We start from the raw sequence: 71,354 nt of genomic DNA, 5'->3' as shown, positions 1-71,354 counted from the left end.
AGTCTCGCGAGATCTATCAAGATATGCCTGGATCTTTTTAAGAGTCTCGCGGGACTTGGCGAAGTGGGCCTAGGTTTTCCTTTGGCGACGTTGATGGAACACCCCCCAGGTCTCGCTGGTTGGGAAGGCATTTTCGTTTAGCTGCCTGTCAAATCATACTTAGGGGATAGCCCTGTAAGCTCATACGGGTCTGTATGTCGTCCTGAAGACCGGCTGTTAGATCATATAGCTGAAGTTTGTCTCCATCTTACAACACTACTTTACATTGTTAGCAGGCTCATAAAACAAACCGTGTTAGTTGACTAGCGATGTGTCATTGATTTTCGACAACGCGGAAATGTATTCACATTTTTCGAAAGAAAAGTCAAAGCATTAGAACGTAGAACGGAACATCGCACGCGCGCGGAAAGCCACCGGCCCCGATTTGGCCAGAACTTTTTTTTCCGTCAGGAGATTTTCTTTTTGTTGCTTGAATCCCTGGGCTCCCCCGCACACCGTGATTTAATTCGCACACTGTCTTAGTGTAAATGTTGTCCGTTTCGTTTGTTATCCTTGTTATTGTGCGATAAAGATAAGGCTTTCCGCTTCGGGCCACCATTTTCAGCTGGGCACCGGACACACACACTCGTGCACGCGCGGCACTGCCCGAGAGAGAAGGACCCGCCCCCTTTGGTTAGCCTATAGGCTGGCTGGAGGGGGCGGGTCCTTCTCTCTCGGGCAGTGTGTGTGCGTGGGTGTGTGTGTGTTTGGTGCTCAGCTGAGAATGGTGGTGATTATTTTCACCGGACATTTTGTCCGACGAGTTTTCAGTTTGTCGGACTTCAACAAATGTTACCGGACAAAGACCGGTAATTACCGGTTAACGGAAACCCTGAACTGGATAGTACTTCGTTTCCAATCATAATTTGCTAGATTACTTACTTAGCTAGCTTACCTTTACTTATCAAATGTACATTTTGTGATATAAACGCAGTGCACACACACCGACAATGCATGTCTAGCATAGGCACAGCACATCGGCATAATAGCGATTTTTTTGTTATGCTTGTTGTAAATAAAAGTTCTATTGAAATGACATTAAACTAAGATAATAAGATGGTTATCATAATTTTTCAAATCTTTATTAATAAGTTATTACAGAAACAGTAAGTGACATTTTCCGAGAGCGAAATCTGTTGTGCTATTTAAAAATGGCGGTTAAGGGTGAACTCTGAACATGATGACGATGTTGTGACGATTTCCATTGACCAATCAACGGTCTGCAGCGTCACACGTCACACACAGCCTGGCAAAAAGTACCTTTCGCTACCCCTCTGAAACGAGAACTAAAACGGTTGGCTGCTGCAAAATGGCGCCGGTTGGGTGGCTGCCAGTTAAACAGCTCAGTCTTACTTCTACTTTTCTAGCCCTTTTTTAGCCCTTTTCAACCTTTTATTTCAAACTTTTATCTTTTAACCGGAGTGCTCAATATGTGCCTGATAAACGGAGGAGTGCGGGTGTATTCCAGAGAGGAGCTCATTGCCCTTAGGAGTCGAGCTGCCGTTCCTCCAACAGGAATGCCCAGCGAAATAAAGACGCGCAGACGAGGAACGAGGGCTGGAGCGTTCGTGAGGGCGAGGAGAGACAGACAAGCCAATAGGACCTACCTGCCGTCTGTTCTTATGGGGAACGTCAGGTCGCTGGTCAACAAGGCTGATGAGCTCTCTGCTCTGATGAAGGGACAGGGGGAATATGGGAAATGTAGCCTGCTATTCCTGACTGAATCCTGGCTGAATCCTGGCATCCCAGACGGGGCGGTAGAGCAAGATGGTTTCACAATGGTCCGCGCGGACAGAACGAGAAATAGCGGTAAGATCAAAGGAGGCGGGATCGCTGTGTTTGTTAATTCCAAGTGGTGCAAGCCAGGTCATATCACAATCAAAGAGCAAGTCTGCACTCCAGACATAGAACTGTTGGCGCTAGGTTTGAGGCCATATCTCTGTCCGAGAGAGTTTTCCCACGTTGTGGCCGTGATTGTTTACATTCCCCCAAGCGCGACCCCGGCGCGCGCAAATGACGTCATCCATTCCTGTATCGCGGGGATACAGACTGCTCACCCAAACGCATTTATCATTGTTAATGGGGACTTCAACCATGTAAATATGGAAAAGACATTGACGGATTTTACCCAGTATGTCACATGTAAAACAAGGGAGAACAAAATACTAGACAAACTATATGCCAATGTGAAGGGAGCCTACACATCCACTGCCCTACCGCCACTAGGGGCATCCGATCACAACATGGTCTGGATGGAACCAACATACACCCCGATCATAAAAAGGCTGCCTATCACCACCAGGACTGTCCAGCAATGGTCAGAAGACGTGGAGGAGGAGCTGAGGGCGTGTTTTGAAACAACCGACTGGGGGATGTTCCAGAGAGTCCACGGGGAGGACATAGATGGTCTGCTAGACTGTGTCACAGACTATATCAAGTTCTGCGAGGAGAGCATCGTCCCCATTAAAAAGGTACGGTGCTTTCCTAACAACAAGCCGTGGATAAATGGGAACATCAAGAACCTTCTGAAAAGGAAGAGGAGGCTGTTTAAGGCAGGGGACACTGAGGGAGCCAGGGCCACTCAGAAGGAGGTGAAGAAGGAGCTGAGAGCAGCCAAAGAGGAATACAGGAGGAAATTGGAGGGCGGGCTAGTGGCCCACAGCTCCAAGGAGGTGTGGAAGGGTTTCAAGAAGATCACGGGCCACAAGCAGCCACATACTGTGGTGGAGGGGACCCGAGAGCAGGCGGATGACCTGAACTGCTTCTTTAACAGGTTTGACCAACCATCCCCCTGTCACCCCCCACAGCCCCCGACCCTCTCCTCCCCTCTCCAATGTACCGCACCCCTGGCAACAGTAGCCCCCACTCCCCCTGACCCCCTCACACCCCAGCAGCAATTGCCTCCCCTTACCAACACCAGGAGCCAGGGAGCATGCTTCACACCTGGAGACACCGGTACTCACAGCTTTATAACATCTGAGCAGGTGAGAAGGCAGCTCTCCAGGGTGAATGTGAACAAGTCCAGAGGTCCAGACAACATCAACCCCAGGGTTCTGAAGGTGTGTGCTGGAGAGCTGGCGGACACATTCCAACATCTCTTCAGTCTATCTCTAAGACTGAGGAGGGTGCCACAGCTCTGGAAGACCTCTTGCATCGTCCCAGTGCCAAAGAAGGGACGGCCCAGCACCCCAAACGACTACAGACCTGTCGCCCTGACACCACAGGTCATGAAGATCCTGGAGAGGCTAGTGCTGCAACACCTTAAGCCCCAGGTGAAGGACTTCCTGGACCCCCGGCAGTTTGCATACCAGGAGAGCATGGGGGTGGAGGATGCCATCATTTACATGCTGCACAGGGCCTACACACACCTGGAGAGGCCACAGAGCATGGTGAGGACCATGTTCTTCGACTTCTCCAGTGCATTTAACACTATCAAGCCATCACTGCTGGCTGACAAACTAGCAGTGATGTGTGTGGAGGACTCCCTGACGGCTTGGATCCACAACTACCTCACAGACAGGCGTCAGTATGTGAGACTGCAGGGCTGTCAGTCTGAGGTGGTGGTGTGCAACACCGGTGCCCCCCAGGGAACTGTTCTGTCACCCTTTCTCTTCACCCTCTATACCTCCGACTTCCAGTTTAGCTCCGACCAGTGCCACCTGCAGAAGTTTTCGGATGACTCCTCTATCGTCGGTTACATCACAGACGACAGGGATGAGGAGTACAGGGCCCTGGTGGAGAGCTTTGTGCAGTGGTGCGACACCAACTACCTTTTGCTTAACACCAGCAAAACAAAGGAGTTGGTGGTGGACTTTAGGAGGAAGAGAAGGACCCCAGCCCCCATCACCATCAAGGGGGTGGAAGTCGAGAGGGTGGACTCCTACAGGTACCTGGGAGTACAAATTAATAACAAACTGGACTGGACTGACAACACCGAGGCTCTTCTCAGGAAAGGGCAGAGCAGACTGTTTTTCCTGAGAAGGCTGAGGTCTTTCGGTGTCTGCAACAAGCTGCTGCAAATGTTTTATCAGTCGGTGGTTGCCAGCGTTCTGTTCTTCGCCGTGGCCTGCTGGGGTGGAAACATCTGTGCCAGGGATGCTGCGAAGCTAAACAAACTGGTGAAGAAGGCCAGCTCTGTGGTGGGGACCGGGCTGGACAGCCTAGAGGTGGTGGCCGAACAGAGGATGGGGAAAAAACTGGCGGCCATGCTGGCCAATCCCTCCCACTCGATGTACTGCGAGCTGGCGGGGATGAGGAGCAAGTTCAGCCACAGATTTGTTCTCCCCCGTCAAAGTACAAAAAGATTTGGACAGTCCTTTGTTCCAGCTGCACTCCGACTCTACAACCAGGCCCTGCAGGGTGGGGGAGACCTGGAGCTGGAACTTTTGGAACTTTTTACTTATTGAGCCTGCACTGTTTTATGTATTTTATTGAATGTTTTCTGCTTCCTGTATTGAATGTTTTCTGCCCTAACTGAGCTGTTTGACAACAAAATTTCCCCATTGGGGACAATAAAGGTTTTCAATCAAGAAAGCAAAACAAACCGGGCTCACGCGGCACGGCACGGTAGTGGAAAAGCGCCATAACATAGTCACGCACGCACAAACGTAAATTGAAAATAAAATTTCTTAATAAAAGCAATGCAATTGTACTGGATGCATTGCCTACACTTATTTACATGTTATTTCTATTATTATGAAAACACTTTTTTTCTTTTTTTTTTTACCTCACACAGGGCCAGCCAGGGACAGCCATATGCCCAGGTCTGCCCCAGATGAATATACGCAAACACAACCAGCCTTCTCTCCAGTGCCTAGACTGAATATATATATATACTAAATATTTTGCCTAGACTACAACCAGGGCCTAATCTCATTACTTGAGATGGCCACTGGCCAGTGCTGTTGGTGGTGAATGGTAGTGGACTGTCAATGCCTCAGTTGGTTAGAGTGCAGGTTTGATTGATTTTGAAGATTGATTTTGTTTGATTTCTGTGGGTAATGGCTAGTCTTTGTTTTGCAAATCTGCCATCATCTTCTTTATTACCTATCTATTGTTGTCTCTCCCCTGGGGACAGTGGAACAGGGTCACTCTGTAACGCGACACAGGCACCAGTTTCTCAGGTGTGGTTAGGGATGGGAATTGATAAGATGTTGTTGATACTGATTCTATTATAAATAGATACATTTTCTTAAAGGGAAATCAAATCCAATCAAGTTTTATTTGTATAGCGCATTTCTCACAAGATGTGACTCAATGCGCTTCACATGATGACAGAGCCGCAGAGGCAGGCAAAGGTAAAAAACCTGTAGACTGTGCAGCCAGGAAAATTCCCTTGCAGCCCTCTACTCATAGAGCGACTACTACCAGTTTGCCTACCAGCACACAGCAATGGCCCCCAACCCCCCCCCCCCGCCGTGTGGCCCCAGCCTCCCCAAATATAAGTTTGAAAACAAATATAAAATGGATAAACTCACCAATTCTTCTGCAGAAAAATGTGCATGTCTGCTCTCTCTGGGAGGAATAGTAACAGTCTATCTGTCATCATCTAAAATGGATGAAATGGGAGAATATTTGTACAGTATTCGTTTTCATTTAGGATTTCTTAGTCAATATTATTAGCATAAGATATTTACCCTTAGTAACGGACGTGTTGCTCACTTGGGAAGCAGTTGCTCACTTGGGAGGCATTCCTGTCATTTTAGCCCATTTTGCGTCGAAAGATGTTTTATTTGCTGGTGTTCCCATACTTACTTGAAAATAATTTTACAGATCTTACAAGTAGCAATGTTGCCATTTTTCTTTGTGAAATGAAGCCACGCTTTCATCATGACGCAAACTGTCAGTGCACACACAGAATATGCCGGCATCAATAAGAGGAATGATAACTTCAGAGGCATACGATTCCGATGCATCGAACAATTTGGAACAGGTTCTCAACTGAAACCGGTTCTCGATTTCCATCCCTGGGTGTGTTGGTTGACAGATTCTGAACACACACACACACATGCCTAATTCAGCCATTGCATATTATTAACTACATGTCTCCCTCTCTCTCTCTCACACACACACACGCACACACGCGTACACGCACACGCACGTACACACACACACACACACACACACACACACACACACACACACACACACACTCTTTCACAGACTCCTACTAGGTCAACATCACCACACCCTTGCCTGGCTGTGCTCCTCGCCTCCCCTCCCAGCTCTGGGGCTGTGGTACTACAGTATACTGGTGCCAGCAGGTTATTTAGTACCGGTACAGTACTACAGTATACTGGTGCCAGCAGGTTATTTAGTACTGGTACAGTACTACAGTATACTGGTGCCAGCAGGTTATTTCACAGAGAGCTGTCCAGGACTCTAGTACTGAGGGGACTCCAGGAGAGCTGATATGGTTAGCTAGGGCCCAGTGGAGCAGTCACAGGACACAGGCAGAGAAAACAGAGTAAACAAGAGGACACAGAGGAGCTCTGTCTGGGGTCGCCATGTTTCAACCCACAAACCCTTACCATGTGTGTAGGGAGAGGGATAGAGCGAAGGATAAAGGGTGAGAGTAAAGAAAGGAGGGAGAGAAGGATATGGAGAGAGACATGGGGAGGGGGGTGTATGTGAGAGAGCTTGTGTGTTTGAGAGAATGTGAGAGGGGGTCATGAGGAAGGACAAAACTTGGCACAGCTTTTGTGTCCTAACACTCTCAAATAGATTATTTCCCTGGTCTCCGATGTCTCCTTGTTTAGCCTTTCTTCTTTGAACTATTGAAAAGACTGAATAGTTTGAAACACAATGGTTAAATCTCCAAAGAGACTGGTGAGCAATATTGAGACTGTGCCAGGACAAGAGGGCAGAGACGGTGGGGCAGAGGCAAAGATGAAAGGGTGTTGCCCACATTTGTTGCCTTCCTCTTCCTGGCAATATCTCTGAAGTGGCCATCCCTTTAACTGGTTGCCTTAACCACTCCCACTCATCTGCTAGAAGGAGGGAGAGAGAAGATGAAAGCCTGGGAAGGGATAGAGTAGAGAGAGGAAAGAGAAGGCCCAAATTGGGTCTTGGACCTTATGGGAAGTGTTTTAGCGCCATTTTGTCATAATCTCTCTTGTTTCACTCTATTTAGTTATACAACATTATACAGGGCCATGAAGGTGCAACGCTATCATGCACTCCATGAACTGAAATGCTTCTTTCTATCTACTTAACTCTTCTTAGAGCCGTGTACAACAGGCAGACAAGTCCAAGTGCCAAATATAGAACAATACCGTGTGTTCTCTCAACCTTAATCTCTCTCTCTCTCTCTCTCTCTCTCTCTCTCTCTCTCTCTCTCTCTCTCTCTCTCTCTCTCATTCCTCCCTCCCTCTGTCTCTCCAGGAAATAGAGGAGTGTGCCTGTCTGTTGGAGAAGGAGTCTGTAGCTCTGAGTCCTCAGCTGGGTCCCCTCAGAGTCGTGTCCCTCCACCCGGGCCTTGGGGGGGCCACCCAGCGCGTCTACGAGCCCGAGCCAGACGCCTCGTCCTCGGGGGACACGGAGGGGTCTGAGGGCCTGGAGGGGTCGGGGTTGGGGTTGGGCCTGGGGGTGAAACGCAGGATCATTCTCACAGACACCCTGGGGGAGGCCTCTTTCTCTCTGTCTGGGATACGCTACGTCATTGACACAGGCTTGCAACTCAAAACGGTGAGTTCCTATTAATCCTAAATGTATAGTTGGCTGATAATACGCTGATACAGTAACTGTGCCCCATTGTGCAAACCTGCACACTGCTTGATAAGAAGCGATAATGCCCACACGAGCATACTAATATGATGTGCTGGTGGGGAAATTCCATCACAGTCAACAGCCGTCCTCAACCTCCTCTTCCCGCCCTCGTCTCATAGGTTTACAACCCTCAAATCAGAGCAGACTCGCAGGTCCTTCGGCCAATCAGCCGGCACCAGGCGGACATGCGCACTCAGAGGGTCAACAGCGAACTCCCAGGTACGTTGAGCGGGACCCTTATCAGCCTACAGTACTAGCCTACCTCTCTATTACATATTCCTGACTGTCACCCCTCCCCTCTCCCTACCTCCAGGTCTGTGTTTGCGTCTGTACCCCCAGTCTCTGTACGAGGAGGGCATGTCTGAGGCGCAGTGTCCTGGGGTGGTGGAGGATAACCTCAGCCATCTGGTCCTGCTACTTAAGAGGCTGGACATCGCTGACATGGGCCAATGCAAGTTCCTGGACAGACCTGGTAAGCGGTAACAGCCAACTGTTCACTGTAATGTTGGTATATGTGTTTTTTTATTTATTTCATATTTCATCGCCCTCTCTGTCTGTCTAACCCATCGAACCCTCTCTCTTTTTTCTCTCACTCTCTCTCCTATTCCTTTTCTATCTCCCTCTCCCTTTCCATCTCCTCCTCCTCCCTCCCTCCCCTCCTGTCCCTTCCCCCTGTTTCTTCCCTCTCCCAGCTCCGGAGGCTCTGATGCAGGCCCTGGAGGACCTGGACTACCTGGCAGCGTTGGATGACGATGGGAACCTGTCGGAGGTGGGCATCATCATGTCTGAGCTGCCTCTGGAGCCCCCGCTGGCCAAGGCTCTCATTGCAGCCTGCGAGTTTGACTGTGTGGACGAGCTGCTCACCATCGCTGCCATGCTCACAGGTGAATACTCACAGATACACACACACACACACGCACACACACACACACACACACACACACTACATACACACACACACACCCACCACTGATGATGGTACTCAATTACACATGGCAAAGAACTGTGTGTGTGTGTGTCGTGTGTGTGTGTGTGTGTGTGTGTGTGTGTGTGTGTCCATGTGTGTGTGTGTCCAGCTCCCCCCTGCTTTGTGACACCTGCACCCAATAGAGAGGAGGCTGCAGCCACTCACCGACGCCCCCTACTGCACACAGAGGGAGACCACCTCACCCTCATCAACATCTATCAGGCCTTCGTACAACGTGAGTCTACGCACGCACGCACACACACACACACTCAATCGTATACACATAAATAAACCTATATTTTATGAGTGTGAAAATTAATCTGTTTTCCATTGCTCTTTTAGACAATGAAGATGAGGCGTGGTGTACGACAAACTTCCTGAACCCCTCTGCGTTACGATTGGCTGTGGTGATCAGGGCGGAGCTGCTAGAGGTGATGCAGCGAATAGAGTTGCCCGTCTCGCCTCCCGCCTTTGGTTGCCAAGACAACTGCACTAACATCAAACGTGCGCTTATTTCGGGGTTCTTCCTCAAGGTAAAGGAAATGGAATACATAGACACACAAGTAAGTTCACTTGATTCATTTAGAAAGTTCAATCTATCAATCCCTTTCTCCTTTCCTCCCCTTCTCTCTCCCCTCTCTCTCTCTCTCTTTCTCTTTCTCTCTCTCTCCATGGTTTCCCAACCCCCCCACCCCTCTCTCTCAGGTGGCTCATGACGTAGACGGCTCGGGTAACTACCTCCTGCTGACCCATCGCCACGTAGCTCACCTCCACCCCTTCTCCTCCTACCTGTGTCGCCGGCCCCGCCCCAACCCGCCCAGCTGGGTGCTCTACCACGACTTCACCATCTCCCACGACAACTGCATCCGCACCGCCTCCGAGGTCCACCCACACATGTGAGTAAACGCCACAGAATGTTTACCTCGGACCTTCTTTAGGGCCACCCGTAGACTTGTTTCGAAAGAGAGGAGAAACTGTATTTTCAACATCTGGTTTACTCTTTCCTCAACATCATTGCTTAGTTTTTTTATCAGCTAGGTTGAGTTATTTGAACCCCCCCCCCCCCTTTCCCCCTCTAGGATGGTGGAGCTGACTCCCCAGTACTACCTGGGCAACCTTCCGTCCAGTGAGGGTCGTGACCTTCTGATGGAGCTGAGACAGAGTCTGGCCCCCCCAGAGGAGGAGCAGCAGGAGGCAGAGGTGGAGGGGGCCTACGGCAGCAGGGAGCTCAGAGACACGTACTCCGACAGGAGCCCAGAGTCACGCAGCCAGGACGGCACAGAGCTCTGTCTCCTCCAGTGAGGACTGGAGAACCGGGTGAAATGGGCACCCGAGAGAGGAGAACTTAGAACGGAAAAACAGAATCACGATACGAGGAGAACCAACTGATTCAACACGGCCGCACTGTGCAAGACGTTCTCACTAGAAGACACTAAAGAACCACACTACACTGACTGTACTATTGCATGGTCATCTGATGAGGGAGGGTATACCATGGTGTACACAATCCAGCAATACACTTTTCTATGAAAGCCATTGTTTACATCTGATTGAACTAGTTATCATCGAACGGGTGTCTGTGAAATCAGAGATTTTGAGATTAAATGCTTTTGTGGCACTTTCAAAGTGAACCTAAAGACTTCGTCAATGAACTACTGTAACTGTACAGTGTAATCATGGTACGCAAAGTAATATATTGGGAATATATTTTGTCAGACTGTATTTTATTGACTGGGGGTTCCTAATACCTCACCAGACGTCAGCCAGCTGTTGACATTGTAATGCTCACAGGGAAATGCTGTTGTCACTGTGCCAGGGGGCCGCCTCTGAGCATTTTTTCAATTGAAACTATTGGCTGAACATTGACCTCTCCATAGAAGCGGCCAATTACTGATGCCGTCTCAAAGTGAAACGTATGTGTGATTCTCAGGGCTCAGCGTGGTTGACAATGGCCATCCTACCATTGTAGAGAACTTCCATAGTGAGGGCTTTAGAATCAATGTTTTGCTACTTTTGTTCTGTGTTCTATTATTCAAGTGTATGTATTCCCCTCCACCACTCCAATGTGTTTCAATAATCATATTTTTGTGTAAATCAAGGGTTTCAGTCCCCCCTTATCTAATATATCTTTGGAATATGAATATTGAGCCTCAATAAATAAAATGTTTATTTGTTGAAATGAGACAAATTCACACACCCACATTAATTGCCAAACTTTATTTTAAGATCAAAACAAAGCCACAGCGAGAGGACATGTCAATATCATAGTGAACTTTGAGCCCAATATGCGAAGTGTGTGAAAGGCTGCCGTGAAACACTTCAGTAATAACGAATAAAGAACAACATGCTCTGAGAATTAAACAAACATTCAAAGAAAGTGATCCAAACGGTCACGGTGAAATTCACCTTTTTGGTTCAATCAAAAAGGTACCACAGGTTTCCATGCCAAAGCAGTAAGCAAACCAGAAAAACTAAAAACTAAAATCAGCTAAATTTCACAGTACTTTGGGTTCGCAAGTTTTGCAATGCATTCAATCATTCATTCGTTGTGTTTTAAGAAGATGTCTTGGATTATGCTGTTGATGTCAGTATGCAGCTAGTTATGTTGTGGTGCACCAGGTCCTGTAGCAGGACACTGGTGAGATCAGCCCAGGTAGAGGAGAGGAGAGGGGAGGGGAGAGGTTGAGAGGGGTGGTGGGATCTCAAGGGTAAGAAAGACGGGGAAGGGAAGGGCTGATTTCGAGGCTTTGTCCTCATTTCTTCTTGGGTTTGGCCTCCAGGGGTAGTCCAATATCCTTACCACGCAGTTTCAACCCTTAGGATGAAAAAGATAAGACAGACTTTCTGGAAACGCAACATCATTAACATGAACAAGCTGGCATCATAGCACTGGGATATGAGCCTTGGTAAAATCACAGGGTTTAAACATTAGCAGTGTCAGTGTGGGTGCTCTCACCAATTGCTCTTTCTATCTTGCCCATGACCTGGTTGTTGGGGATCGCTTTTCCACACTCATAATCAGCGATGACCTGCGGCTTCTCGTTGATTTTCTAGAAGACAAAAACAAGACAACATCTTGGTGAAAGTGCTGTTCTGCAGAGTTGAAAGAATGGGTACAGATAAATAATATCTGTTAAATTTAACAGATATATAGGCTGCATCCTAATTAAGTACAGCCAAGTCTTTCTCTACACATCATACGCATCGACATGTGCTAGCACTCACCAAGTCAGATATATTCCTATTATCACCTATGCTGTATGCAGTATAGGCATGCTGTATATAGGGCACATATTTGTCTGTTGTACTGTACTCACAGTGGCCAGGTCTTTCTGGGTCAAACCAGTGTTCTGGCGGCCCTGCTGGATGACCTTGCCCACCTCCAGGGGGACTCTCTGGTGGTGAAGCTCCTCTGTCTCTCGGTCCAGCTTGGCTGTGTTTTTGGTCACTAGGTGCTGCTTGTTCTGACCTGCAGACCCTGGGAAGACGAGGTGATGTACAGGAGAGGTGCATTAGGTGACAATGAAGGAGGGGAGGCGACACTGTGAACTATAGAGCTTATAAGAAAATACGTCGTACATTTCTTAGATGTCTCCACATCTTCACCCCGTCTCTGTGCAGCGGTGATGGCCTAGAAAGAGCAAGAAGCTACCGTTATTTATTGTGACATTTCAGAAGTCGGGGATTCTCATATTGCATGGATAGCATGAAGCAGGCTGTCTGACGTAATACATCGTAAACATTAAATAATTGTCTTTATACAGATACCTGCTTATGTCAAGTAGCTGTCAACAGCCTGAGAAGGAAATATTATAGCCTACACAGCAGCACATCAACAAACCCCCAGTATATACCCAATATATTCTTGGTGGACACCTGTCGTGAGAATGTAGGCCTACAAGTTAGCTGGTGGCAGAAAGTAGGATCGTTGTGACATATCTCAATCATTTGAACACACCCCCAACATTGCTCTGATGATACATGTTTGCTACCCAGGCTATAATGTTGAACACAACGCAGTTGACAATAACTCATATGATCATATCACATCCAGATATGTTACAGTACTTTGAATTGCAACATTTGCAGGAAAAGTGCTATACAAATAACGGTTATTATTATCATTATTATGACCAAACCATGCTCGACCAAGCAGGTTGGTTCAACGGGACCAGAACAGTGCCGTCATCATCGCAGAGATCATCTGCGTAATGATCCAGACGCAGGCGAGCTAGTTTACCTCAGTACTTCTAACAACACAACAGAATGATCATCAAATCCCAATGCATCGCCGTCACTAAGCTAAGTAAGTGACAACCCACATCATAAAAAACAATGCTCTTTTTCGGTCGTTTTACCGTACAGTCGGAGGCGAGAAAAGGCCCTCCAGGCTGTCTCAGATCCCCGGGATCTAATAGCCGTCTTGTCTGCTAGTGTAGAAAGCCAACGTGGGGCTCAACGTGTCGGAATTAACCGCATGTTTCTCTGTTTCCTCCGAGATGTCTGATCTGATCTACCTGCTTGGACTTGGCCTGCGCCGCAGTCGGACCCTTCTTCCTCAGGACAGTGACGGTGTCCCAGTCGCTCTCTGCCATTGTTTCCAACGGTTTATTGGGTTTATATACCAGATACCCGTAATAATGTGTACAAAAATATATAAGCTATATGGGTATCAAATCGATATGTTGCACTGTTAAGGCTGTTGTCTCTTTCTTGCTGTGCGAGCTGATCACAACAAACATTCACTGATCGTCATGACACCCACCACGCGTGCAAAAGATGCTTTTTTCTTTTTTTTACGACAACCTCAATAACATTCAGACAGCGACCTCTGCTGGTGGGACTGCAGAATAAAGTACAAGCACACTTAAAATGACCGTTAATTAGACTACATGTTTGTGTTCAGGTTACTAGGCAACAGTCCATTTGAAGTTCAGTTGCGGAACTATTTTTTCTTTATTTTTATGATCGGAAATTATTATTACTGTTAACTAATAAATCGCGCTGTAGAACTGTTGTATAAAAGCAATACAACTTTTTCGTACCTACGACCGAATCACAGCCGTGCTGATATTCAGTATAACACACTCCCTCTTGTGTGATATTGTTTAATTATACTTTGGGTCCTTCTGATGAGGTAAAACAGTTGATCTAAACTAACGAGGCATGTGTAAATAGTATTCCTCAAGAATCAATAGCTTAAAAGGTTTCCAATATGGAAAATGTAGGTGAAATGTAGGTAATCAACATTGTTACAGTCCCTGAAATTTGAATACTGTATGCAGTTATTCTGCAGACCATTGTAGGCTTCTTCATGTTTCATTTGGTCTTTTCTTTTGTAAGAGCTGTTGCATGTGAATTTAATGTTCATTTCTCTACCATAAGCCATCTCCAAAGTTGTTTCCAATTCCAATTCCAATTCTCGGAAACGCCTTTGCAGACGGCTTATGGTAGTGAAATTAACATTCAATTCACGGGCAACAGTTCTGTTGAACATTCCTGCCAATTGCATGCTTTCTCAAAACTCACGACACATATGTGGCATTGTGCTCTGTGATTAAACTGCACATTTTAGAGTGGTCTTTTATTGTGACCAGCCTAAGTCACATCTGTGCAATAATCATGCTGTCTAATCAGCATCTGGATATGCCACACCTGTCAGGTGGATGGATTATCTCAGCAAAGGAGAAGTGCTCATTAACAGAGATTTAAATACATTTGTGAACACAATTTGCGAGAAATAGGCATTTTGTGTACATAGAAAAAGGCTTAGGTCTTTGATTTTAAAATTGGAGCAAAAACAAAAGTGTTGCGTTTATATATTGAGGTCTTCTCTCTGCCTGCATCAACATCTGTATTTATTTATTTTCCCCACTAGAGGGAGGTGTTGCTACAACCTATAGCCTAAAGGAAGACTGTCGGAGACACACTTTGGCAAATCCAGGGGAGGGCTGTATGTACAATGTTTAGATTTTAGTCTGGATTGTTTGAGTTAATACCAAAGTCTGGTACAAATTTCACTTGAATAGGCTAATTGGAAATACATTTACTGGACAAAATGTTGATGTACTATACTTATTTCCCCCACTGTATGTACTGTATTGCCTTTTGCACATTTCAAAAAATAATATATATCTATATATATTAGGCACAATATATGACAAAAGCAACAGTAAAACATTACAGTGAAATATGCAATAATTTTATACAACTACAGCAGTCAGAGTGAATTAATAGATTCCTTTACATTTTGATTTTGATTCACTACTGTAAAACACACATCTCCATACAAAATATAGACTGGGATTCACATGTTAATCACACACACACACACACACACACACACACACACCACAGAGAGAGACAGACAGAATTGTTAGGACGCTCCATCTCATGTAAGTTGTATTGGGTTGGCAGTGTAGTTGGTTAGTTAAAGCCGTGGTCAGGTCACCAGGCGCAGGACATCTCGGAGGCGGCGTCACTGTTGCGTCGAGTGCGGATGGGGGACCAGCCATACTCTGACTGGGCATCGTCGGCCAGGTGGAGGCGGCCCCAGCGGGGGCCGTGTCTGGAGCCCCCCTGCTTCCCCCCCCAGGTACGGGGCTTCGGGTTCATCTGCAGAACACAAACACCTGATGTTAGAAAAGCAGACTCAACATCCAGTTACTCTTGATTCCTAAATGCAAGAGACAGCGAGAGAGATGACATCACAGTTGTTGTGCTGACAGAGAGATTACATCACAGTTGTTGTCCTGACAGAGAGATGACATCACAGTTGTTGTCCTGACAGAGAGATTACATCACAGTTGTTGTGCTGACAGAGAGATGACATCACAGTTGTTGTGCTGACAGAGAGATGACATCACAGTTGTTGTGCTGACAGAGAGATGACATCACAGTTGTTGTCCTGACAGAGAGATTACATCACAGTTGTTGTCCTGACAGAGAGATGACATCACAGTTGTTGTCCTGACAGAGAGATGACATCACAGTTGTTGTGCTGACAGAGAGATTACATCACAGTTATTGTCCTGACAGAGAGATGACATCACAGTTGTTGTCCTGATAGGATCTTTTTTAATTTAACTGATGTGCATGTATATAATGTATTCTGTGTACAATATCCAATACCGCTTTCTGTTCAAATCAAAGGGATGTTAACATTAGAGCCTCTCAGAGGACATAGTAACGAGGCAATTGTCTCTTACCTGAACAAATACTGAAGTGTTCATCTGGAGGGTGTCCACTCGCTCTGAGAGACTACTCAGCCAGTCCACATGCTCAGCGATGGACTGGCTTAGATCACCGTGGTTCTGGAAGGACATTAAAACACACATTAAAATCATAGGCTAACAGTTCCAAAACATATTAACCAATATAGTGGAAAGTACTCCTGACTCCAGATTTGTTCAAAGTGTGAGAGAATGACACACCACCTATGGTGGATGACGTGTTAAACAAACCCCAGTCAGGTTGTCCTTGAGCTCAGTAGCAGAGAGTCGAACATGCTCCAGTTTATCAACCTGCTCCTTCAGACGGTCGTCCAGCTCCTGCATCAGCATCAGACCTTCATCTGGCCTGACTCCTCCTTTACCTGCTGACATCCTGGAAGAGATTGACAAAATAACATTATCATGTTATCTAAAATGTATAAGGTGATCAACATTGCTACAGTGTTGCTACATCGTCTCTGAAACGGAGTGGCCATTGCAAATCCTGTTTTCTTTGTATTTATTTTAAAAACAACAAAAAATCTGCTCTTGCATAGACCTTCTCTACTGTTCCTGGACCAATGTTATTCACCCCCTGCAGCCCCCCTGAGTAGACTACTGGCTCTCAAGTTACAACAAAAGAGCCGACTGCCACGTTAAAGTTTTCACGATTCACGGGGAGTGGGGAGAATTGTGTCTCTCCAAAGTGTAGTATGCGTTCAAAGTAATTCTTAATTAATCGAAGTCATTAAATACAAGTTAGAGAATTGTTTTTAAAACAGCAAGTCCGGGTAATTGCACAAACCAGCTCAAAAAAGTGAAACCTGACACTTGCGCACGGACTGTAAAACAAACAAAACTTCCAAGACAAGACTAACTTCTACCTGACATTGATGTACATAAAAGTTTGACATAAACTCGTTACCTTTTATTTTTTATTTCGTTCGTCTAATGTCCGTTGTTTTATTGTAGCGGAACAAAAGTGTTGGGGGAAAAGTCTCCGTGGTGTAGCCAGGCCCCTTTGTCAGTCAAACATCCGTGGAATTCGACATTTCTGACGTCATCATAAATCTAGGCTACCTCTTGGGAGTGGCTCCTAAACCGGTGTCGGTGACAGTCTACACCTCTCATAATGAAAACAACTGACTTTCATAATCTTTTCTAGATTATGAGAATAATTATCCAACAATCATCTCTGCATGATCGAACATAGCAGTGATACAAATTCAGCAGACAAAGGTTTTTGAAAAAGCACAACTGCTTTATTTTTTTCTCTCAATAAGCTCTTTTTAACAAGGAAAGGTAATATCTGAAAGGATAAACATCAGGTAGGATAAAGACTGTCAGTTCCAGAGAGCACTGGTCCTTCAACAAAAATGAAATATGTATCTTAAAAGTACCAAAAAAGCATCAGGGCGATATCTTGGTGTAGGTAGGTACAGTAGAGTGAAATCGAGAGCTGGTTTAAACCAACAAAAAATTCTGTATCTCAGGTGTGCATATTTAAGCAGTTTCAGTGTACACCTTCCAGACTCTGTCCAAAAACTTGACATGGATCCTGTCACAGCAAAAAAGCAGGGAAGAGAGGCAAAAAAGCCGGCATCACAACGTCCAATAAGCCAATCCACAAGTGAAAGCAGTCCACCCTGTGAGAACACCATAGCGACCTTTTAAACATTTATCATTTTATTAGTGATACAATATAGAAATCAAGCAGGTTTTAGGCCTCATTCCCCCCCACACTGACCCAAAGTCTGAATATAACCAAACAGGTAGGTATGCATTGTACAGATATCAGTGAAACACTGCCATAAAGATGAGTCGACTGAACATTATGTAGTGTCATGGAGCGTCATAACAAGCAGTAACATTTATAACCAGTTATGATGACATGATTGGCATAGTAAATGAGTTTCAAAATGAGCGTCCGTCGGTCAGACCATAAAAAGGAAAAAAAAACAAGAAAAAATATCGATCAATCACTGATGATGCCAACAGTTTTTCACATTTTAAAACAAAAACAAATGCTGTTAATATTTTCCTTCTTCTGAGCCCAAAGCAACTGCAGCGTTCACAAGAAACCTAAGAAAGATAGTACTGTACGTCAATTCATCAAGCAATTCTAAGACCCCTTCATCAACTAATCAGAACATAAAAATAGATATTTGGACCCTGATTGTGTATAGTATAGCTAGGCTGCATTTATTGCTAATGCCACCTCTGATACCATACATGGAGCTAATGAATATTCTTCAAGAGGTGTGTCTACTCATTTCTTTACAACACCCCCCCTCCCCCCACCTTTCCATTGAGTTGTATTAAAAGGGCAAAATACAGAGAATAGGGCTACAAGGGGCCCAGGGGAGAAAAAGCAATAATACTAGGCCTAGGGACTGGGAGAGGGGATACAAAATCACTTGACATTATTTTTCATCACCTGTTAGATTCAGATTTCATCGCAGCAACTCATTACAACCGAAATAAAGCGATAGAAAAAGCAACATTTCAATCAGCTATTAGGATCTTACAGTAATGGTCAATGAAGCCTGCACCCAGCCCCTCCACCCCCCCCCCCTTCCAAAATACTAAAGAACAACCACAGATTTTGCCAGCTTGTGGTGATCAAAACCACTCGCACTGTGGCAAGCAGCACACGCCCACTGATTCCATGTTACAGTCTTGAAATGTGGCTACAGGTCCCCGGGACGGAGGCCCAGTGGGGTTTACACACGCTCAGCACATCACATGCACACACTGCATCAACGCCAGGGAAGCTTCCAACGAGGCAACAACATGATTCTTTAAAAATGTCCAACTTTCTGCTTCTGTTTTACAAAATACATACAGGAGAAAGAGAGTGAGAGGAAGAGATAAGAGCGACAAGAACAAAAGCAAAAGAAATAAAACAAAAATAAAAAATAACAACAGATACATTTTGTAGCTACTGATCTAAGCAGCATGTCACAGTTCAGGAGCCGTGTGTGAAGTAGCACAGGAGGGTGTGTGTGTGTGTGTGTGTATGTGTGTGACAGGGACACACTCCGGCCCATGCCTTCCCATGGTTACACACAAGGATGTCCTCAAATTTGGGTCTGAAGGATTTTTTTTTTATTGAGTAAAAGGAGTCCTTTAATAATAGAGCCAGTAGGCAATGGTTATCTAAAAAAAAAAAAAAAAGATGGTTAAAAGTCCAAGTTTACCAGCAAAAATGTAGAAAGGAAAGAAAACATGACAAAAAGGTGCCACTTCTCTGCAGTTCTTTTAAAAACACCTTTACAGATTTTGCTGCCTTTCTCGTGGTGACATCTCTCATGTATCTGCCTTCTCTTCTTGTCTAAAGAGCTACAGTCCAAAAAGGTAAATATAGTTTGGCAAAAGGATGTGTGTGTGAAGGATGAACTATCTGCAGGAGCGGGCTGGGGCCTTTTTCACACGGATGGAGAACACAGAGATTTTTTTTTTGTTTGTTTTGTTTTTTGTTGTCTACCATTATTCTTCTCTCGAAAAGGACATTAATGTTAATAAATAAAGAGGACCGTGAAGAGTCTGCTTAGAAGAAGAGTGTCCCAAACTATGGTGTCTATGTATATATATGTATATATTTATATATATTTATATATCTCTATACTTGGTGTTTAATAATTACGGTGTCCGGTTTCTGACAGTTCGGGAGGTAAGCATGCCTGCCTGTCTGTCTTGTCTGCCCCTCTGTGTGGTGCCCTACGTGGGAGGGGGGAGGGGGTAACAGAGGGCTCAGAGGTGGGCCGGGGGGGTGGTGGGGGGGCAGTTGTGTCTTCCAGAGGCAGGCTGGATGGGTGGAGGTAGAAGGAGGTTTAAGGTCCCTTGCTGTTGCTATGCCTTGCCCTCCTCCACTTTGACGGCGTGGGGTTTGATGGCTCCGGTGCGCGCTGGTTTGCCCCCCTGCCTGTTGGGGAGGGGCTCCTGGAGTTTGCTGGTCATGGTCACGCCCCCCGGTGGCACCTTGCCCTCGCCCACCAACTGCCGCCCGTCCCGAAGAGCTTTAGTCTAAACAGTGGCAGAGACACAGACTTAGTATGTTTGGGATGTGTTCAAATGGACCAAGATGTCATGGTTTTTCCTAATACGGAAGGAAGCAGGGTTATCACAATTTCTACATGCATAGAATCATTGGACACACTTAGAGCCAGTTCAACATGGTGCCATCATTGTTAGCTACAAGCACTTGTACAAGATAGAGAATTGACACATGTCAACTAATAATGTTCTTGTACACAATACCAAATAGCCCCATTATTTCTATACAAAGTCTTATTGTTAGTTCAGCTCATAAAAGCTGATATAAATCAACCCATAAAAAAATTACATTAATTCATTCACAACAATATAACTAATGTAACTAATATAAACTATAAACTACAGCAATCAGTCTGTGGGAAAAAAAGTTGTCAGTCACAAGTAATACATTTGATTGGAATTAGATATTAAAAACAAAAAAGGAAATGGATTAAATCAAATTACCTATATTTACAGTGGGTGGCTCACCTTCATGCCATCCTCTTTGCTGGGGGGCTCGGGGGCCGAGGGGAGGGTGGAGTGGGGCTCGCGCCCGGGGTTGGGATAGGGGGGGGAGCGGATGATGACGGTCTTGTTGACCTGCATGACGGGCCTCTGGATGGGGGTGGGAAAAGGGCCGGTGGTGGGGGGGCGCATGTGCATCACCATGCTGCCCTGGGGAGGGGGGACCTGGGGGGCCGGGGTGAGGGAGGGGGGGGAGGAAACACACAGCATTAGCATGGCAATGCGGTTTATCATACTAACAATCATTACTTAGTTAAAAACTTTAGGTATTTTTCCTCATTGAGTATCATGTTGGATTCTATATAACTCATCACTAAAATCCTACATGGCCATCAGAGACGTCATTGTGCAGGTTTTCATTGTGTGAGTAGCTAGGGAAGCTGGACATGTCATATTCATGCTCAATGTTATGCATGAAAACGTCTCCACACACAGGATCAATGGAATATTTCAATTTATGCAGCTAAGCTTTCGGTTGCTTCATCAGAGCAAGGGTGCAAAATATCACCATAGCAGCAGAATGCTGAGTGTGTGAGGTTTCTATAACCTTGCTGTGGAGGAGACACAGCAGGGCCTCAAACCACCCCAGATCTCTGAGGCCGTGAGCATTGCCGACTTCTATTTTGTTATTTGTTGCTATGCATGTTGATGTTTTTTCCCCCTTTGTTATATGTTCTGTGATGTTATGTTGATGAGGTGTGTGTGTGTGCCGTACCTGTTGAGTGTAATGTCCAGGTAGAGGGCCCACAGGGCCCCCGGGGCCAGAGGGTTTCCCACTGGGGCTGGCAGACCCTGGCCTTAAGGAAGAGAAGGTGACAGAGAGAGAGAAAGAAAACAGAAAGACACAGACGCCATCAGCTTATAAGGACATACATTGTTATGGACACTTGCATGCCCATATGACCAGTGTATGTTCATTGCACAATGCACGGCTGAACAAAATGGATCATGGCGTTAGTTCAGCCAGGGCACCGAGGCAACGTCGCAGCTGTCTGTCACGTGACAGGCCAGTGGGTCCACGATTCCTCCACAGCATTCAACAGTTGACTGGTTGCACTGGCTATGGAAGTCAGTTGTGTGGTCCTCCCACCCACCATCTGTTAGGCTGCACTGTATGTAGTCTACCTACCGTGATGAGTCATGGGTGCCATATTGTCTGCTTATGTATGTTGTGTTTGTTTTACTCCACCCAATGAATGAATGAATGAATTGTCTTTATTGTCATTGATATAGTACAGGTACCAAACACCAGGCTTAAACGTTTTATCATTTGTATGCAATAAATTGTTAAAACTGACATGACTCCTGTCTGAACTAGGAGAAGATCAAACATATAGGATATGCAGTCAGTGTCCTCAAAAGTCTAAAAGAAAATCACTGGTCTATGTTAATCCTAGAGAGAAATAGATCCTAGAGAGAATATACACTTTGGTCAGACATTTAAAAGTTAACATTTGCTATCTGTCCTCACCTGTAGGATCCCCCGGGCATGCCAGGGGAATGGTTGGGCTTGTCAGCAAACTGGAAACCCTTCATCTCCATCTGAGAGGGCTGGGGACCAGAATACACAGGTTAACATGTGAAACCCCTACAGGGGCCCGACCACAAACAAACCACAGGCCAGTGATACTCTCTCCTAGAGAACCACAGTGGGTCCAGGTTTTTGTCCCAGCCTAGTGCTTTCACATCTTATTGAACTAATCAACGGATCTTCATAACCATGATAAGCTGAATCGGGTGTGTCACTGCTGAGGTAGGACAAAAGCCTATAAGCACAGCCGCTCACCGCGACCAGGATTAAGCTTCACTGCCCTAGTTCTTACTGCCTCCTCACTTGTTAGCTTTTCAGATGTAAGATTGGTAGAAGAGGCAAAGTGGAGCTAGTACCATTTTGCCTTTCCCTATCCAGTCCTTTCACATCTACAGTAAGCAGTAGGCATCGCCTAAGGGGTTGTTTCTGGACAGGACCATAAGAGTCCTCTACACTGGATCAGAATCCCCTAGCAGATTAATGCAATCCACTACATGTGTGACATCAGAGGGATAGTTCACCCAAGTGACTAAATTAGATCATAATTCTCCAAACAGTGTTTGTTTCCTTACCTTGAAAGCAGTATATGGACCGGTAGACATTGGGAAATTCTGCAAAACATTCAAGTCATTTTGTAATTTAGGTGAACTATCCCTTTAAATATTATCTTTGAATGTTCCCATTAGTGATGGGCACTTATATAGAAAGACTATATGGATATCAGTTGATACAATGTCAATGTATTGGTTGGGAAAACCACTTTGGTTGAGGAAACAACATTGGTTGGGAAAACCACAACCCTGCACCCGCCATTTGTTTGGGCTACAGGATAGTGTAAATAACAATTAAGTGATAGATATGAATGTGAGATATAGCATTATCAACTAATATCGATACCATATCAAATTATTGATATTGGTGTCCATCTTTAGTTCCCATTGCTAAAACTATCATTTATCATCTGGGGTGGGCTGAAAGTACACACGTGAAATAACCTCATCAGACCTGAGTCAGATACATCTGGAAATTGTACAACGTTTTACAACTTTTAAAATAGTGAGCTGTTGCCTAATGGAATAGTTCCAAAAGTATGAACTACATGTATGTGCCAAGTGTTTGACTCTGGTCTGATAGATAAATAGATAAGACAGATAGATAGATAAGATAGCAGTGTGGATCTCACCTCTCTGCTGCCCGTCATGACGGGGGGCTGAGACCCAGGGGGGAGCATTCTGCGGGGACCTCCTACAGACAGGTTCTGACCCTGCTGCAGCTGGATGGACTGGGGCATGATCAGGTGCTGCTGGGCTGAGCCGTAGCGGAGCTGGGAGCCAGGCAGGGGCATCGTCACCTACAGGGGGAGGGAGGAATGGAGGGAGGGAGCAAAAGGAGAGCAAACAAGAGATGGAAAGAGAGAGAGAGATAAAGTTAATGCATGTCTATGCATCGAGTGAACTTTCTAAAGGTCCAATCTTACATTGTTGCAACAGTAGCTATTCTATTGAGTGAGAACAAAGTTCCAACTTTGGGTTCATCAGAAGCTAAACAAATTCAAAACACCATCAATCAATTAAACACTATAGCACCAATGAACCGACTACTAACAAAGGTCACAAAAGCCGCTGAAAGAAAACACTTAAATTAACACTTGAATTAACAACTTTACGTCACAGGAAGCAACACATCAAATACCATCTCCAAACTTACCCCATTGTGCCACTGACTGACATCTCCCCTGACCTGTATGAGCTGGGAGTCCATGAGCTGTGAGGAGCCCATGCCTGGTCCCTGGTTCATCTGCTGGTCGTACACCAGGGGCTGGCTGCCATTCATAGGCTGGTAGTGAGACCCTGATTGGGACTTGACCATGTCGGAGGGCTGCATGCCAGGGAAGGCAGAGTAGGGCCCCTTCAGGGGGGCGCCACCTGACAGCACCATGGGGTTCTGCTGGGACAGGTTAGGGTGCATGTACACCTGGGACCTGGGGAGAGAGGTTTAGTGTTAGAAGGCCCTATGGTCATATTACACCATGTATTCATGGGTCCTGGGGGTGGGGGGGGGACATTTAGATAGATATATTTTTTAAATATAAATTACTAACAATGGTCTGTGCATATATCCTCTAACCAAGGGGAGTGTGGTGCCGTGTACCTGAAGGGGGGGATGGAGTTGAACATCTCCTGGGACTGGGAGACTGGGAGACCCCCCCTGAGGCCAAGCTGAGCCTGGGCCTGCAGAGACGTGTGCAGGGAGATGGGGATCTGCTGGGCTGCTGCAGCCTGAACACAAACAGACACACGATACTAACATGTTATTACATAGTTGGAAACATACAGATTGGATTACCTTCAATGTCAACTGGCGTGGAAATTCATTTAGTATACATAGACACATCAAACTACCCCAATATGTTTCATTGGATTGTGTGTGTGTGTGTGTGTACCTGCTGGTAGCTCTGCTGTTGGGCCATGTTAGACGGCACCAGGCGAGGCTGGCTGGGAAAGACATGACCGTCTAGATACAGAGGGGGGATGTGGTTACCTGCATAAAAAAAAAGAAAAACAACAACATTAGCCAAAGGAGAAGAAGTGTCCCCAATGAGAATGCAACAAGACAATGTTGCATTATTAGCTTCACCTAACATTGATTCAGCCAGGTTTGCCATTGAGAACAAATAATTTGATGGACACCACCAAAGCAACACACAGATAGATCTGGTTCATTGTCTCTATTGGTCAGTTTGCATTCCAGCCGTGCCAATATCCATGATTTACGCACGGCTAAATGGAATGTTGACACATCTTTTCATATTACTCCGCGTTTGTATATATTACTGTTATCAACGTTACATTCTTACCGTTGCTTAGCCACCAATAAACAACTGTTCAGCGGAAGAATAGACTTGCAATAAAACATAGTTCCATTAAAATACATTCATAAAAGTCTAGTCTTTCTTTTGTGAAATATTGATAGATAAATGTGCCTAACCCAGGGCTTGACGCTTACCTTTTCCCCAGGTAGCACTGTGCTACCATGTTGAAACATTTAGTAGCACACCAAGAATTTCAGTAGCACAATGAACATTTTGCAATTTTCGTCAACAACGACAACAAATTATCATAATCATAACATATCAAAATGATTATAACCGGCTCTTGGCCGTAATACAAATGGAGACTCACACAATGTAAAGGGGAAGTAAGAATATTAATTTCAGTTGGCCCACGGTTCACGTTTTTATTTTTTAATGCTACTATTTATTTATTTATTATTTATTTATTTAAAGGGCTCTGCACACAGCCTGCGATTTCTGTTGGCGTCAACGTTCCATTTTGAAGTTTGAATGGAAGTCTATGAGAACATCGCATTTACCCACACACGGCCCCGATTTTAATCGCACGGCGAACATTCGATTCCATTCATTTTGAATGGGACAAAGCACACGTCGTGCGAGTTTTGTCGCACTGTCAAATTTGTGCTTTTCCCATTCAAAATGAATGGAATCGAATTTTCGCCGTGCGATTAAAATCGGGGCCGTGTGTGGGTAAATGCGATGTTCTCATAGACTTCCATTCAAACTTCAAAATGGAACGTTGACGCGCAACAGAAATCGCACGCTGTGTGCAGAGCCCTTAACTGTTACTTTATTTTGCTTATACTTATGGAACTTTCTAACATTTAGACACATTCCAGAATATGACTGGTAAATTGTATCATATAAATATATATAAACAAAACACTTTCAAATGTAAAAAAATTACATAAACACTTTCAAATGTGACGTGTTGTGGATTGGAACTACGGATCATAAGCTTTCAAATGATGTGTCATACATTGAAATCCGAAAAAATATGAAGTTAGAGTCATTTGAATGTTGTTAGACGTCAGGCACATAACATAATATGTATATTATAGGGTTAACCTCTTTGTAATGAAACCGGAAGCAAACGCAGCTAGCAGCTAGCAAAACACAGCGCTACGAACTATGAGAGCTGTATCCCATATACCCATTATGCGCATTTTAAGCGCATATAGGACTCGCGTGAAGCATTTCTGCGACACGCTTTTCTGTTCACTGTTTTCATTCCCTCATCGCTGATACACATAAGTTTGACTGCGCATGACAGTAGTTCAGCAGTCTTTTAGTCGCAATGGTGCGATTGAATGTATTTCCAAGTCACACAGAAATATATTCACTCGCAAATGCGACCAAAACAGTCGCACTCTGTCGAGCCCTGGCCTAACCACCCCGCTAGCTGTGCCAATATCCACGATATACCATGGCTTCTCGTTCCATAACTCTTAAGTGTATATCACAAAGTCATCTTACCCTGCATGGACATGGAAGGTGCCACTGAGGCCACAGGCATGGGGGGCATGGACACCCCCCCAAAGGAGCTGTAGCTGACCCCGCTGGAGGAGCCCACACTGCAGGGAGGCTGAGCCCCAGAGGCTGCTCCGCCAGGAGAACCCTGCTCGGGGAGGGACTGGGAGTTCTCCCACGCTTTCCTCGCTGACTCCATCTTGGGGGAGGGGGGCAATGGCCATGATCAGTATGTAGCCAGTTATACCTCACGGCATCTTCCAAAATATGTCTGACTACAGTCACAGAACATGTATGGAAATGTGTGAATCAGCATAGTAATGGAAGCCTAGCTACGGCTAGACTGAACTCTAACATTACCAGTGTGGTAGAAGAGGGTGGACTGTACCTTGAGAGTGAGGTCTGCGCTGGGGAAGGAGAGGGGGTTGAGGTTCATACCAGGCTGCAGGTGGTTACTACGCATCATGGGGATGCTCTGGTTCAGGCCCGGCTGTAGAGACAAAGAGGCAGACGTTATTAACACTTTCAAAGCACTCAAGACACAAAACCAGGATCACAAAATGCACTAAAATCCCCCCCTTACCACCCCATCTACTCACGTTGCTGGCGAGGGCGTCCTGGAGCTTGGTGACGGGGTTGGACACAGGCACTGGGTTGGAGCCGGGAGGCAGGTTGAAGTCAGAGTCCTTGGCACTCACACCAAACTCAATGGGCGGCACAGGGAGGACGGCGTCCACGTGGAGGTCTACACCGTTGACGGGGGTGATGGGCCCACCCTCGAGGCGCTCGATACCCTCTGAGCCTTTGCGGTGTTTCAGAGAACGCTCGTTACCGATGGGACCGGGCTTGTGCTGCTCCTTGCTATGCTCTGGCCCAGCGTCAGAGTCCTGTGGACAGAGAGAAAGGAGAGGTTGGGGAATTAGGGTTTGAACTCATGACATTGACTATTTTGAGAGAGATCATTTCTAATGAGAGAAAGGTTGTGATTCTACAGCCCTTCTGGATGTGGTCGAGTTCAAGCAATACCTATTCACACCTTAGCAGCTACTTTCATATAATAATGTCTAGAACATGTGATGAGAATGGGGTGTGCAGAGCTATGGGGAAGCTGGGTGGTACCTCAGAGTTGGGCTCGCTCCCTGTGTAGGAGACCTGCTTGGTCCACGAGTCTCCTCCTGACGACTGCACTGACAGAGCTGAGGGGAACAAGGGTTCAAACTTAGAACAATGAAGAGAGATTTTACACACATTCAAAGTAGTCACAGGAGCAGGACAAAGAGAGATAACTACTTAATCAATGATGAATACAGTGTCACCGTCTGGGTTATAAAATCACTGGAGCAGCATAACAACACATCTGATTACAGGTGAGTCAGATCCTGTTCAAAACAGCTGACAAAGAATATTGCTATTTTATTCCTCAGAAGATAAGAGGCATCACATAGTAGGGTTGGGCGGTATAAACATTCTTAAACCGTTAAACAGTCTCCAAATTAAACCTTGGTTTACGCTATCATGACTATCATTATTATTTTCACACAATGACAAAAATGTGATGCATGTTCCAGTTTTATTCTCTGAACAACATCAGAAACAGAATAGCAAACGTTAACAATATTAACAACATCTATAAAGTTACAAATATAAAGCTTGAGTGCAAATACAGCTGGCAAAAAAACAAAAAAATAATAGTGGACAGATATGACATACATTTCTCGCCCTCGTCATTTGGCCGGAACCAGAAATGCTTCCAAATTGCAGCAGTTGCTTTATTTTTTTTAGGTTTTAGGAACCAACTCGCTTGCCCTCGCCATATCTCTTTCTAATTCTCCGTTCTGAGGAGAAGCTGTCATGCGACATGTTTTTGAACAGGTTATTTATTTGACAAATGATATTAACAGAAATGTTCTGTCATCCCTTTCAAAGCATCTTCAACCAGACAGAGGTGCTGGACAAACACTCTAGTGGTGCTGGACAAACACTCTAGTGGTGCTGGACAACACTCTAGGCGTTCTTTATATCAATTTATGACTTTCACGACTGTATTGACAAACCGCGGTTTATGGTTTAACCCGTAAAACTGACCAACCCTATCACATAGACATTGTTAGTCGTATATTCCTACAACAACACAGATGACTGAAATGTGGTGGAATATGAGGGTGTCTGTCCGTGGTCCTCCTACCTGAGCTGTTGGTTTCCCAGATCTCAGTGCCCAGGTTGTTGGCAGAGAGTGCCTCCTCTGGCTGCTCCATACCAATGCAGCCCTGCTTCTTGGCAAAGCGTGGAGGCATCTTGGAGGCGATGGTTCTGTTCTTTACCGGTACCTACAATAGCAAGGGACAAAATATTCACGTTCAGCTAGATCATTTATTTACTTAAAGACCATCTTGTGTTACTTAAGACGGTACAAATTGTGATACTACTATGTTGCATTAAATCGATCTGAAAAGGTGAATATGAGGGGCCACAGTCTTGACTATTCGCTCAGACTTACCGGAGCGCCCTGTTCCTTCCTCCTCCTCTCATCCTCCTGTGGGCGGCGCTGTTTTTTGGACATGGCGTCCTGGTAGCCATCCGGGCTGGGAATGGGGCCTCCAGCATCACCCTCGACTTGAGGAGTACAACAAGGCATTACAAAACAACACAATGACGTGTGTAAAACAACATAATGTAGTGCATACGCAAGCAACGGTATGTATGGAAGGATAATCTAAAACCCATCACGCATTGAGGAAAATAATCATAATAAATTGGGCATTTGAAGAAATGCACATAGCCATTTTCTGGAATAAAACAGAACTTCAACAAGGTTTGTGTGCGCCTGACTTACTAGGGTAGTTGTTGAGGTCGTACTGAGACAGAGGTTCACCCATGTCTCCCTTCACAGATCCAGGCTTCAGCTCCTTGTCCAGCTTCTTCCCTGATGACTCGTTGGGGTCTCTCTGGTGGTGACCCTCCTCAGACTGATCCACGCCGTAGACTGGACTTGAACCCAGGCCTGCGCCGGACTCCTCTGGACTCCTGCTGGCCAGAACGGACAGAGACGGTGAGTAGTTATTAATACAATTCACTTAACCTGACAGTAATGAAAATGTTTTACTATTTTTTACCGATCAGAGTACAACATTATAATAAATGAGGATGACGATGAAAGCTTTCTTTCCTACCAAACATTTAAACTACCCTACCGAAAAAGCTATTTAAAGGATGTTTTCAATTAGAAAAACTAGACTGACAGAAGCAGGTCACTTAGCAGATCTAGGTTACCGGTGAGACCACTCACCTCTTACAGTTGGGAGCCCCTCCGTTCTGCCAGCCACCATTGCCCCTGTTGGCATTATCTGCAGACCGTGTCATCTTGTTTCCCTCCAGTAAGGCTGGCTCTCCCTTCCTGTTCTGCCTGTCCACCAGAGGGCGCTGGCTGGAGAAGCTCCGTTTGGAGAGCTCCCGCTTTTCTCTGGACCCTGGCTCACTGTGACCAGAGTCAGACGGTATGTCTCCACTGTGGCCCTGCTGAGCACCTCCCCCTCCACGTTTCTCCCTCCAATCGTTGAAGTCGCTGTTCTCTGAGCCGGTCTCCCAGTCCTCTGCCTGGCCGTGCTGGCCAGGCCCCCTCCCCCCTCCGGAGTGGTGTCCGCTGGGCCAGGCATCCTCCCCGCTGCCCTTAGGGCGCCCCGGCCAGGGGTTGGCGAAGTCCCCTCCGTTGATGTACTCGTCGCTAGTCCACTGGCCTGACCCTGGCGTAGTCTCTTGGCGTAGTCGGCGGAAACGCGGGGGCTTGTCCTGGCGTGGTGGGCGTCGCCTCCTCAGTGGCTGTCCAACGGGGTTGTCGTTGTCCAGGTAGTACTCGCCCTCTCCTCCGCGATCTTCAGCACCGTTCTCCATGAAGGAGCCGGTGAACTTGGGGGTGTATTTGAGGGGCTCACGCTCTGCGGGGGGTCTCCGGGAGTACGTCTCGGTTCCTGGGCCGTAGCCGTTTTCCTGCATGGGCCCACCACCGCTGCTGCTGCTGAACTGAGTCCCTCTGCCCCTCCATGTGGAGATATCTCTGGAGCCTCCGAAGCCACGGCTGTATCCTCCTCCTCCGCTGGGGTTGGTGTTGGTGTTGGTATTGAGCCTGGGAGGTAGTGAGCGCCCGCTGCTGCTGCTGCCGCCTATGAACCCTCTGCTGCTGGCCTGGGCCTTGTCACGGGCGTCGCTTGCTGCTTGGTCCTCCGTGTACACCTTGTTGGACCTCCACGAATCCCTGTCTGCCCTCCTGGTCTCTCCAGAGTCTGGATAGCTGCCACCGCTGCCACCACCCTCTCCGTTCTCGGAGCCCTTTTGGCGTCGCCGTTTGGGCAGCTCCTCGTACTCTGAGGCCTCGCTGAGCGTCTCGCTGACGTTGCGCCTCCGAGGCTTGCCCCTCTGGATGTCCTCTATCTTAACAAAGTCCCTGGGTGGCCCTCGGCCCCTCCCAGGCCTCTGGGCTCCTCCACTGTTACTGCCGGTGTTGTTATTGTTGTTGTAGCTTCCCCTGGGGTTCTCTCCTCCTCTGCCTCCTCGCCCTCCACCACCTCCTCCTCCTCTCTCTCCTCTGGAGCTGAACTCCCTGAAGCCTCCCCGGCTTCGACCTCTACCCGTTCCCCTGGCTCCGGCGAAGGCCTGCTCCTCGTCGATGAAGATCCAGTTGTTCCGTCTGGGGGCCTGGGGCTCCCTGCCTTCCTGGCTGTCTCTAGAGGACTGGCTCTTCCCACTGTCCCAGCCACTCTCCTTGGGTGAGTCCTCGCTCAGGTTACTGGCAGGCCTCTCTACCTTTGCAGGTGCGGGGGGGGGTTGGTGTTGCTTCTCCTCCGGCTGCTTCTCCATGGCAGGAGAGGCAGAACGTCTGTTACTGATTGGCTGGTTGTCTTTCTTCAGGTCATACACGTTGGTGAGGACCTCCTTCTCCAGGCGGTAGGGGACGGTCTTCTCCTCGGGTTCCACTTTGGGCTTCTCGTTCTCCTTGTCCTCCACTTTGAGGGCCTTGAGCACAGGTTTCTTGATGGGGCCGGTTCTGCGGGTCAGGGTTCTCCCACCGGTCTCGGAAGGCTGGCTCACACTGCTGCTGCTGGAGTTGGACCCTGGGTCTGACCACTGTCCCTGACCCAGTCCACCTCCGCTACCTTCCTTCTTCTGTCCCCCGTCTCTTCTCCAGATGTCAGAGTCGAAGCTCTTGTCCTTGGAGCCGTCAAAAACCTCATCTCTGGGCTCTGTGCTGTCCTTCAGATGCCGGTCTTTAGGGTCGTGTTTGAGGCTGTAGTCACCGTCTGCTGCGTGGTGCTGCTGGGAGCGGCTTGGTGCGGTGGCGAGCAGGCCCTGGTCCTGGTCCCGGTCTGGCACGAGGCCTCTGCTCTGGTGGTGGTAGCCCTGGTGGGTGAGCTCGTCTGAGGGGTTGTCCAGGCACTCGCTGGCCCTCTCTTCATACGAGTCCTGCTGGGAGCAGACTCTCTCACTCCTGTGTGAGAAAACATAATAGACAAGGTTTAGCAATAATTTGATCTTAATCACAATTCAAAAGTGTAATATTGTGTGCTAGTTACGACAAAAAAATGAAAATGGTTCTTAAAAACTATAATCAAGACCAGAATACACAGTGGGTAAGCATGTTTGAGGGAGATGAAGATGTGTATAAATAACACCTATTTCAAGCAATCAAATTTTAGGAGGCATACACAAAATCCCACACTGCTTAGGCTTCATTACTCATCACTAACCTGTCGTCTGGTTGGCTCCTGTCTGAGTTCTCCTGTTGTCTCTGGTAGGGAGGGGTGAAACTGCGAGGAGGGTAGCCATCTTGGCTCCACACTGGGTAGGGTTCAGTCGAGGGAGCCCTGCGCTCCTGGTGCATGCTGGGATGGCAGCCCTCGTCAGAGGCTGAACCAGGGCTGTTCAGGTGGTCCTGCTGCATCATCGGTTTCATCATTCCTAGGGGGGGAGAGAGAGAGAGTGAGTGGTGAGATGTAAAATCAGTCCGTTATCAGAATGGCCATCATGAGGTCCACACATATTATAGCTTTAAAAGTAAGTAATTCTCTGTACAAACAGCACATCCTGGCATGCCTTGAAAACACAACAATTCCATTTATTCCTTTTTCCGAACGCTCACCGGAAGAGTGGACAGGGCTGGGGTAGTAGTCCACAGGAGAGCGGCCCTGGGCCATGCGGGGGTCCATGAAGGGGGGCATCATCATCCAGCGGGGGTCGAACCCCAGCACGTGTGGGGGGTAGTACCCTCTCTGGGGGTGGGAGGAGCCTGAGGGCGGAGCAGGGTGGCCGGACGGCGGCTGCTGCTGCTGCTGCTGCTGCCAGTGCTGCATCTTATACACCTGCTCCTGTGAGGAGGGAGAGGACAAGGTCAGAGAGTACACCCACTGACAGTAATGATATTTCGCACACAAATTTGAGTGGTCCAAGTGAAGTGGGAAAGAACACTATTGGAATTAGTATGCTATATGCAGCATTCTTTGTTGCTTGTTTATTACTGTGTACCCAGTGCTAGCACAAAGATGACCAGAGAACTAATTTCATTGTTCTGTGACCGTGTCATGCAATTTGGACATTATAAAGTATATGGTAGGATTATGTGTTTCCTGAGTTTCAAGCATATCCTAATGGCAGATTTGGATATTTTCAAGTACTTATCGAAGGTGGGACGATCTGAAAGATACGAACGCTCACAACGTGCACCCACCACCACCAACAAAAGCCCTTTGGCGGCCAACATAATGCCTTTACCTTTCATGTCAGGGTAGGTGGAGACCGTCGATACGGAAAACACCTGCCGTTGTGAACTCTAACTGGCCATGTACGCTAATCCCACACGGGATTACACAGGATTAGGACATTAAAGAGGGCCTGTGGTGTCAGATGGTTGTAGCGGTTAGCTCTCACCTGCTGCTGGTGCTGCTTTTGGAAGCGTGGCGGGAGGGGCTTGGGGGGGTGGCGGGCGTAGTCAGCCAGGGGGGAGGTTGGCTCGGCGGAGCAGTCGTCTTCGCTGCGGTAGGTGGGGGTGAAGCCAGAGGAAGACTCCTCTCTGTACTCCTGACCTGGGGAGTGCTCCTGGGGATTATCACCTGAGTCTGGGGACGAGGAGAGAGAAAGGAGATGACAAAGTGTATACTTTTGTACATAGCTAACCACGGTACACAGATAACCATGTTTTTGTCCAATTTTCTAATTTAAACATGGGGTAGTTAGTTATTACTCTTCAATGTCCCATACTATACTGGTGAACCTGAATAAATGTATGAAGGTAATAAAATCAAACATTTTGTAATTTGGTGTTACCTTTCGTTGCGTACTGCCAGTTCTCTGTTTGTCCTTTACTCTGCTCCCTTCCTGGGGACAGGGACGGATCCTTGCTCTCCGAATCCGTCCCTACATCCTCCGGCCTCGCCGCCTGCCTCTCGGTCTTTCCAAACTTCTCGTCCAACTTCTTGAGTTTCTCTGCGCAGGCTGCCAGCCTCTCCTCACGGCCGCGCCTCTCCTCCTCCTCTCTGCGCCTCCGGGCCCTCTCCACAGCCTCGGAGAGCTCAGGCGAGACAAACTTGGCACGTGGGGGGCCTTGGCCCTGGGCCTGGCGCTGGTGTTCTTCCTGGTCGTCCAGGGGCTCGCCCTGGTGGGCAATGACCAGCCCAGGGCTCTTCTGCTGGGCCTGGACATGGCAGAGGAGGGGTAGGGGTGTCAGTGGATTCAGGGGTATATCTCCATGGCTATTTTTGGCACTTTTCCACTAGAGACCAGGTCCCACTGGGGACCCCCAACCTCTGGGTGATTCTGAACACTTAAAGAGAGCAGGGAAGAGCAAACTATGCCCTAAAGCAGGGGTCGGCAATAGGCGGCCAGTGGGCCATTGCTGGCCCGTCACCAATAATATTTGGCCCAGCAAATTATTTAGAGAATCCACTTTTTTTTTTTTTTTTTACAATATCGGACCGACAGTCCCACACCGCGCCTATAATGTCCGAATAGAGAATCTACCTCCACCTGAATAATGCTTATTGTACTTTTATTCATGTTGAGAGTGAATGACACAGGGACAGACAATCAGGCAGCGGGGTGCACCGAAGCGCACTGACCCTGAACCCCTCAGAGTGAATCATAAGTAGGTGGACAAGGCATGGTGCTGAAATAGCCAACATGCGGTGTGTGGTTTGAAAAAAATAACATCAGCTCATTAAATCATTCAAACGTAATGTTTACGTATGTGACTGCAACACACGTATGAACAGTAACAAAGCAAATTCTGTTTAATTTTCTGAAAAACATTGACAACAAAATCGGCGAAAAAGTGGTGGTAGGCCTATGCTCCTGAAACGACAGAGCAAACGCGCTATTAGGGATAATAAGTACAATGAGCCATAAGCCATTCATTCAAAATATACAAAATACAATTAGGTTATTAAATACAATAACGACAGGCTTGGTACTCACTTAATGTGAAAAGTGGCATGTCCCATCGGTCACTATTTGCTTGATATCTGGTGATATTGACGTCCCTTTAATCCGCAGGCAGTTTATTTTTATTTGTATGCATCAATCGATTCCTCTCGTGCGTTTTTATCACATTCATTGACGAAAAGGACGACTCGCATGTATAGAAAGGGAACATTGTGAGTCTCACAACGGCTTTGCATTGATGAAACCAGGTAGGATAAACGTATAGTTCGCTGTCCATTCCTCTTTAAATGCCCTGTTTTCACCGTCAACTTTTCTCTTTAGACCTTTGGAGAGTGACATTATGTTTCTCTTGCTAGCTAGCAGGTTAAATGTTTAGCTAACTTCACCCGACACGCAAACAACCAATCGAATAATAAATAATGTGACCTTGTCTGGGAGGAGGGGGGAATCATTCAGAATAAAACTATGTTAAATAATTATTAGAATAAGTTAGGCTGCGATACATCGTCAGTCCACATATTTATTATTTAAAACTATGGAAAAGGGTGAAACTACGTTTCAACGTTGTTGAGAATCACAACACAAACTCGCTAGTCAAGCCAAAATACTGCAATGCAATGGATTGGACTGCTACCTAGTTAACTATAAGACTACTTTACATTGTTAGCAGGCTCACAAAACAAGCTGTGTTAGTTGACTAGCGATGTGTAAATTTTTCGAAAGAAAAGTCAAAGCATGAGAACGCGTCACATTTTTAAACAATCAATTACTTAAATTAGCCTTTGATTATGTTCGGGCCCGCCATCTAGTGGCTAAAAATGTTTTGGGCCCGAGGCCAAACCTAATTGCCGACCCCTGCCCTAAAGCCCATCCCATGTCAGGGTAGGACCTTGGGTCCATAGCCTTGAGCTTTTTTGGGCTGTTCTCTGAGATGGAAACACAACAGTCTGAGGAGGGGAAGGGGGGGGGGGCAAGCACCAGTGTGAAAAGTGACAGTGGAAAAGCACCATATGACTTCTGTATATACACTAGATTGAGATTGAGGACACACGATTCACTGCTTCTCCACATCCAAATAAACATCTCTATCTGCATAAACAACTAGAGTAGCCTAAAGAGATGTCAGTATTACAACGACCGCCTCTCTCTGTGCCCTCTGTGCTTTACTGTGTTACTTCTAAGTCAGTCGTGATTTTTTTGTTATGAGTTATGTCCTCAGAGGTTAAAGTTGTTCTCACTTGAACTCAGGTAAAAATAAATAATGAAAGGCCTTGTCTAAAGACAACATTTGCTTTCTCTCCTTCGTGACCATTGACAGGTGAAACAGTAAAGACATGTTTACTAATAATATCTTCCAGCCATCAACTCACCACTTGCTTCATCTCATTGTTTCTTTCCCATCATGACCACTAATACAACATTTACATTTACTGGACAATACAATTGTGTCATCTCCTTGGAGATGAGTGGTGTTAAGGATAGAATACGAGGAGAGAAGGCTATCAGAAGGCTACCAGCCCACTGGGATGGTGGGGACCCCGGTATGGTGTTCATGGTGGTGTTACCTGGGCTTCTGCATGGGGGAACCTGCCATTGGTCTTCCTGGTGGCCAGCTGGTCCTGATAGCAGGGGTAGCCCTCCTCCTCTGCCACCTCCTGAGGGTACACACCCTCTCCTGAGCTGAGGGACAACTGCCGCTCACGCTGGCGGTGCTTCTCCCATTCAGCCCTGAGACAGACACAGACAATGAGTTAATGCTACAACCCCGCCACTTTCTCTTCTCACAGCAGAATTCACTTACAGACAAGATAACAAGAGCTTGCATGACCGAGCCTGACCTAACCCTAACACAGACAAACAAGGACATCTCTCACCACAACTTGTTCTTGTCAGCAGCAGAGTGCTCGTCTTCATCATCACTGAATTTCAGTTTCTCGCCGTAATCCACTTCTTCATGGAGACCTGGAGGAAGGGGCAAGTATAGTCAATAAAGTTAAGATAACAAAATTCAATATGCAATGCAAACAATCTTAACTTCACTGCAAACCAACCTTAGGACTATTTCCTTAGTGACACCATTTGCCACATGTATTATGTGATGTAAGAATGCCCAGGCAGCCAGTAAATCGTAGCCTTAACATGATACCAAAAAGAGACCCCTAATGTATTACACGACATTGATTCCTATGTATTATGCATCATTTGTAGTTTTAATTATTATTTCTCTTTTCCTCCCCTCCTCTACCTCTTCTATCTTTAGTTTGTTCTCTAAAAATCTGTTCCTTGTGAATCCTCTTTGATTGTTTATTGCCTGGTATTTGCTCTTGCCTTTAAAATATAAAACATGTAATAAAAACACACAAATATAAATTAATTAATTAATTAATTAAAGCCCTCACCTGCCCATCCATCCTCGCAGTCATGGTCAAGCTCGTCCAGATCCTTCAGGTCCTCTGGGTTGATGATGGCAGGGCGGGGGGGTCTGTCGCCAGGGCGACGGATGGGGCGGGAGGAGGGGCGAGCAGGCCCACGTATGAAGCGGTTCTCTCTTCTCACCTCACCGCTGCGGGGAGGAAAGGAAATGGAATGGTTAAGTGACCATTTTTAGGATTGACAATGACATTCTGTATGACATGCATTGACATGTATGACTAACATTGAATGAAAACTTCAAATTGTTGAGCGGGTAAAATGGGAGTTCCATTGTTACATGAAATTAAAATACATTTCCAGAGCTCAGGATGGAGGGAGAAAAAAACCTGGAGATCTAATGGAAGTGAGATGACTCACTCTCACTCCCAGACAAGGACTGGATATGGTGGAGTACTTACTTCACAGGCTCTTGGTTGGGGTGTTTGACGCTGGGCCTGTTGTCAAAGCGGACCGGAGCCACCACAGTAGCAGGCACATGCTCAGCTGAGCCAGGGGCATCACGAGTCTCTTTGGAGCACATCTGAGAACACAACCACAACAGCATTGCTGTCAAAGGAGAGATATCCATCCATATATCCAATTCAGTTTCTTTAGCAGGGAGAAATGTGGTAGGGAGATGTGTGTTCAGGCCGGTGGTGAGTTTGTTTGTTTGTGTGAGGAAAAGTGTGTGTGTGTGAGAGAGGGAGAGGGAGAGAGAGAGAGAGAGAGAGAGAGAGAGAGAGAGAGAGAGAGAGAGAGAGAGAGAGAGAGAGAGAGAGAGAGAGAGAGAAAAGTAGCGTGTATAAACACGAGCATGTGCAGTACTTACGAAGGCCGGCAGCATGTCATGGTAGGTGGTGGTGGGGGCATGGTGGAGCTGGTGATGCAGGACCGAGGGTGCAGCTGGCCTGCGGAGGGGCTGGGCGGGGCGGAGGGAGGGCTCCAGAGGTGGAGGGGCAGGGGCAGAGATGGCGGTGGGAGTGATGGGGACGGAGAGGGGGATGGAGGAGACGGAGGAGGTAGAGGGGGGAAGAGAAGGAAGGGGGCTGCCTGTCTCGACCATGCCGATGGCCTTGCCCTCAGGGTCAGGGGGCAGGGTGGACGGCAAGGATGACGGCTGAAGGTTCCTCCCACCACCCTCCCGCCAGCTCGTCACATCTAGAGCGGGGAGAGTGAAACGAGATTAACAAAACAACAAAGTCTCACAGCTACAACATAAGGCTTCAAAACTTAAGTCTTCAGTGGACAGCAAAAAAAAATATGACAGTTGGTAGATTTCTACCCCATCACAGCTGTGTCCATTAGCCTCATTTGACAGGAAGAGGGCATATTCAAGACAGGAAGGGAGGTGTTGTGAGACTCACTCTGCGGGCGGAGGCTTGGTCCGGGCCCATACGACGGATCGAAGGCGCTTCTTTCCTTGCAGACCTTGTCCTGTTCCCCGGCTGCCTTCAGTGTCGGAAATTCCTCGTGAGAGAAGGGCTGCAGTCGGTTTGAGGCCCTTAAACCTGTACGGTGTGGTCGCCATGGAAACAGGAGAGGCACACGGGTGTGAGACGGAACACAGAGTAAACAGACAGAAGCCACGGCTGCTGGAGACTGAAGAGTTTTTATAACGAGTTGTGAGGAGATGGAAATGAAGACGCAGCCTTGAGTAAATTAACACCAGACATATCCATTCACTGTGGTACCAGAGGGATTAAAATGTGTAGGAGTTTCTTTTACTTGTGACAATGAATGATGGCCAACTCACCACCTAGTTCTACTGCCTTTCCATTTAGCTGGGCCCATTGCTTTGGTCCACCTGTGTTTGTGCTCTGAGGAGACGAGGGAAGACAGGAAATTAGATCGATAGAGAAAAATAACTGTTCCAACGTGTAACAACAGGATGACAATAGATGAACATCACTTCAACTTTTGTTTTGCATCATCTAATATAGTTTCATCTGAACTATAGCTACGTACGCCTCTGCAACATATCTCTGCCTTCTGGTCCCCATCAGATCCAGAAGTACATGAGAATTTGACTAAGAACTAAATAATATAACATCACAATACCAAATGAAACGTTAAGACAAAAAACTAAAATTCCACCCCACCTCCTGGCTGGCTACCGGTGGGGGTTTCTGGAGATTGGAGACAGATTTCTGTAAAGCCAGCTGCGGCTGCAACTCCGGCAGCTGTGCTGTTGATGCAATGGAACTGAGGATGGAGGGAAAATAATGAGAGAAAATATGTCACTTTCCGCTTAGCGAATATAGACAGGCAACACCACTTGAATCACAGACGGGCTGAATGCATATGGGGTCAGTTTATCAGACCGAGGTTAAAGCAAATCCTAGACTTGAAGGCATCTTCAACTGGGAATTGTTTTCTATTATTTCGATTCAAATGGCAGTACATCACATGTGAATGTGGTTGCTATGCTACTGTACATGAGTGATAAATTAGCATCCTGACTGCTGGTTCCACTACCGCTGTATGTTGAGTGTTCTTACAGCCATCTCCCCGTCTTCCTGTTCTCATTCTTTCACCCACTCACACAGACATACTGAAACACACAAGCCTCTCTCTCCTGTTCCCAAGGCCTCCCACACATACAACAGAGAGAGTGGTCATGTCCCGCCACTCAACTCCCACACATACAGCTCTAATGCCTATACCACTAGGTAACCTTGAACACAAACACAAACACCTTTCAAGCCTGTCTCGCTAGTGTCATCTTAGCTAGGCACACACTCACACACTCACACACTCACACACTCCCCCTGCTGCTGCACCTGGGTCTCAGTGATTGAAGGTATCCAAACACACTTAATAGCACACCTGCACACAACATACTGCAGCAAAGTGAGCATATCAACTCAAAAGTCTAACCACATTTCCCTGTACCCTTCCTCCCTCTGTCTGTCTGTTTGTTTGTCTGTCAGTCCCACACCTCTTTTGATCGGGTTGTTCCTGCTTGTTTGCCCATCCTGTTCCGTCTTTGGGCACGATAATCACGTTGGGATCGTTTCCTTTGTTCTCTGACTTCAAGCTCGGCAGGTGAGCTGGTGGGGGCATGCGCCGGGCTGCGGCCACTTTGCCAAGACTCTGTAAGCCATGTCGCGGAACTGCTGGGAGAGAGGGAGGGGAGGAAACAGAGAGAGTAATAGGGAGAGAGGGATGGTAGGGGGGGAGAGAGGGGAAGACAGTAGGGGGAGAAAATATATTGACATGAGGGACAGAGAGACTGATGTTGGAGGATTTTTATTCATACCACAGTAGTCAGTTCTTGCTCAAATGTGAGTTGAACACAATGATGAAACATGCATCACTTTACTTGTGCAGCAAATTAAAAATATAGATTTCTGCTTACCTGTGGTTTTCTGAGTTTCTATAGACTTTCCCTTGTACTTGTCAAATAGGCTGAGTGAGGAATACTTGCTTTTCCCATCCTTGGACTTGGTTATTTGCCCCAAACGATCGGACATTGCGATGTAATGTCATCGAGTATGGAAATCTTCTATGCGCCTCTTCCTGTGTGCCTGCTTTTTCTGTGGGAGAGAAGAAGAGGGGAAAATAGTTTTAGCCCACAAAACCACTCCAGTCTAGGGGCGAACAATGCCTTGCTGTTCAATCTACAGTCAGACGGAAATTTCAACATGCCAATCTTAATTGAAATTCCAAAATGCAATGTCGAGAGGAGCATCAACGTCAGATGCTTAACCAAATCCAACAACCGGTACAGATTCTAAATTCTCAATCTCCTCAGCGAGACTGCTTGCTACATCAGGCAAAGACAAACATTGACAGGAAGGAGACTGACACTCGGCTTCATTATTAAAAAAAGCATGTACCGGTAGGCTAATCTAAACAATAACAAAAATAAATAAAAATGCTAGCAGCAAAGCAAAGCCCATGCAACTGACACTTGGAGGGGATGAAATATAGTCAGGATGCCATCATTCCTCACTCACGAAGACATACACAACTACTTAAAACTAAAAGGAGTTTTAACAGCCATAACAAATGGCTAGAAAAGGATGCCATCCACCACTTCGACAGTTCAAACGCACAAGACATCAAAGACTGCACATAGATGAAGGCAACTATTACGGTAGTATGGGAGACTGCCAGTCATCTAGTGGTGAACAGTGGTAAAACTGAACGATTACAGCTGGGCCAATAGAGGAGAGTACGGGCCAATTTGACCAATTAGGCTCTTTAAAATCATCATCATCCTTTCCTACAAGATCACTGGTCTGAGAGATGGAAGAGTGAAGCCTAGGCTAACAAAAAATGTAAATGCCAATATATGTTACTACAAGTCCCTTGATGATGGAATCTAAGGCAGGGTCACAAGCCACCAGATGTTCAGTTCATTGAAGAGGCTTCCAATCTGCATGACAACACCCACAGATCACAGGGTAAACAATCAATTCACTCCCTGGCCCTTGTCACCTGCACACATATTAGCGTGTTCTTGAGATTGCATTTCAAATACTAGAACAGTTGGATAAAAGACTACATCTGTTTGATAGAGATCACGAACACAATCATGATACCTTAGATTTCATTGAATCAACTACGACACATAATTATTGCCTCTAATTTATTAAACTAATCTATCTCTTGTGTAAAGGTTTGTGAAATACTTGATACTGAAAGACTGCCTGACAAAAGGCATGCATGAACCAAAATCTAGTCAGCAAACACATGAATCTGATTTTGTAACATCATGGGATCAGAAGTGGGTCAGCCTATGGCTTGATGGGGAGTGCAGAGAGATGGTCCGTTTCCAGCCAACCTCACGTCGTATGTAGCTTTCTTGTCTGTGTGCAAAATGAAGACCCTTTAAAATGGATCCCGTGCCATCATCATGCCAGAGTGATTCCCTTCAATCACAGGATCGCAAACGTCAAGTGTGACTGGGACTAGTTGCGTCAATGCACTGACATTACAATAAGCAACCCGCTACACTTCCTCGCCATCTCAAGTCAAAAAGCAGAATACCAGATGCTTCAGAAGCATTTGCTACTTCGAGTTAGCTCAATATTTATATAGCTAGCTATAACCTTAGCAAGGAAAATGCTAAAAGCATTGACGTCTATCCCAGCTAGCCAAGTTCAGTTGCGCAAGAAGAGCTAAAACGCGCCCGGTGGCACATACAACACACACAGCTAGACAAATGTTAGCCGCTAGAATCAACACATTATTTAAGACAACAGACCCTGTATGCTATTCAATAATACGACAGCAAACAAATTGGCCCTGACCAAATTTTAAAGAACAACTTTCCCGTCGCCAGGTACATCCACTAACAGACAGCGAAACTACCAAGAAAGGCCCGTCTAAAAATGGCTCTGGAGCCCATCTAAGCTAGCCATTTTCTGCCGACGTCTGTGATGAGTTGTTGCTAGCTGGTAGCCTAAAAAACGCCTCTTGGGTTCATGTCTTTCAACAAAATAGCTCAAATGGGACATTGAGCCACACTCAAAATCCAAATATTGTTGAGCCCTTAACCTGGTCTGTCCTCCTCCCAGCCCCGGGATCATCCATCAGCATCAAAGGGAATGTAAACATTGCGTTGTTTAGGTCTAACCGCCTTCAGAAAAAAAACTACGTTATGCATGAACTCTAGTTCACAGATCAAACCCGCCTGTGCTTGAGGAGTGTTTGAGTATAAACACTCACACATAAACCCAACAGTAATGTCACCAGAAACGATTAGCTGTCAAGCTAACTGCCGCTAGCGAGACGGCCGATCAGCTGAGGTTCCTATCTGGAATTCCAAAAACAAACCGCAGAAAATTAAACATTTCAGAGAGGGTCTTATGAAATACCGTGACGCTATAAACCCTTGCCTTTCACGTTATAGTGTCGTAGACGAATTGGTTGAAGTTCGAGAAATGTATTCGAGCAGGTTTCCAGATTTCAGGACCAAGGAAGAAGGCGATGAATATATAGGACAAGGCGATTAAAAATGGCTGCTGCCCAGAACAAAGCAACAATACAACTGGGCAGTCGAAGGAGACCTTGTCAAATCGTTCACACAGCACACGAAACACATCAATAACTCACCGATTGAACGTCTTAATATTTCTTCTGATCAGTAACGTTGATTTATTTCCAATAGATTACGTTTCAACAATAGATGGATGGCGATTGTGCTGCCGTCTTGAACTATTTTTCCCGTGTACTTGTGTTGTTGCTGGGGGACCTTACCGGCCTGAAAATGAAAGTCGTCGCTTTCGTCGACTTTGCTGTGGCTGCACACGGATATGACGTTAGAAATCAAACAGCGACCCACAGTGTCCTTTTTAGAACATTGCATTTTAGCCGTGGTCGGTCTCCATCTCAAAAATATGCTGTGTTTATAATAAAAAATATCAAACCTACCTGTCTTTATATTTCTCTTTAAGTTGATGGTTGTTTTGTCTTATCTTCATTGCTGTAAGCCTATGTCGGTAAATAGCTCCCCACTATGCTGCACTGACAAGTGACAACACATTCCACAAATTGCACTACAACTTGAAGGTGGTGATGTATCCCCATGATAAATATTCAACAGCAGCACTGCCTTTGCATAGTCAACCAGATGTACGGTATTTTACAGCCTAAATGTATTTTTACAGCCAAAATGTATTTTCAATACATCTTCTATACAGGTCATTTATTTTGTATGATTTGGCACTAATTGGGAGAATTTATTGTATTGCATGTGAAAATGTCTAGAACATGTCTAAATAATAAATAACTCTTCTGTGCAAAAGGTCTTGATTGAGTGAAATATACTTTCTTATGAAGAGCAATGAGAATGCAATACCAATGCTGTGCTCCACCAATGACAGGAGCCATACGCTTGGTTGCTATGGCACTCCTATCAAGTTCAGAGCAGGAAACAAAGTGCTACAGCCAGCTCTGTATCACATGATCACATGCATTTTCATCACTGTCTGTCTTGGTAAATAATAGCAAACCTGATGGCAGCAGTAACAGTCCGCCTCCAGGGGGCAGCAGAATACATGTATTTAAAATGGAGGTGGTGAGTGACAGGAGGGGAGGAAGAGAGAGGCAGACAATGAGCTGGGTAATCACATTAACTAAGGGTGCAACCAAATCCATTACTACACGCCTACAGGCAGCTGCTCCTGCTTACTAGGGGTATCTATTAACATGGATGGGTTCACTTTGTGTGTGTGTGTGTGTGTGTGTGTGTGTGTGTGTGTGTGTGTGTGTGTGTGTGTGTGTGTGAGAGAGTACCGGTATAAGAGAGAGGGGGAGATAGAGAGAGAGAGAGTTGCTGCTTATTTTACAGATTACTCCTCAGAATAGAACACACTCATTGCCTACTAATCCCACCTGACCACAGTTGGGACTTTTTGATTATGAGAGAGGAACTAATGAATGCATTTCTTCTTCTTTTTTTATTTATCCCAAATGAATTTGATTGCATGTCACTCAAATCAGTCCAGTGACAAAGCGTGTGTGCGTGTGTGTGTGTGTGTGTGTGTGTGTGTGTGTGTGTGTGTGTGTGTGTGTGTGTGTGAGAGAGAGAGAGAGAGAGAGAGAGAGAGAGAGAGAGAGAGAGAGAGAGAGAGAGAGAGAGAGAGAGAGAGAGAGAGAGAGACACACACACAGAGAGAGACAGAGAGAGTTATGAGTACCGAATACCACCGATGAGTGAACTTGAATGGTTCATCCATGCATACCACTGTCTGCTTGAGTAGACATATGCCTGAGGGATAGTATCAATGAAAAGCACGAGATGGATTCACATGGAAATGAAACGACAAACCGAAAATGACAATCAACCAGAGATGGGTGTGCCAAGACGATATAAATTCAAGTGTATCCAAGCTTAAATATATACAGTGCTTATGCAGACTAAATTAGGCTGTTAAAAGTCTTAATACACTTAAATGAACTATTTTGTCGATACAATGAAGGAGTATTCAAATATTCTAGAATGTTCGACTTTATCATAAAAAAGAGAAAAAAACAGGATGTGCTCTCATGGAGCAAGAACTTTCAACGTCCACTAGAGGGCGACCTTGTCAAGCTGATTAAATTAGTGTTAACGCCTTAACTCAATGCTTTTAGTTATGTAGACATGGTCAAGACGATCTGCTAAAGTTCAAACCAAGCATCAGAATGGGGAAGAAAGGTGATTTAAGTTACTTTGAACGTGGCATGGTTGTTGGTGCCAGATGGACTGGTTTGAGTATTTCAGAAAGTGCTGATCTACTGGGATTTTCACGCACAACCATCTCTAGGGTTTACAGAGAATGGTCAGAAAAAGAGAAGATATCCAGTGAGCGGCAGTTCTCTGGGCGAAAAAATGCCTTGTTGATGGCAGAGGTCAGAGGAGAATGGCCGGATTGGTTCGAACTGATAGAATGGCAACAGTAACTCAAATAACTACTCGTTACAACCAAGGTATGCAGAAGAGCATCTCTGAACGCACCACAGCAGAAGAAGACCACACCAAGTGCCACTCCTGTCAGCTAAAAACAGGAAACTGAGGCTACCATGCTACAATGTGCTTTTTTTTCCAGGATCCAGAGATCCGGGGCTATTCATAAAACATTGGGGGCTAGAGCCCCGGACGCCCAGGCCTAACGACATCACTGACCTCTACCATAATCCTAAATTCTAAATGGATATTTAGTTAACCTTGCACTAGCTACCATAGAGGTGACACTTATGGGCACTATTCATTGACAATACTTTTAAGGTTACACTACAATAAAAACAGCAATTTTAGCATATTTCTCAAATCTAATTTGATTATAATAAATTAGCAAATAATTCTGAAATATACTGACAGTAATGTTTTTTTTCTCTCTCTCTCTCTCTCTCTCTCTCTCTCTCTCTCTCTCTCTCTCTCTCTCTCTCTCTCTCTCTCTCTCTCTTCTTCACATGGGCTCTCCTACCACAGCTACGCAGACGACACTCAACTCTTCCTGTCCTTCCCCCCGTCTGATGTACACGTGGCAACCCGTATCTCTGCATGTCTCGCTGACATTTCAACATGGATGGCTGACCACCATCTCAAGCTCAATCTTAACAAGACCGATTTCCTCTTCATCTCCGGGAAAGCCTGCCCTCTCCAAGACTTCTCTATCACAGTGGAGAACTCTACTGTAACCCCCTCCCTGACAGCCAAGAACCTTGGAGTGATCCTGGACAACCGACTATCCTGTGCGGAGAACATTGCAGCAACGGCTCGCTCTTGCAGATTCTTCCTCTACAACATCAGAAGGATACGACCATTCCTTACCAGAGAGTCAGCGCAACTCTTGACCCAGGCACTGGTCATCTCCCGCCTGGATTACTGCAACGTACTCCTGGCTGGGCTCCCCGCCTCCGCCATTAGACCTCTGCAGCTCATCCAGAACGCTGCTGCCCTGCTGGTATTCAACCACCCCAAATACTCTCATGTCACCCCTCTCCTTCGCACCCTGCACTGGCTCCCGATAGCAGCTCGCATCAGATTCAAGACTCTGGTGCTTGCATATCAGGCAGCTAAAGGGACAGCCCCTGCCTACCTGAAGGAAATGGTAACCCCCCAAACTCCAGCCCGCTCACTCCGCTCCTCCACCTCGGCTGGCCGACTGGCCCCACCACCTCTGCACAGCAGTCGTGCTGCCCGATCACTTCTCTTCACAACACTGGCTCCCCGCTGGTGGAATGAGCTCCCCACGGCTGTCAGAACGGCAGAGTCACTACCCATCTTCCGTCGTAGACTGAAGACCCATCTCTTCAGGTTACACCTTAACTGCTCCTCCTGAGACATCTTCTGCCCCTCAGCACTAAGTCTCCTAAAGACACCCGCTTTCCCCTCTACTGTGTCCCTAAGAACTTCTATTGCCCTCCTTGTACTGTTTCTCTGTTTCTCCAGTATAAAAAAATTATAATAAAAAAAACTAGGTTTTAGAAGAAGGTGATCGGAGAAGGTTTTTCCTTCTATCAATGGCCCCGGGCCTGAGCTAGATTACTCTTCCTGCAACGAATGGTGGACTGATGATTCACATGCTTAGCATTTAAATGTATTGATTGTAAGTCGCTTTGGAATAAGGCGTCTGCTAAATGCCAAAAATGTAAATGTAAATGTCTGAGTGTGTGTCTGAATGTGTGTCTGAATGTGTGTCTGAATGTGTGTCTGAGTGTGTGTCTGAATGTGTGTCTGAGTGGATGTCTGAGTGTGTGTCTGAGTGTGTGTCTGAGTGTGTGTCTGAATGTGTGTCTGAGTGTGTGTCTGAGTGGATGTCTGAGTGTGTGTCTGAGTGTGTGTCTGAGTGTGTGTCTGAATGTGTGTCTGAGTGTGTGTCTGAGTGTGTGTCTGAGTGTGTGTCTGAGTGTGTGTCTGAGTGTGTGTCTGAGCGTGTGTCTGAGCGTGTGTCTGAGTGTGTGTCTGAGTGTACACGGGGGTCAGACACAGGCCAGAGGTCAAGTTGTGTGTGGGACAACTCATTGACCCTGATGTTGACCGTGTGTTTGTGTGTGTGTGTGTGTGTGTGTGTGTGTGTGTGTGTGTGTGTGTGTGTGTGTGTGCGTAAGTGTGTGTGTGTGAGGTGTTTGAGGTGTTTTCCAGTAGTGCTCCCGTGCCCTCCCAGAATGAGGAAGTCCTGTGCTGTGCATACTAGACATTTTACACATTTCTGAATCTCTTCCTTGAGTCAGACTCTCAACTTCCTTGAGTAGTTTTTTTCGATAATGTTTCCCTCGCTTTCTCTCTCTTAACCATGATGTTGACCCCCTCTCTGTGTGTGTGTGTGTGTGTGTGTGTGTGTGTGTGTGTTTGTGTGTGTGTGTGTGTGTGTGTGTGTGTGAGGTGTGTGAGGTGTTTACCAGTAGCGCTATTGTGCCCTCCCTCTCTCAACTTCCTTGAGTCATATAATAATAATAATAATAATAACTTTATATTTGTATATTGCTTTTCCTGCAAACCTTGCAGCTCAAAGTGCTCCAATCATTATATAATAATAATTTAATTAGTTAGTCATTTAAAGGCAATATTAAAAAGATGGGTTTTTAGTCTTGACTTGAACATTATTTGCTGAGGTTGTATCCCTTAAGTAAACTGGCAGTGCATTCCACAATTTGGGTGCATAAAATGAGAATGCAGCCTCACCAAATCTCTTCTTTTGTACATGTGGTACACAGAGAAAACCAGCGTCAGAAGACCTGAGAGCTCTATTGGGCTGATATGCTAGCTAGCACAAGGTCTCTCAGATATTCGTGTGCTGTGCCAGTGAGAGCTTTATAAACAAGCAGAAGGATCTTGAAATCTATTCTGGCAGTGCATTCCACAATTTGGGTGCATAAAATGAGAATGCAGCCTCACCAAATGTCTTCTTTTGTACATGTGGTACACAGAGAAAACCAGCGTCAGAAGACCTGAGAGCTCTATTGGGCTGATATGCTAGCTAGCACAAGGTCTCTCAGATATTCGTGTGCTGTGCCAGTGAGAGCTTTATAAACAAGCAGAAGGATCTTGAAATCTATTCTGAACTTAACAGGAAGCCAGTGTCGAGTGTCTAAAATTGGAGTTATATGAGCTCTTCTACTTGTTTTGTTGTTTTGCTTGTCAATAATTACCTTTGCACAGTGGACGAGCTTCAACACTAATACAGTATATATATATATATATATATATATATATATTTTTTTTTTTTTATACCATAGAAACAATGACAACAATAACTGGACTGCCAATGCAATGATTGCTTTTAATCTTATCATCTTTATCTTCTTCATTACCCATTTAAAACGTAACACAACAAAAGAAGCAAAGCCCTAATTGGTTGAGGAAGTGTTTTATTATTCTCATTTACATGATGAAGAGACACGCCTGCCAGTCAAAGAGTGACCGCATGATGAACAACCCTGATTGGTTAGTGGGGATTCCGTACACTTCTGATCAAAGGAACGCATTAATAACAGTCAGGATCTATGAGGTCATTCATCAACCACTATTCACTATTCACCCAGCAACGACTACCCCCTAAATAAGGGATTTCCCCCCGAAAATAAGGGATATCCCCCGCACGCCCCCCCCCCCCCCCCACCGTCCACAAACCATACCTACTTCTGCAAATCTTCTAATAAAGTTTTCAATCAATCAATCAAACCCCTTACATTTAGACAAGGGTACACATAGTCAATCCTAACATCACCACTAGACAACGGGAGCATGCCTATATTCCCCGGGTCCTATGTTCCCCGGGTTCAATGTTCCCCGGTTCCCCACTTCCGAAAAAGGGTTCTATGTTCCCCGCTTCCGAAAAAGGGTTCTATGTTCCCCGCTTCCGAAAAAGGGTCCTATGTTCCCCGCCTGCCGTTGTGTCAAGCGACCCCAGGTGTCGTTATGTAGTACTGCATGAGAGTTTTTATTTTTATTTTATTATTTAAAAAACAACATACACAAATCCACATAATCATACTGTGTTTTTTGTTATTTATTTTTTTAAACAACATACACAAATACATACACAAATACATAATCATATGTATCAATGTCAATCTTTTATCTTTTAAATGTACTTTTTTCCTCCAGGGAGCCGTATACAACATCATGGCATATGGACTGCGGATGAAAACTAGCTTTCGGGCTAACTCTGGCGTATTTACAATTGATTTTTGTTTTATTAATATGCACTGTCCCTTGAATAAATAAATGAATCTGAATCTGAAATCTGAAATTTAAAAAACAACATACACAAATACATAATCATATGTATCGATATACATAATATATATTATGTAATAATCAATGTCATAGTATTGTCTCAGCATTTTATATAACTCCCTAGATAGATCATTTTCGAGATGGAATTGAAAATCTTATATTCCTAAAAGAACACCAGTGATATATATATATATACACATTATTAAATATTTTTTCTATATTTTTGTCAAACGGAATCAAATAAATACAGTAGAGATATCAATCCAAAATATAGGCTTTTATTGCAACCAACAACAACAACAAAACTATGTTTGTGCATACATGGTGTTTGTTTCCAAGATGGTGGAATTGTTTGGAGCTCTCTGAGCTCTCTGAAATATAACTCTTAAAAGTACTTAAAACAAAGGAAAAAATGCCACCAAAGCTGAATAAACAAAATGCGATGGAGGAGGAAATGGAGGAAATCAGAAAATCACTGAACTTTATGTCAGAGGAGATAAGCAAAGTTGCCAAACAACAAACCAAACTTATGGAACTAATGGATGAGGTGAAACAACTGAAAACGCTTATCAAGGAAAAGGATAAAAAGATTGATGATCTGGAGAAAAGAATCGACGACATTGAACAATATTCCCGAATGGAAGATTTGGTGATAACCGGACTGGAGACCAAGCATCAAACATATGCCAGGGCGGCGTCAGGCACAGCAACAAACAGCAACAAACATAATAACAATAACAATATTTAGGCCAATAACTATAACAATAACATAATAATAACAATAACAATAATAATAAAAATAACAATAACAAAATTAGGCCAATAACAATAATAATAACAACAACATAGGCCAAAGTGCTATCAAAATAAATGTGGAAAAATTAAAAAATCAAAAAGATCTAGCCCATACGGACGCTACGGCTGACAGCCCTCAAGTACGAAGCCAGATCTCTGAGGCCCTGCATATACTGTCCTTTCAGCCTCAGTAGACGGGCCTCCAACTCCCTCCACTTCCGTCTCCTTGTTGGGGGAGCGTGGCCTCTGTCTGCCATCCCCAGCTTATCCTCTGCAAGTGTTTGCTGATCCTTCAGGTGCCGAAGGAATATCCAAAGTGAAGGATGGCGCACTTGGACAGCATCGTTTAGAGTACGATGATAAGCTAGAACAAAAATACAGAATTATATATTAATGGCCTATTAATGTGCAAACTGGTTCTACATCTGCAAGCTGATCTACTAACGGTGTGCAGTGAGGATTGTTGATCTTTCCAATGTAGAAGATAGCGGGCCTTATTTTAAGTATAGCCGAAAACAAGTATATCTCACAACTTCCCCTGTGTGTGAACTTCAATTAGTATTCGTTATTTGGGATCTTAGTAAATCAGGCCCTAAATGTTATTAGTTTGGCATGAACATTTTGACATTGAACATTTTCCCCTCTGTGTCTCCTCCTTTCACAATTTTAAATCCTTTCTTAATCCTTTCTCAATCACGGTGCCCGCCCATGATTGGACTGATGTTACGTCCATCATCATTAGCGCGCCTGTACCGTGGCAACTCGTCCACCTGTTTAAAGAGCCCTCCTGTTTAAAGAGCCCTCCTGTCCTCTGCTGTGTTTGATGTTTCGTTAATTTTTGTTTCGGCTCATAGTTAAACCTATACTCGATATACGCACAGGCCCAGAGGTGATAGGATAAGAATGAATTAACCCATAATTAGCAGACAATATTATATTAACAATATAAAATAATTAACTTAATACTTCAGATTTAGTTATTAGATGAAATTAGATTTTTTTTTGTTCAGATCTGTCATTGTTACACTTACATTCAACATGGTTATTGGTCCTTTGCTCCATGTTTCTTTCTAACACATTCCACATCGCTGGTGGGAAGGCCGCTCCAGGCTGGACGTGTTACGAACATACGTGAGGAAGTCTTGTAACTCAGGGTGGTTCCCCAGGGCACGCCTGGTGTTTCTGTGGTTGAGGAGAAGATCAAAATTGATCTGGACCAGAGCCAGAGGCAGGTGTCCTAAGGCCATCACCTTGCGGATGACTGCTGCCAGTGGATGGTCATGACGGAATGGACCAGCCAATCCAAGTCCCTGTACCCTCTTTCACAAGGCTTGGTTGAAATGGAAGTAGCATCCTCCGATTCTGGCAACTCCGTTTCAAGAGCAGTTTTCAGCGCTTGCTCAAAGTCACATGTAGCCCAGCTACTAACGTGAGCTATGAGCATTTCAATAAATAAGTCCATTTAATAAATAAGCATCATTTCATGGTTATGTACACGGTTATTAACATTGTTATAAGTTTATTATGTGTACTTGTTTACAAACTCTAATGTGAGTTCGCTCATTGGTTATATGTCATTCATTCATTTCTTTATTTCATTGGTCCATCGGGAAGAGCTAGCCAATGAAATGTATGCTGAGAGAGAGGGGGCGGGACTTTGTACTAATAGCGTTAGGTTGCGTGTCAGAATGTTTGAGGACCTCGTGGAGGAAGTAAGACTTGTGTATGCTGTGTGTATTAACAATTCGGGAATCAACGAACAGTTATTCTTTTGGATGTTGGTGCACATTGAAGCTACCAGAGGTAAATACATATGTCTGGTGTTTGTTTATAAGCTACATCTACTCGTTGTAGTATGTTATATTTGACTGTAGAGCTAATCGCGGCTAGCGGTTAGCTTAGCATAATTACGTTAGCATGTTGCTAGCCTTTGCTGAGTGATAAATTATTTCTAGCTTTATCAAAACGAAATAGCTATTGGATTTTGTAGCTCAGTGTATTCTGTTAATTCAGAATTGGAAGTCGAGAGACCCAGCAAAAGGAAAGCTCTTCGTTGGACAAGGAGACCGTTTCCAATCGCCTGGGGTAACTCGAGACCGTCCATTGAATCTTCGCGTCAGTGTCCTTCAATCATTCTCCTGCGCTCGTGGGAGAGCGCTGGACCTCATCCCCCTCATCTCTGCCTCTTTTTACACCATCTTTCAAACCCCTCGTTTACCTACGAGTTCCCCACGAGGTTACGTGAGTACTGAACCACGCACAAGCTTTTGTTTGGGCTCGTGTGGACGAGTGAAGTGGCCATAACAGTTTCAAGGCCCCCCCGCTCACAAGCAACGTCAGCTGCAACGGTAACACTGGTTAATGGACTGAGTTACAGAGTGCGTGTGTGTGTGAGTGTGGGCCCACCTTTTTATTTTACTGAATGATATATTGTACAATTGTGAATCCTTTGAGTTGACTTTGAGTTTATTGGAAACATTACATTTATTTCCTTGAAAGGAATTGGAATAGGCTTTGAGCCTATATTTGGTTATGTGATATTGTGATATTATTGTCTGTTGACATTGTATTGTGAATATTGTCTATTGACTTTGTATAACATTATAATTGACTACCAATACTTTAAATTGAGCATTTAGTAAATAAATATATACCCTTTGGTATTTGATTTTAAAGCCACTGTGTTGTGTCATAAACAGGTAATAGGCAATTCATATTCAGATGATTAAAACATAAATACATTAAAAGGATTAAAAAGGAAGTCCTATTTAAAATACTTCCACATAGTTAATGGAGGCACTGATCGTCATAATTTGAATAGTTTATTATTACAGGTAATACCGCCACTTATTTAAAATAGAACTCAGGCCCCGCCCATATGGCAGGGGTTACACACAGATGACATTACGCGGACGCCAACTGTGGTGGGTGATTCTCCTGACTGACGTTTTGACACACTGGAACACTTGTCGGTAGTGTCCAATTGTACGTTGCTCCATGAGGACATGTACAAGGGGGACAACGAAGCCATGAATGTCCCCGAGTATAGTAAATACTTGGTTGTATGGGCGTGGGCACGACTTGAATGTAGCATCCATGTACAATGTCCTGCAGTGTCGCAGCTGTCTCAGGTTGTCCTCTGTGGAAAACACTGCTATGCCCCACTCACTGTCTTGGTGCAGGAGGAAGTGGTCTCTGCCCCATGTCTCAGCCCATGGACCGTCGATCCTTACATCATCAACGGTAGCTGGGATGGGAGTGATTACAGCTGCTCCGGCTCTGGCCATAACAGACCTAACTGACAGAAATCTTTGAGGAGGTCGCCCCCGACCTCCACCCTGGATCGGACGGCCCCGCTGTAGACCTACGCGCTCAGCATTGTAAATGCGTTTGATTGGTACTGTGGGTTCTCTCACCACCTCTCCAGTAATCACTTGGTGAAATTGCGCATTGTTCACCATTTGTGTATCGGGGGCATGTACATGTTCGTAGACCTCCCGAACTTCGATGTTGGGATTGACTACCTTTACATCAAAGATGTTGGTAACCAGAACTGTCCGGCAGTCTTCTCTCCAACACCGCCACCGAATATTCTGTAAGTTTGTGCGGTGTTTGTGGTACCTAAAATTATCCAGAACTAATATTTTACCCCCTCGGTCTCCAGTCATTATTTGAGCCATTGTCACTACGCATGTGTTACGAACATACCGGTATGTGAGGAAGTCTTGTAACTCAAGCTCAATTACAATTGAGTTTAAAACAATTGATAGGGGGTGTTACGCCCCCTGGTGACTCGGAGTAGAAGGGCGCAACATAGAGCAACAGAAAGGACAAGTGAGGGTGCAGTCACACAAAAACCAGGAAACTAAAGGTTGCAATTAGGCAGAGAATGGTCATAAGGCAAGCGGGGGGGGGGGGGGGGGGGGGTTAGGCAGGAGAAGTAGTCGGCAGGCAGGCAGGGGTCTAGGCAGGGGGAGAAGTCGGCAGGCAGGCAGGGGTCTAGGCAGGGGGAGTAGTCGGCAGGCAGGCAGGGGTCTAGGCAGGGGGAGTAGTCGGCAGGCAGGCAGGGGTCTAGGCAGGGGGAGTAGTTGGAAGGCAGGCAGGGATCTAGGCAGGGAGACAGGTAGCGAGACTGGTAGGGCAGGAGGGCAGGAGAGTAGGGAGGAGGACTGGTGGGGCAGGCAGGCGGGCAAGTAGGGCAGGCAGGCGGGTAGGAGGAGGGCAGGTAGGCAGGAGGGCAGGCAGGAGGGCAGGAGGGCAGGAGGGCAGGGCAGGTAACAGGAGTCAGGCTGAACGGAAGGGGAACTGAAGTTATGATCCGGCAAAGTAGTGAAGGCTGGACCGGGTCTTTATGGAGGGCTAACGATGAGGTAATTGTGAACAGCCGGACAAAACGCGCACCTGAAGCCACTCCTGCCAATTAGAGGGAGAGAGAGAGAGAGAGGGAAAGAGGCACTGCCCACTACCTCGAGGTAGAGGGCGTGACACTTACGGAGTGCACCATGGTAACTGAAGTCGATTTACAATGATCCACTATGATAAGTGCGCAGCACACGGAAGAGGAGTATCAGGAAGGGTGGCTACTACAGTATAGCATAACGTCGGCGGCACACTGATTCTGTGTGGATTGATTTTAATTTAAATGATTCATATATTTTCAGCCACACATGCGAGGATAGAGATGTATTTCGTATTATGTTTAGCCCTATTTGGGACATTTGGGACAATTCACAGCGGTAAGAATATTTTTCTTTTCTGCGCAATGGTGACGAGAAAGTGAAAGTAAAGTTTGTTAATCCTGTGTCGACACAAACAAAGAGTTCGACCATTTACATTTGTTTAAAGTGGAAATGTTCTAGAAATGGATTGCACAAACTATCGAAATATGAAACATGTTTTTAAATAACCTATTATGTTGTTGTTAATATTATTATTAATAATAATGATGATGATGGATTCTTAATAGGACGTTTTTTTTTAAAATTATTGTTATTATTGTTGTTATTTTTATATTATTATTGTTATTAATTAGGCCTACAGTAGGCTATAACATAACGATCCAACGTCTCTTGACACACTTATTCGTATATTTTCGGACTGTAGAGTACGCATGGCAGAGATGTATATCGTTGTAATGTCACTATTTGGGCTAGTAAAGGCTCGCGGTAAGAACGTTTTACCGTTCTGCGCAACAATATGCTGCCTCGTAAGTGAAAGTAGCCTACTTTTGGTCAATCAATCGGGTGTCCACACATTAGACGATTTTTCAATGTGTTCCAATTGAAAATATTCTAGAAAAGGATTGCACAAACTATCGAAGTATGAAACATGTTTTGTAACCTATTATTGGGATGATTAGTAGGCTATTGCCATTATTGTCATTATAATAATTATTAGGCCTATACATATAATATTAATAATTAACATTACTGTTATTATTATTATTATTATTAATAATAATAATAGTAGTAGTAGTAGTATGTTGTAGGATTGACCTTGACTCACAAGCCTGAAAACAGTTTCTACATGATATGACACTAGCTTGGTTGGAAATACGTATGTGTGTGGTCCAGTGCTTCTTGGAGTGAACAGTTCACTTATCACTATAGTATAGACCCACATGTCGGATTGTTTAGATTTTGTGCACAGAGTCCATAGCTGATTGCTGTTGACAGGAAGCTAGGTCTCTACCGTGCTGAAACAAAACTCCCTCTGGTCAGCAATGGAGATTTGTTTCTGAATGATGATAGTGTGAGCTATCTGTAACAAATGTAATTTCTTTGGGTGAAGTTCATTGTAATGACATGGCATACAGTATTTCCTGCTGCTAGGTCCATAGGTTGCATAACAGAGGCTACATTCATAATTCTGCAGAACTCTGCAGCCACCTTATAACCCATTGTACCATGTTTGGTGAGACTCTGTCACTCAGAGAGAAAATATAAGCCAAAGGTTTTCTATAAACACAGGTCCTGGTCCTGTTGTCTTCTGCAGCATTGAGCTTAAGCTCAGCTGTCTCTCTCTCTCTCTCTCTCTCTCTCTCTCTCTCTCTCTCTCTCTCTCTCTCTCTCTCTCTCTCTCTCTCTCTCTCTCTCTCTCTCTCTCTCTCTCTCTCACACCCCCCGCCCCACTATACACACACAATAAGGAGGTGTGGTGATAGATCAAACAAGCCAAAATCCAATATGTCTGCTATTAAGTACTGTGCCAAATGCATTCTATCATGCATGCATATGAAGATTATTGAAAACCAGACACGGAACTTTGTGGGCTTGCTGGCTAAAAGCCTAATTATGGTCATGGAAGATGTTTACATACAGTAACATACTATAGTATGTCTTCCAAATAAAAGCAATGTAATGCCCATAGAAACCAATATTACCTTATGCAACTTATTGTTATGGGTCGGGTCTCCTTGGCGACTCTCTCGTGCCTCCTCCTGGTGACTTGGGACTCTGCACTGGGACTCTGCGCTTGGGACTCTGCACTGATTATGCTGTGCACCTGTGTTGAGTTGGTTTTCTGTTATTTATGTGGCCCACTTCCATGCACTCCCTGTCGGACCGGTTAATCACTTTGCACACTCTATGTTGAGTATCCTGTTCCCCTGACTGCCGTTGGTTACTGCTCAGGTATTTTGTTCAGGGATTTCAATGCTGGTGCTGAGGCGGGCCTTTTCTTGGACGTTTGAACCTCCTCTTCCTCATCATCCTCCTCCTCATCAAACGACTGGTCTCCTCCCATCTCGACATGGTGGAGGGCTTCAGTGAAGCAAGCACTGCTTTAACCTGCTGATCCTCTGTGTCCTGCTCTTCCACCTCTACAATGTGAAGCTCTATCTCTAATAATAATTCGATTAATTCTATAATTCTCACGGTTAGTACATACATACTGTATGTCAGTCAGCATGAATCCAAACATGCAGCACAGGAAGAAAGTTGCTTTATTCTGGGAACTCAGTTGGGTCTGATATAAGGACCCCCAATGTAAGCATGCTACCTGTCAAGTGTGTTTCATCCCATTATACTGTATAGGCTTACTCACAGTGTTTTGCAAGGTATTGCTCTTATGATTTGAAAAAGGCTGAATCCTGACTTTTGGAAGAGACTGTAGCCTACATCTCATGTATGTAGGCTTTTTAAATACTAGATGTTTCTTATGCAATGGCTCCGGGATACATGTCTTACGGAGTGCATCATGGTAACTGAAGTCGATTTACAATGATACACTATGATAAGTGCGCAGCACACGGAAGAGGAGTATCAGGAAGGGTGGCTACTACAGTATAGCATACCGTCGGCACACTGATTCTGTGTGGATTGATTTTAATTTAAATTATTCATATATTTTCAGCCACACACGCGAGGATAGAGATGTATTTCGTATTATGTTTAGCCCTATTTGGGACATTTGGGACAATTCACAGCGGTAAGAATATTTTTCTTTTCTGCGCAATGGTGACGAGAAAGTGAAAGTAAAGTTTGTGTCGACACAAACAAAGAGTTCGACCATTTACATTTGTTTAAAGTGGAAATGTTCTAGAAATGGATTGCACAAACTATCGAAATATGAAACATGTTTTTAAATAACCTATTATGTTGTTGTTAATAATAATAATGATGATGATGAATTATTATTGTTATTAATTAGGCCTACAGTAGGCTATAACATAACGTCTCTTGACACACTTATTCGTATATTTTCGGACTGTAGAGTACGCATATGGCAGAGATGTATATCGTTGTAATGTCACTATTTGGGCTAGTTTGGCTAGCGGTAAGAACGTTTTACCGTTCTGCGCAACAATATGCTGCCTCGTAAGTGAAAGTAGCCTACTTTTGGTCAATCAATCGGGTGTCCACACATTAGACGATTTTTCAATGTGTTCCAATTGAAAATATTCTAGAAAAGGATTGCACAAACTATCGAAGTATGAAACATGTTTTGTAACCTATTATTGGGATGATTAGTAGGCTATTGCCATTATTGTTATTATAATAATGATTAGGCCTATACATATACTATTCATAATTAACATTACTGTTATTATTATTATTATTATTAATAATAATAATAATAGTAGTAGTAGTAGTAGTAGTAGTAGTAGTAGTAGTAGTAGTAGTAGTAGTAGTAGTAGTAGTAGTAGTAGTAGTAGTAGTAGTAGTAGTAGTAGTAGTAGACCCACATGTCGGATTGTTTAGATTTTTATTATTTATTATTTTTATTTATTAGTAGTAGAGGTCTCCAACAGAGCTACATTATCGTGTGTGTGTGTGTGTGTGTGTGTGTGTGTGTGTGTGTGTGTGTGTGTGTGTGTGTGTGTGTGTGTGTGTGTGTGTGTGTGTGTGATGCCGTTTTGTCAAGATAGTTATAGGTCTCTTTTCCTTATTTCAGAATCTATTACACTTCTGAGTGATTCACCTCTACTCTGGGGTTTTGACAAATCGAGTTGTTATTTTCTTTGTGATCAGGAGAGATCTTCTCGCTGAATTACATCTACACTGCCCTCTCCAAGCCTGTCCAACTGCCTGGTATCCATGAGTTCACTGCGATGGGCCTGCTGAATGACAAAATGATTGACTACTATGACAGTAAAGACGAGAAGAAGATTCCCAAACAGGACTGGATGAAGGAGAGGCTGGAGGAATCCTACTGGGAGAAAGGCACTCTGTCACGCAAGAGCAAGGCCCAGTGGTTCAAAGTCAACGTTGACATCCTGATGGACCGCATGAGGCACAACCATTCTGGTGAGAGACCACACCTGCATATCGGTTCCACACTCAACGCAATTAGAGTTCACAGTCCATTGTAAAGATAACAAGTAGACATAATGTCACACAACATAGACAGCATAACCCTGCAGCACAGCATGTCAGTGACAGCTTTTACTGTCGCACACATTCTTGAACCGAAGGGACCTGTTTCTGTAGCCGGATGGAAGTAGTGTGAGGTGTTGATTGAGATCTTTTGTAAGAGCAAAGTCAATGCATTGGATCGCTATACTCTGCTCATTGATGCATCATTTTCACTCCTCTAATTTCTGTCCTAGATCTTCATGTCCTTCAGTGGACGCATGGCTGTTCGGTTAACAAGCTGCCTGATGGTTCAGTGAAGTTCCTCACTGGCACTGACCGTTACAGCTACGATGGGGAGGACTTCCTTTCCTTTAATGAAGCCACTATGCAGTGGGTGGCCCCAGTTGATCAAGCAGTTCCGACCAAGAGGAAGTGGGACAAGGTGCAGATCCTCAACCAGTACACCAAGGGCTACCTGGAGAAAGAGTGTGTGGACTGGCTGAAGAAATTCATGAAATATGAAGAAGAAACACTTGAGACTGGTGAGTGCATATTATACAAACAAGCTTATTTGATTGGTCACCTGAATCTAGGGATGTGCATAACTCAACATTTTCATGGTCGATTAAAACTAATTTTAGTTGTGTTTTTTCGAAGACAGCCATGGATCATCGGCCAAAAATCACGTAATATCTTAAATGCAAAAAAAAACACCTTTAACAATCAAATTTATTCTGGTATTAATCCTCATGAATTTCTCCTTCTGAATACTTAAATTAGGCTAACATAACAATAATGCCTAACAGAAAAAAGGTATGCCGCTAATACCCTGCACAGCATTACAGCAATGCGCGCATTTTGTCTAGCTGTCCTGTCATTTCCAATTACAATGTTTAATTGTATTAAACATTTCCTGAGCCTTAGCTTACACTGCAAAAGTATGGCCCACACATATTTTGGCCAACGCAGTGCAGCTCAAATGCACTGAAGTAAGAGATTCTTCTTCCTGTGCTTCCAGCTGAAGACGAGCTGAATGCACTTTCAGCATGGGATCTACCATAGGGCCAGGAGATGTAAACACTGCCATTTTTACAAAGAGACCAACAAAACAACAACAACACCCGTTCCTACACTAGCAACGTAGCCCTCACAAGGCTAAGCTAGGCTAAAAACAAGTAGCCCAACTGTAAACTAACAATGCGCAGTTGAATGACGTCAGACTCTTGTCCCGTTCCACACTCAATCATAATAATAATAAGTGACAATAAGTAATAATAATTACTAAACTATATTAATATTATGCTTGTGTATTGTGTATATTATTTTTCTTTGCATGATTAATGCAAAAACAACAAATAGTGCTACAGAACCGACATTAGTTCTGTCCGTTCATTTGCATGAATTTGAATGGGGAAAAAATGTTAACGGCCCAAATATTGAAAATCGACTTTGACCCTCGGAAACGATTAATCGATTATTCTGTCCCATCTCAACCTGAATCCTGAATAAACTAACCATGCTTGAGCAAGAGACTTATTGGTCAATTTGAGTTCAGCAACTGTGTGTTCTTGTTTGCTCTTTTTACAGCTTCCAAAGACAGCCCTCCAGAGGTCTATGCATTTGCGAAAAAGTCAAAGGATAAACTTATTTTGACCTGCATGGCTACAGGTTTCTATCCCAAAGATATACAGCTGAACATCCTGAAGAATGGCTTCGAATTAGAAATAAAAGACGGGCTGAAGACCACAGGAGTACGACCCAACCATGATGACACCTTCCAGATCAGGACATCTGTGGAGATTACTGAGACTGATAAGAGAGACGATTACACATGCAAAGTTATCCACAGGACATTAAAGACGCCATTGATTAAGACATGGGGTAATAGTCTTAATTAGTCACACATTTGTATTGAAATTCCTTTAAGTTAAATGAGTTTATTCATAGTTCTCCATTTACAAAGCCTCAATATTTGATTGACGTAATACATTTTCTTTACGTGAGACAGTGTATGACAGTGGTTCTAATTAATCTAACTAATAAAGTTATGATGATTAGGTAACACCTTATTGATTCCTAATGCGGCTGATACCTTCTTGCCTGTTTTGCAGATGGAACATATTATGATCCCAACCCATCTCCCATCATTCCTGTTGTTGTGACTGTGGCTGTGGTGCTAGTATTCATCATCATTATCTTGATTGTACTATGGAAAAAAGGGACATTTGCTGGGTTCATGGGTATGACATGTCAATTGTAATTGCATTTGTTATTATTCTGTTGTCAGGCACAATGAAAGGTTTTAGTCTGACATTATTTTGTTGACCTATTCTCCAAACCAACTCTGACCAAGGTGGTAAAAGTCAGTATTATATCAGAAAACTCTTCAGATATGCTTATTTGTCCTGCTTACAAACCGTAACAGTAATTTAGCATAACAAAACATAACTGAAATTAACCAACTTTAGTACTCTAACTAACTAACTATGACTATGGTATAACTAACTAACTATGACTATGATATATGATGAATTTGAGTTTGAGAATTTAAATATAGAAAACAATTCTGATGCTTCTCCCTTTTTCAGGGAAGAAAGATGGCGTTTCTGGTAATTATGTATTTCATTTGACCTTAGAAACACTGGATTTGACACACAATGACACAGAGGGTTTTGATTACCATGGCTGAGTGACTAAGTACCATGACATTCATTTAAGTTTGAGAATGTTGTATCTAGACCTCAGATGTTATAGTGTTCTTTCTGTTTCATTGTTCAGTTGTGTTTATTTCACAGGGCGATCTTAAGGCCAGTTCAGACCAAAGATAAAAGATATTCAGACCGCCGCAACTAGAGGCTGGACGTTCTAAAACGGTCTCGTCTCGTCGTAGATCTTGCTCAGAACTGGCCTTTAGAAGCACTGGATTTGACAGAGAGGGGTTTGATTACCATTCCTTTTTTTTCCCAGCTAAAGGCAGCCTTAATTCCCAAAAGCCATTTCTGCCAAATGGAGGTAAGTAAGATTGTTGATGCTTATTTCTCCCTCTGTTCTTACCAGTACATCATGTTGTGAGACACAATTAAAGATTTTATTTACATTGTTTTGTTTACCTATTTTCCAAACAAACTTTGAACAAACTAAGGCCGAGGAGGACAGTAACTCATCAGATTTAGATTTGACACATTTGTCTTGTTATACTGTATAATAAACTGCTTTGATCAAAACTATTTTGGCATAGTAGAGAGCGATTGTTTTATCCTTTTTTTTCTCAATGACAGATGGCGGAAGCACCTCCTCTGACTCTGGTAAGTTTTTCAATTATGACTTGATGGGGACTGACAAAAGTGTTGTCAAAAGTGTTGTCACCTCCTTCGGTGACGTGCATCACTTTCTTCGGTGACTCTGGTAAGTTTTTCAATTGACTGTTTGGGGTTTCATTACTATTCTTTTATTTTCAGGTGAAGGAAGCAATGAGCAGTTGCTGAACGCTCATTAAGATTGTTGATTCTTATTTCTTCCTCTATTCTTACCTGTTTTTTTTATTATCTCAATGTAGTGGTCTTTCAATTTCATTCTTCAGACCCACTGGTTCTGCTAGTTTTGATTTAGTTAAAGGGGCAATCTGGGATTTATACTGCAACAAAGTGGTCACCAGAATGCCCCTTTATATCTATTAGGCCTATTACTTTAACAGAGCCAAGTTTAACTGTAGTGTTGCAAATCTGCTCGTTTTATTGTTTTATATTTCAAACATATTCATTTGCATGCAGTTGTGGCCAACAGGTTGGCCTTATCCCATGTTTATTACTGATGTTGCACAATATTATTTTTAGTAGGTGGTTTTAACATCATTTAAACAGTGTTTAACATAATTTAACTATGGACATGCAGTGGTATTACAGTTTTTCAAACGATTTTGCTTTTTCTAGGCAATGGGAATGTGGAGACTAAGCTGGAGATGTCCAATCCACCTGGTATGATGTTTGTTTTAAAGGCTTACTAGGCCTAATGTGCACATTAACCCTAACTCATGTTTTTAATGTAACCATTCACAATATGATGAATTAACAAAGTTGTCCCCAATATACTGTTTAATAAACTGCTTTGATCAAAACAATTTTGGCATACTAGAGAGCTATTGTTTTATCCTTTTTTCAAATGAAAGATGGCAGCAGCACTTCCTCCGTCGACTCTGGTAAAAGTTTTTCAATTATGACTTTGGTGATGGGGACTGACACTGAATCAGTAGAACTGCTGGGGTTCATTGCTATTCTTTTATTTTCAGGTGAAGGAAGCAATGAGCAGTTGCTGAACGCTCATTAAGATTGTTGATTCTTATTTCTTCCTCTATTCTTACCTGTTTTTTTTAATTATCTCAATGTAGTGGTCTTTCAATTTCATTCTTCAGACCCACTGGTTCTGCTAGTTTTGATTTAGTTAAAGGGGCAATCTGGGATTTATACTGCAACAAAGTGGTCACCAGAATGCCCCTTTATATCTATTAGGCCTATTACTTTAACAGAGCCAAGTTTAACTGTAGTGTTGCAAATCTGCTAGTTTTATTGTTTTATATTTCAAACATATTCATTTGCATGCAGTTGTGGCCAACAGGTTGGCCTTATCCCATGTTTATTACTGATGTTGCACAATATTATTTTTAGTAGGTGGTTTTAACATCATTTAAACAGTGTTTAACATAATTTAACTATGGACATGCAGTGGTATTACAGTTTTTCAAACGATTTTGCTTTTTCTAGGCAATGGGAATGTGGAGACTAAGCTGGAGATGTCCAATCCATCTGGTATGATGTTTTTTTTAAAGGCTTACTAGGCCTAATTTGCACATTAACCCTAACTCATGTTTTTAATGTAACCATTCACAATATGATGAATTAACAAAGTTGTCCCCAATATACTGTATAATAAACTGCTTTGATCAAACCAATTTTGGCATACTAGAGAGCTATTGTTTTATCCTTTTTTCAAATGAAAGATGGCAGCAGCACTTCCTCCGTCGACTCTGGTAAAAGTTTTTCAATTATGACTTTGGTGATGGGGACTGACACTGAATCAGTAGAACTGCTGGGGTTCATTGCTATTCTTTTATTTTCAGGTGAAGGAAGCAATGAGCAGTTGCTGAACGCTCATTGAGATTGTTGATGCTTATTTCTTCCTCTATTCTTACCATTTTAAAACATTATTTAAATATAGTGGTCTTCAATTTCATTCTTCAGAGCCACTGGGTCTGCTAGTTTTGATTTAGTTAAAGGGGCAATCTGGGATTCAAACAACAACAAAGCCCACCACTTTTCTTTGGTAAACAGCCGTAGGATGTGGCTGAGGAAATGTCATTACTATCAAATGTATATATGGAGCTTTGGATGCAAGGACTGACCATCCATGAGATCAAATGGATGCTGCCAGTAGCAAAGTAGAGAACGCATTACTGGAGATGCTTTCACTACTGGGCTATGAGGACAACTCAGGGTTAGATACATTTTCACTTAATCATGAAAATAGGCTGAACCATCTCTTTAACATAAAAGTAAAAAAAATGGATGTACCTGTCAAAGATTGCCCTTTAACAGAGCCAAGTTTAACTGTAGTGTAGCTACATGTTACATGCTACATACAGTATCCTAGAGTATAGTCTAGCCCAGGGGTGCTCATTACGACCGGTCGATCGCGAAGGTAGTGTGGGTAGATCACATGGCATTGTAAAAAAAAAAAAAAAAAGTGTAAAAAAAAAGTTTTGTTTTTTTTTCCTGTGTGGTCCAGACGGGACGCCTCCCGTCTGGACCACACAGGAGAGGGCATCACTCAGCCCCGCGCCGCCTCACAACACACACACACACACACACACACACACACACACACACACACACACACACACACACACACACACAGACAAGCACACACACACACACACACACACACAGACAGACAGACACAAGCACACACACATGCACACACAGACAGACAGACAGACAGACACACACACACACACACACACAGACAGACAGACACACACAGACAGACAGACAGACAGACACACACACACACACTCCGCCGCCCGGAGACGTCGATGGCACCTGGCTTGGCACTGGCCAGTCTGGTGTAAACCACTCAGAGCTCCTGAGTTAATGTTAATGTTAATGGACTACCAGTGTGAATATTTGTTATATAGTTTAATAAATCTCTTCTTTGATTTTGAAACAGTGTAGCGTGGCCTTAATTTGTTATTATTACAGTAAATGTTTGTGTTCGCAGCAATGGCAATATGTTTTATTTGGTTGGTAGATCTTATTGAGCTGGTAATTTGAAAAGTAGCTCACAAGCCTAAAAAGTGTGAGCACCCCTGGTCTAGCCCATGTGCTAGTTTTATTGTTTTACCTTTCAAACATTTACATTTGCATATGCAAATGGTTGGCCCTATTCCATGTGTATTACTTATGTTGGAGAAAGTAAGAAAGCCACACATTCTTGCTCTGATGCTATTGTTTTATTTAGCCAACGTTTCGGCAGCAGAATCAGAATTAGAATTGATTTTATGCAAGCTGCCTTCTTCAGGTTTTCATCGAATGAAACATATGTTGCACAATACTAATCAGAAGATGGCTTCAACATCAATTAAATATAATTCAAATAAACTTTCATCCTAAAAAAAAGATGTTATGGTGATGGGGACTGACACTGAATCAGTAGAAATAGTGGTTTTTCAATTTCATTGTTCAGACCCACTGGTTCTGTTGATTTCAAGGGGCGATCTTAGAAGCACTGGATTTCACACAATGACAGAGAGGGGTTTGATTACCATTCCTTTTTCCCCCCAGCTAACGGAAGCATTGATGCCGAAAAGTCAAATGGAGGTAACTAAGATTGTTGATGCTTATTTCTCTATTCTTACCAGTACATCATGTTGTGAGACACAATGACATATTTTATTTACATTGTTTTGTTTACCTATTTTCCAAACAAACTTTGAACAAACTAAGGTCGAGGAGGACAGTAACTCATCAGATTTAGATTTGACACATTTGTCTTGTTATACTGTATAATAAACTGCTTTGATCAAAACTATTTTGGCATAGTAGAGAGCGATTGTTTTATCCTTTTTTTTCTCAATGACAGATGGCGGAAGCACCTCCTCTGACTCTGGTAAGTTTTTCAATTATGACTTGATGGGGACTGACACTGCTGGGGTTTCATTACTATTCTTTTATTTTCAGGTGAAGGAAGCAATGAGCAGTTCCTCAACGCTCATTAAGATTGTTGATGCTATGGTGATGGGGACTGACACTGAATCAGTAGAAGTGCTGGAGTTTGATCACTATTCTTGTATTATTTCCAGGTAAAGGCAGCACTGAGCAGTTGCCGAACGATGAAGGTATGTAAGATTGTTGTGATTTCTATACATTTATTTTCAGGTAAAGGCAGCGAGGATAATATGACCGATAAACCATAATGTTTTCACTTCTCTGGCATCCCTTGGTGTTATATTTCTAGTGTATTATCATTAGCATTCTTGTCATTAGTGCAGGTTGCTTTACAATAAAATGAAGGCACCCATTCTCTAATGCCTCTCTTTCCTGCCAGGCCGGAGGAGGGACAGGGCTTCTGGTTCCAGCCCAGAACACGACAGTCTTTTGGAAAATGACCAGAGAATGAATGCTTAGTGGCACAAGGGCACTTATACATAGCACACTAATGTGCATATCATATCATCACAAGGTTCCTGGTTCGATTCCGACCCTTGACATATCTTGTTTATCCCTCCTCTCTCACCCATCCTTCCTGTCAATCTTTGCTGTCTCTATTACAATAATAACTTTTAAAAAAAGCAGATATGCCCTAAAAATATATAACAAAACAAACAAACAAACAAGATGATTCACAGGATATTGTCATTGCCTCAACCTCATAAGATTATTGTATATTAGATATTTTTCTCCTTTTAGACAATAATGCTAATAACAAAAGTCAGCTTGTGTGTTTTTTCTCTCTATTCAGGTCATGGCCCTTTGGAGGGTTAATGAGCAATCATATTTTGTTATGCTGGATTTTATATAAGAGAGTAAAGTTGTATTTGTCTCCTTTGTGTTTTTTTTAATTTTTTATAAATTTGTTTTTCAGATTTTATCCCTTTTTCACCCAATTTGGTAGCCAATTTAACCCAACTTAGCATCCAATTATCCCCTGCCTATTGCATAGGATCCGCCGCACGACCCCGTGGCCGGCAGTCCCAGAGGAGGGCGCCAGGCAGACTAGGCTGACTGGCTCCTCGAGCCCAGTACCGTTATTCCGGCACCCAGGGGGCGGTGTTGCGCGACGGATCCTAGTCCAGAAATACTCCTATACCCCCCTTGGAAGCGGCCGGCCAATATGCCGCTTCCCGTGTGCCTCGGCCATATCTGGATCTGGCGAGCCGGGATACGAACCCCGGCCCCGGTGGGCAGCATGCACTAGCGGCCAGTGCGTAGACCGCTACACCACCGCGGGGCCTCCTTTGTGTTTTTTAAAGCAGAATTCTAGCCTGTAATCTTTTTTTCATCAGTCCACAGTAGACTCTACACTGGTCAGGGCATTCAAAGCAAGATATTTTGGACAGATTTTCTGTAAATTAGTCTACTGATGATGATAGGTTGAGATGTGGACTGAGTAGAAATTATATTTTTATTACATTTACATTGTAAAGCAGACACCTTATTCCAAAGCGACTTACAATCAATACATTTGACTAGCAAGTGAATCATCAATCCACCAGTTGTAGCAGGAGGAGTAATCTAGCTCAGGCCCGGGGCCAATGGCAGTCTCCGTGACAAAAAGACAAAAGTATGTTTGAGTATGTTGCAGTAATCAAGGCGGGAGATGACCAGTGACTGGGTCAAGAGTTGCGCTGCTTCTCTGGTGAGGAATGGTCGTATCCTTCTGATGTTGTAAAGGAAGAATCTGCAGGAGCGTGCCGTTGCTGCATTGTTCTCCGCACAGGATAGTCGGTTGTCCAGGATCACTCCAAGGTTCTTGGCTGCCATCGTTTTATCTTTGTATCTTTTTTTTTATTTTTATCATTTTATCGTTTTATCTTTTACTTCTTATACCTGCAGCATGATCCATAATCCAAGCTCTATAAATTCGCTGCAAATATAGGCTGTTAGAGCGTCTGTCAGAGCATCTGTCAGAGTATCTGTCAGAGCGGCTGTTAAGCCCAATGCACACGGGCCCGATTTTGTCGCACCGCCGAATTCGATTCCATTGATTTGAATGAGACAATGCACACGGCGTGCGATGCGATTTTATCGCACGACAACATTCGATTCTCCATCCACACCAATTGAAATAATTCAAAGAATTGAGAATCGAATGTTCGGCGGTGCGACAAAATCGGGGCCGTGTGCATTGGGCTTTAGAGCGTCTGTTAGATCATCTGTCAGAGCGTCTGTCAGAGCGTTTGTCAGAGCGTCTATCTGTTACAGTGTTTGTCAGAGCGTCTATCTGTTACAGCGTCTGTTACAGCGTCTGTCAGAGCGTCTGTCAGAGCGTCTGTCAGAGCGTCTGTCAGAGCGTCTGTCAGAGCTTCTATCTGTTACAGCGTCGGTTAGAGCGTCTGTCAGAGCGTCTATCTGTTACAGCGTCTGTTAGAGCGTCTGTTTGAGCGTCGCGCAAGATAGCGGCTAAATACAGACCAGCACCTGCAATCTCACACACCATATCGGGAAGAGGAGCACTTGAATACAGTTGCAGTAACTACACTTTTATCTATATCTTTTTATTCATTGTCTTATTAGGTTGTTAAATCGGGGCCAATGGCAGTCTCCGTGATACATTTATTTTTATTTTTTATTACTATCCTTTTTCTGTATTTCTTTTAATGCTATATGTAAAGCACTTTGAATTGCCCCTGTTGTATGAAATGTGCTATACAAATAAACTTGCCTTGCCTTGCCTAGAAATAGACATATATAATATAATAGTCTAGACATAAAATATGTATGTTTAGTTAGTTTAGTTAGTCCTCTTCACCCCGTTGAGGGGCATAGGGCGTCCACCAGAGCTCTCCATCTCACTCTCTTTTGGGCCTGGGCCTTTGTTTCTTGCCAGCTCACCCCGATGTTCTTCAGGTCTTGGAGTGTGGAACGTCTCCAGGTGTTTTTCGGCCTTCCAACTTTCCTCTTCCCCTGCGGGTTGTAGTCCAAGGCCTGTCTAGTGATGTTGTTGGAGTCCTTCCTAAGGGTGTGCCCTATCCAGCTCCACTTTCTCCTTTTGATGGTGGTAGCTATGCTGTCCTGGTATGTTATTCTCCACAGCTCTTCATTTGTGATTCTGATGGGCCACCACAGCTTGAGGATGTACCGCAGGCATTTGTTGACAAACACCTGGATCTTGCTTGTGAGGCCCTCGGTGGTCCTCCACGTTTCAGAGCCGTAGAGCAGGACAGTCTTCACATTGGTATTGAAGATCCGTAGCTTTGTGTTGTTGGAGAGTTGCTTGGACAGCCAGATGGGCCTGAGTATATTGAAGGCTACTTGTGCTTTGCTGATGCGTGCTACTATGTCCCTGTCTGCTCCTCCATCCCTGCTGATGTTGCTCCCTAGGTATGTGAAGTGCTCCACGTCCTCTATAGCCTCTCCCCTGAGTGTGATTGGGTCATGTGTTTTCTGGTTTAGCTTCATGGTCTTAGTTTTCCCGATGTTGATCTTGAGTCCAAGCTGGTCACTGTTAGTCTGTAGCCTATCTGTCTTCTGTTGCAAGTGTGTGTGGTTTTCGGAGAGTAGTGCGAGGTCGTCTGCGAAATCTAGGTCCTCGAGCTGGGTGAACAGGGTCCACTGGATTCCTGTCCTATGGTTTTCAGTTGTTCTTCTCATGATCCAGTCTATGGCAATGAGGAAAATCAGAGGGGAAAGGAGACAACCCTGCCGCACCCCTGTCGTGATGGCAAAGGTGTTTGACAGTTTACCCTTGCAGATCACCCGGCCATTGGAATCCTGGTATATGTCTTTTATTACATTGATGATCTTAGAGGGTAGGCCATAGTGACCTAGGAGCTTCCACAACACTTCCCTATCCAGGCTATCGAAGGCTTTTTGTAATATTACATATATTTGTAAAATATGTATGTATACCGTCAAATTCCCCTTCAAGTAGATAACTAGTAAATCACTTTTGTGCTGAAATAAGTTTTGTACTTATTTGTACTGTATCATTTTGTGAATGACAACATTAGGGTGTATAGGAATAAGTGTATTTTTCTCTTTCTTCAGCAACAGTTTTTTCTTCTACAGGTTAGAATGTTCATTATTGTCATGGTTTTGCTATAATAAAATATCATTTTCTGCATTTGTCATTACACATCATGGGCCTGTTGCTCTGTCATTTACAGTAGCCTGCGTACAACATGTTGACTCACAGCTGCATAAACGTGATTGCTATGGCCTTGGCATGCTTATGTTAAACGTTGAACTCAAATAACTCTTTCCATTAGGGGTCATGCAAATTGCATTCTTGCTTAAACCATGTCAGGAGCAGTTTAAGATAGAGCTTCGACTATGCCGTAACATCATGGTACTATAGAACCACAAAGGCCCAAAAAACAAGACTCCAGACAGCCCAAAATAAACTGGTTAGGCTTTTGCTAGGCCTCAACCCTAGGACACATCTAACCGCTGCTCATCTTTTGAGCCTTGATTGGCTACGAGTAGTTGACAGAGTGCAGCAGCTTGCACTGGGCCTGGTCTTCAAGATACGCTACACCACAAAGACACCCAAGTACCTGTCAACATACTTCCAAAAAGTGAACAACGTCCACACATACAATACCAGAGGAAGCTCCACGAACCACGTTCAACCGCGTTGCAC

General features: G+C 44.5%; 4 protein-coding genes across 6 annotated transcripts in view; 2 read left to right on the top strand and 2 right to left on the bottom strand.

The window, feature by feature from the left end:
* Positions 1-10,864, top strand: part of dqx1 (DEAQ box RNA-dependent ATPase 1) — an 18,196-nt gene extending 7,332 nt beyond the window's left edge. The window contains exons 5-12 of the mRNA XM_080528263.1: positions 7,423-7,725; positions 7,926-8,025; positions 8,120-8,278; positions 8,499-8,690; positions 8,883-9,008; positions 9,116-9,306; positions 9,479-9,669; positions 9,853-10,864. Of these exons, the coding sequence (XP_080384389.1) occupies positions 7,423-7,725; positions 7,926-8,025; positions 8,120-8,278; positions 8,499-8,690; positions 8,883-9,008; positions 9,116-9,306; positions 9,479-9,669; positions 9,853-10,075 (1,485 nt within the window). The 3' untranslated portion in view covers positions 10,076-10,864. The remainder of the gene's footprint in view (positions 1-7,422; positions 7,726-7,925; positions 8,026-8,119; positions 8,279-8,498; positions 8,691-8,882; positions 9,009-9,115; positions 9,307-9,478; positions 9,670-9,852) is intronic.
* Positions 10,865-11,526: 662 nt separating this feature from the next.
* Positions 11,527-13,368, bottom strand: LOC308156725 (endothelial differentiation-related factor 1 homolog; the record flags this gene model as incomplete). Its single annotated transcript, XM_080530143.1, has 5 exons — positions 11,527-11,588; positions 11,730-11,823; positions 12,091-12,251; positions 12,353-12,404; positions 13,291-13,368. The coding sequence occupies 5 exons, from the start codon at positions 13,366-13,368 to the stop codon at positions 11,527-11,529; spliced, it is 447 nt and encodes a 148-aa protein (XP_080386269.1).
* Positions 13,369-17,258: 3,890 nt separating this feature from the next.
* prrc2b (proline-rich coiled-coil 2B) lies at positions 17,259-43,432 on the bottom strand. The gene is made up of 32 exons (XM_080530287.1): positions 43,299-43,432; positions 40,594-40,771; positions 40,174-40,351; positions 39,335-39,437; positions 38,989-39,052; positions 38,600-38,743; positions 38,065-38,393; positions 37,655-37,776; positions 37,223-37,386; positions 36,698-36,785; positions 36,389-36,551; positions 33,711-34,077; positions 33,315-33,502; positions 32,530-32,755; positions 32,138-32,348; positions 29,686-31,878; positions 29,233-29,423; positions 28,897-29,012; positions 28,585-28,726; positions 27,519-27,595; positions 26,999-27,286; positions 26,788-26,889; positions 26,406-26,598; positions 24,519-24,616; positions 24,227-24,354; positions 23,816-24,056; positions 23,259-23,426; positions 22,648-22,686; positions 22,016-22,095; positions 21,260-21,341; positions 20,509-20,709; positions 17,259-20,010 (listed from the first exon to the last, which is right to left on the bottom strand). The coding sequence occupies exons 2-32, from the start codon at positions 40,706-40,708 to the stop codon at positions 19,837-19,839; spliced, it is 6,975 nt and encodes a 2,324-aa protein (XP_080386413.1). The 5' UTR covers positions 40,709-40,771; positions 43,299-43,432; the 3' UTR covers positions 17,259-19,836.
* A 14,566-nt stretch (positions 43,433-57,998) lies between these two features.
* On the top strand, positions 57,999-68,770 carry LOC308155218 (H-2 class I histocompatibility antigen, Q10 alpha chain-like). 3 transcript variants are annotated; one of them, XM_080528488.1, is made up of 16 exons: positions 57,999-58,134; positions 59,178-59,453; positions 59,756-60,043; positions 61,089-61,382; positions 61,613-61,741; positions 62,090-62,110; positions 62,469-62,513; positions 62,780-62,806; positions 63,431-63,475; positions 63,667-63,696; positions 64,259-64,303; positions 64,495-64,524; positions 66,335-66,370; positions 66,633-66,659; positions 66,853-66,888; positions 67,098-68,770. In XM_080528488.1, exons 1-16 carry the CDS (start codon positions 58,080-58,082, stop codon positions 67,175-67,177), a joined length of 1,464 nt encoding a protein of 487 aa, XP_080384614.1. In that variant the 5' UTR covers positions 57,999-58,079; the 3' UTR covers positions 67,178-68,770. The 3 variants fall into 3 exon arrangements, with proteins under 3 accessions (XP_080384614.1, XP_080384615.1, XP_080384616.1); XM_080528489.1 differs by lacking the exon at positions 64,495-64,524; XM_080528490.1 differs by lacking the exons at positions 63,431-63,475; positions 63,667-63,696.
* The last annotated feature ends 2,584 nt before the right edge of the window (positions 68,771-71,354 follow it).

Source organism: Nansenia antarctica, assembly GCF_963989245.1.
Source record: "Nansenia antarctica genome assembly, chromosome: 4".
Classification (NCBI taxonomy): Eukaryota; Metazoa; Chordata; class Actinopteri; order Argentiniformes; family Microstomatidae; genus Nansenia; species Nansenia antarctica.
The sequence above is the reverse complement of the archived record's forward strand: the minus strand, read 5'-3'. Positions and strand labels throughout refer to the sequence as shown.

Bases quoted from the DNA above. Each gene is read 5' to 3' on its own strand.
- prrc2b (XM_080530287.1), bottom strand. From the start codon at position 40,708: ATGTCCGATCGTTTGGGGCAAATAACCAAGTCCAAGGATGGGAAAAGC. The intron at 39,438-40,173 runs GTGTGGGACTGA...CTCCATCCTCAG, and splicing joins GAACAACCCGATCAAAAGAG to TTCCATTGCATCAACAGCAC. The intron at 39,053-39,334 runs GTGGGGTGGAAT...TCGTCTCCTCAG, and splicing joins CACCGGTAGCCAGCCAGGAG to AGCACAAACACAGGTGGACC.
- LOC308155218 (XM_080528488.1), top strand. From the start codon at position 58,080: ATGTATTTCGTATTATGTTTAGCCCTATTTGGGACATTTGGGACAATT. The intron at 58,135-59,177 runs GTAAGAATATTT...CTTTGTGATCAG, and splicing joins ATTTGGGACAATTCACAGCG to GAGAGATCTTCTCGCTGAAT. The intron at 66,371-66,632 runs GTAACTAAGATT...TCTCAATGACAG, and splicing joins TGCCGAAAAGTCAAATGGAG to ATGGCGGAAGCACCTCCTCT.